The following is a 72,089-nucleotide window of genomic DNA, read 5'->3' on the forward strand; positions in this document are numbered from 1 at the left end:
CTGTGATACGTGAAGCCTACCACAGCTTCCCTTTAAGAGCTCTCTCCTTTCATCTTCGCAATATACATTTAGGGGCCCACTGAGACCCCCCTAATTGGCCTATAAAAATTTTCTTCGGCAGCTTTGTTTGGACCATAGACCCCTACTTAGTGTCCGAGTTTGAAAATTATACCTTCATATTAAAGGAACTAGGGGGTCTCGAAATTTGAACCTCACTCGCGCCATTTTATTTTTTTATTCTGTTTTTTTTTAATATTCCATTACGCTTTCTTTGCTGGATTTCACACACAAAAAACACCCCTTGCATGCCAGAATATCCAAAATGTTACAAAGCGAGTCAAAAAAGAGCAAATGAACAGATTTTTCTGGATTTTTCCAGTTTTTTCCCATTTTCCCAATAAAAAAAAATTATTTCCTACATGAAGGACCCTCCAGAATATCGAAAAACACATTAAAAAAATAATTTAATGTAAAATAAACAGAAGAAGAAAAAAAAGTAAATTTTTTGAAAAAGTGTACGTCCCTGGGATTCGAACCCAGGACCCCTCCCTCCTGCAGCAAACTTGCTTGTCTGGTATACAACCACCCAGTCCATGGTGATACGTGATGCCTACCACAGTTTCCCATCAAAAGCTCTCTCCTTTCATCTTCGCAATATAAATTCAGGGGCCCACTGAGACCCCCCTAATTGGCCTATAAAAATTATCTTCGGCAGCTTTGTCTGGACCATAGACCCCTACTTAGGGACCGAGTTTGAAAATTATACCTTCATATTAAAGGGAGCTAGGGGATCTCGAAATTCCAACCTTACTCGCGCCTTTTTATTTTTATTATTATTTTTTTTATTATTATTCCATTTCGTTTTCTTTGCAGGATTTCGCACACAGAAAACACCCCTTGCATGCTAGAATATTCAAAATGTTACAAAGCGAGTCAAAAAAGAGCAAATGAACAGATTTTTCAGGATTTTTCCAGTTTTTCCCATTTTCCCAGTAAAAAAAAATTATTTCCTTCATGCAAGCCCCTCCAGAATATCGAAAAACACTTTAAAAAAATAATTTAATGTAAAATAAACACAAGAAGAAAAAAAAAGTAAAATTTTTGATAAAGTGTACGTCCCTGGGAATCGAACCCTGGACCCCTCCCTCCTGCAGCAAACTTGCTTGCCTGGTAGCCAACCACCCAGTTCACGGTGATACGTGAAGCCTACCACAGTTTCCCTTTAAGAGCTCTCTCCTTTCATCTTCGCTATATACATTTAGGGGCACACTGAGACCCCCTTAATTGGCCTATAAAAATTATATTCGGCAGCCATGTTTTGACCATAGAGGGTATTTTTTAAATGGTATTTAATGTATGGTCAAGTATGGTTTTAATGTATGGTTTTAATGTATGTTTTTTAATGGTAATGGTCAAGAGGGTATTTTTTAAAATAACATCCTATATTACTTTTTGTCCACTTTCAACTTTTGTGTCACAGAATTTAATTGTATCAAAGATTTCAATTATTGCCGTTTTGTGAGTGGGGGAGGGAGGGGTAATTCTTATGAATTGCTGCGAAAAATATCGAGAAGAATAAAAAGCTGGGTTGGCATGATTTGAAAATATTTAATTTAAAAAAATCGTTGATTAGAATCACATAATTATTTATTTTTAAATCATAGATTTTTCTAAAAAATATGTATTAAAAAATATTTTCTAAAGCTTATTAAATATTATACTTAAGTTTTGTTAGTTCAATTGATATAAAATCTCATTGATAATAAATGTTTTATTCATAGCATCGAGAAATAATTTGTAATAAATTCAAAAACAAAATATTATGTCTTTTTTTTTTAGGAGCTTAAATGTGGATAAGAATGCAAATTAAATTATAATTTCTTATTTTTAATTTCATATCATTTTCATATTTTAATGTGCACATTGTAATAAGTAAAATAAGTTCTATTTTATTATCAATAAATATGATTCCTTTACACCCATTTAATTTTATGAACATTTATTTCAATACAAATAATTTTAAAATTTATTAAATATCTGCTCGACAATAAAGAATAAAGACTTGTTCTGCCAGGATTAATTTATTTTCGAAAATTTTTTCTGATCTAAATTAATTTAGTTTCCATTTGATAAGTTGGTTCTCTGTCTTTTCTATTCATTCATGTTTTTAGTTTGATAAAAGAAAAAAAAAAAAAAATAACTGACTTAATTAACCATGATAAAAAAGTTTTATAGTTTCGCCCATGACCTCAACACGCCCAGGTTATCAACTTTCTAACTAGCTGTTGTCGATATTTTCTTCAACAAATATTTTAGAAAAATAATTTTGCTGTCAATTTTGATTGCATAAAATTATTTGCTGTTAAAGTACTGATTGCATAAAATAATATACCTTTTCAAAAAGAATCATTATAAGTCAATAAAAACAATGTAGATGGCGCCATGGAACAAAATATATTATTTTGTGTTTTTTTCCCATCATCCCTTTCGTTGTTTTGAATACAATACATTTTCTGTGATCTTGCAACTAAATAACTTATAAAGATTGAAAAGTAATGGCATTTGTATTAAACAAATGCATTTAAAAAAGTAATCCATACTTTTTTAATTGAAATTTCTGTCTCGTTTAATTTTTTTCATGCATTTAAATGATTTTTTTAAAATCTTTATATTATGGATGAGGAGATAGCAATTACTTCTGTACTAGCAGACGACAGAGTAAGTTTTCTTTTAATTTCCATCTTTTCATTGAACTAATAACAGTAATAAATTCCAATTTAGTATCCAATCATTTATTATCATTAAAATAATTGTTATATTATTCATCTGTTATGGGATGAGATTTGATTGAATCGGATAATTCGCGCTGTTTCGTTTGACAATGTATACAGCTTCCATCTAAAATATCTTCGTATTTTAGTTAATCATAGCTAATTTCATTTTTATAAACAATTGGTATCGTGTTTCATGCCAATTCATATATTTATCGAGTTATAAATGTTGTTTATTATGTTTATATTTGTCTATAACGCTAAGATAGCGGAAAATAATAGGCACACTATTTGAAAACATTTATTTATTTACTAGTGCCCTCAAAACTTTTCCAATACCATGGTCCAAGAGTCATTTGTTAAGAGGAATTGATATTAGTTTAGCTAGTTTAATCATTTTACAGAAATTTTTTTTTTTTACATTTCATGAGAATTTAAATTTTCTGATGATTTGTACAAAATTTGGGAATTGATTATCACCTTTAATAGAATATTTTTTTTAAAAAATTAGAATATATAAAAAAAAAAAAAAAAAATTTTATAATTTAAAAAAAAAAATTGCATTGAATTTTAATGTATTGATATAAAAATTAGTTTTGTATAAAAAGTCTTAAGAAATTCTAACATCTATAAAAATCAAGCTTTTTGTACTTAAAGGAAGAGACTCTCTATAGATTTTTTTAAATTTTATTTGATCCATAATATTCTTTGAAATTTTCTAACAATTTATTACCAGGGGTCTGTCCAGGCCAAAATTTACTACAGTTTAGCAGTACCTTCAACTTTAGGAAACACAAAATACTTAATATAATATAATACAAAATAAGTTTTATTTTTGTATCCCATAAGAAATGATAGATCCACCTTTTTACCATATTTTAGTGTTGATTTTTTAATATAGGCTTCTAATTTTCACAAATTGTGTCTAAATTTTGTATCAATATTAGGTATCTCTCAGAATAGGTATTTCTCAGAAAAACCTAGACAGGCCCCTGATCAGGGGCGGATTAAGCGTATGTGGGGCCCTTAGATTAAATTTTTTTCTCATATATATTTTATTTATTATAAAAGTATTTATATATCTTTTCAATTAAGAAAGCATATTTCAAATTAAAATAAATAATAATAAATAAAATTTTACTTTATTTTATTAAATTAGAACTAAAACATAATCATAACATTCTGAAAAAATTTGAAAAATCATTGTTTTTCTTAATTTGTTTTTAAAAAATCCATTTTAAGGGGGCCTAGTGGGTAATCTGGCCCTCATTACATTTTCGAGAACTTTATTTTTTGCTTTTCTCAAAAAATCATTCAAAGTTGTATTCTGAAATTTAAGATGGTAAGAAAACACATTTGTGTTCATTTATTTTTATTCTTGTAATAGTTTATTCTATACGCAAAATGTTTTAATTCACTAATCAGTCAACTAAATTGTTATCCGTGTGGCAGAAGAGCTGTATGCAACGAATCTCTTTAGCACTAATTTCTTACTACAAGATTCTTTTGCTAGTAACAAATATATATTTTACTACTTTAAAATAACATAAATGCTGTGTTTACGAAAAAAATTTTAATTGAACATATGGTAATTTTTTATTCTAATGTTATGGGTGATATTCTTGCATTTTGTTAGGGAGGGGACTTACAAATTATTTCCTCCTTTGCATTTTGTAAATAATCATCACAATAAAGAAAATAATTAGAAATCATGACATCCTTAGTAGTAGTAATTGCTAAAAAAAAGGGTCGACAGCGAAATCAAGCGAATCGAACTCCTCAAATGCATGTTTCATTTCGAGATTTGGTTGTGATACATTATATCGTATAAATCAGGGTTGGAGTTTTTGCCGGCAAAAAGGGGTTTTTGCCAGGACAGTGGCAAAAACCTGGTAAAAACCGGCAAAAACTGGTAAAAACCGGCAAAAACCAAATTATCTAAATTGCTGATTAAATATGATTCCAAAATACTTGAAACAAATTTAAATCAATCATAAGGAATAATAATTTTGATACATTACATGAAAAAATTATTTTTAACACATTAATAATTAATATAAAGGCAATAATTTTTAAAAGATTAAAAGTTTTTGACCTCTTTTCATTTTAGAATCCTTAAATAAATGTTTTTTTACAAATAAATAAATATTATTTGTATAATATTATTATTTATCATAAGAAATTATTATTTGTACAACTACACATATTGATAGATATTTTATGCTTTAAATTATAGTTATATTAATTTAAAATAAGTTCATTTCACTGGAAAAAAGAGAATGATCTCGAATTTTCCAATCAATAATGTTTTAAACTACTAAAATGATATATTATTGATTAAACTACTAAAATGATATATTATTGATTAAACTACTAAAATGATATAACTATTATGATTTAATTATGGAATAATAATTTTGTTAATTTTTTTGTAATTATTTATATTTATTGTATATATTTCAATTTTAGGAATAATTTTGTATCAAAAATGTGTTTTTGTTCTCTCATCTTGGAAAATATAGGTTTTTGCCACTTTTTGCCAATTTGCTTGGCAAAAACCTGTTTTTGCCAGGACGGTTTTTACCGGTATTTACCATGGTTTTTTCCACCTGCGGCAAAATCTTGCCAACCCTGGTATAAATAATATTGGATTTAAAAACTATGGAGAAATCAATAGCAATATATGCCAAAAATTAGGTAGAATGTTTGCCTTAAAAAGTAAATACTGAAATGCACGATTCAAATTTTCCATATTGTTTGAAATATATTGAGATATTTAAAAACCACTTTAAAAAAAAAAAAACAGTATCAATAACTGCCTAAAAACAATCGAAGCATTACATTGATTTACGGCATGAATTTAGCTCGTCAAAAAGTGATTAACTAAATCCATGATTCAAATATAAGGTGTAAATTTCTGTAGAAAAGAAAAGTAATTTTTTTTTTTTTTAAGCTTTTCAAAAGAAAAATTGTTGTGCAAGAGTTCTGTGACAATGTCAAGGTGTCACTAGGGAGGGGGAGGGGGGGGTAAGAAAAAGCATCTGTGTTCATTTTTTATATTCTTGTAATAGTTTATTCTTTACACAAAATGTTTCAATTCAGTTTTCAGTCAACTGAAATATAACTTGCATTTTACTAAGGGTTGCAAAAAACCCGGGTTTTTCTAGAAAAACCTAACCCGAGTGGGTTTCATTGGGGTTTTTTTCTTTTTTTTTTTTTTCAAATGAGAGGGCAATGATAAGTACCTTATTTTAAAAAAGCTTATATTAATAATAATAATTAAGTTTAATTTTATGAATTGACTTAACATATGAGTAAGTAATTAAAGTGTAATTAATAATTGATACAAATATATTGGAGCAAAAGTCTGTCAAAAAGTTTCTTCTGACATCACGATACAAAATGTTATATGTACTCACATACATCACACATTTGAAACCTAATTTAACACAGGATTACTTTTTATTTATATTTTAATCTTAAAAAAATATCTGAGGAATTATTTTTTTTTCCATAGAAAGCGAATCAAAGGCTTTGACTAATCAATGGCCATACAGTCAAGTCTGTCCAGCAGGGTGACTCTCCAGTCTCCAAACACAGTTTTTTCACCATAGGTTCATTTTTTTAGGCTAAACTACATATATCTTTCATTAGAATAGCTCTTTAATATAACAGAAGACAAAAAATTAATCAATTTTAGAAAAACTCACCCTAGAGTGGGTTTTTTGCAACCCTGATTTTACCTCTTTCATTAAATAAAATTGCAATTTCAGCATTTTTAAATTTTAATGAGACCCTATTTAGAATTTATTATTTTGCTTACATTGCTTTATAAAGAAATGTTTTTCAGAAATCAGAATCCTCTCATTCAGACAACAAAGGTGCAAAAGAGTTGAATGAAAAAAGTGAACTTATATTTGAAATTAAAACTATTTGCAATATAGACTCTTTAGTACAAAACTGTAAGTTTTTTGAAAACAAATCCTCCTTTACATTTTCTGACCCTAAACAGCCTGATTTTCCTATGGACACAAATACTGCACATCTCTGTTTTCATTCTGAATCATTCATGAATGAAAATAATTTTGAAAGAGATATTCCTCATTCTCCCACGAATGAAGAAAAGAATGCGCCAAAACAAATGCAAGAAAGTTTTGAACAACCTGAAAATTATTTTGTGCCTGATAGGACAGACAAGACAACCCCTATTTTAGAAAATGAAATTAAACTCCCATCAGAAAATGAAGAAAGTTCTGCACATCATGAGTATCAACAATGTACTGATTCAAGTGAAGTGCTGGATGACACTAAGAGGTCCAGTCGAAGAAGTAAGTTTTTTTTATTGTTTACAGGGGTTTGTCCAGGGCAACTTTACCACCCATGGTGCGTAGTATTTTTAAAAAGTGCTTCTTTTTAATTTTTGTTTTTTAAAAGTCCTTAAAGGTGCTTTTCTCATTAGGTGTTTTTAAAAAGTGCTTAGTTTTCCCTTTTTGAAAATGTGATTTTTTTTTCTTCGCAGTGTCGATTTTCGCAATGTATGATGCAAATCGACTTTCGTGCTTTCCACATTGTTCTCTTCAACGTTTTCACAATTCATTCAACCACCATCCATTTTGACCTACCGTCGATCCATAGCGTATAAAAGCGCTAATCATTTTACATGTTTGATTAAATAAATACTTGCGCGTCCAGGTGTGGATTTTCTGAGCAGCAGTCGGTGATATTTTAGCACTATTATGTGCAACTCTGCTGCATTTTGCAAGATATTCTCAATTTCATTTTCCACCCGCTGATATCGAACCGAAAAATCTTTCGATCTTTTTATGGCGTCCAGGTGTGGATTTTCTGAGCAGCAGTCGGTGATATTTTAGCACTATTATGTGCAACTCTGCTGCATTTTGCAAGATATTCTCAATTTCATTTTCCACCCACTGATATCGAACCGAAAACAGAAACTAGGTATTTTATCATGATCATGTAAAGTATTTGAAAATTATGTTGCATTTTGTTAATGTATATAGTGCTTAAAAATATTTTTTGAGTGCTTTGAAAGTACATAGAATGTGCTATTTTTTGTTGAAAGATTTGACTACGCACTTTGCTACCGTTTAGCAGTACTTTTACGAATTCTTGAGGAAAAACTGTAGTTTCACAAAATACTTTTAAAAAAGCCTAAAATTCTCCCACCCCCTTTCTTTTAAAATTTTATTGTTTTATTCCTGTAAAAACAATAAACCTGGAGTTAATTTTGCATTCCGATTTGCAATAGATTCCACCCATGCGAGGAATAGGTTTCATATGTTTGGTCAGATAATGCAATGTGGTAAGCTTAACCGGTCGCTTGCACCTTATTATAGCTAGCTTTTTTTTTCGTCGAGTTTTTTTAAAATGAAATATTGTGGCTCTCCTTCTGTAAAGTTCACAGAAAGTCAAAATTCAAACTATTATTTTAAACATTATTCTAAATTTCTTCTAATAAACCTTTATTTTTTTTACCTATGTGAAACTTTTTTCTGTATGGCCCTGTCGAAAATGTTCTCATAATGAAAATAACTTTTAGTGCCTAGTACTGTTAAATGTATGTTTCTATTAAATTCTAGTTGAAATTTAACTATGGACAATGATTTTTATGGATTTTTAATTTTGGATACAGCTTTAAGCTCAAAATTTTACAATAACAAAATTGTTTTTTAACATATGGGGAAAATATATATCGAAATTTACCAGTCATAAATAATTTTTATTTGTAGTGGCAATTTTTGAAAATGTTTTCTTATTTTACCATATTTTTGTGTTGATTTGTTAACATAATTTTTAATTTTCACAAATTATATCTAAATTTTCCCAAAATAGGTACCACTTAAAAAATCCTAGACAGACTCCTGTCTTAGGTTTTTAAAAATTCTTTATTTTGCAAATATATATATATATATATATATATATATATATATATATATATATATATTTGAAAAAATTATTTTTGGCTTGATTTTAAATTCTAAACTTACATCATGATTTAAATAAGCTGATTTTTTTAATCAAATGTTTGTTTTTTAAATAAATCATTGATTTAAAAGCTTACTAATTATTATAATATGAGATTTTTAATTTTTTAAGAATTTTCGCATAGTTTTAGACTATTTTATAAATTTATTGCTGTATATAACTATATACTTCAATGCTTTAGTTTTTGTAATTGTACTTGGTATCTACCAATTATATTGTATTATTACAATTATAGGGGATATTTCCATATCGTAATCTGTTGCACCAACATTAAAACATTTAGATTCTAATTATCATTATAGTTTAATTGCGTTTTACTTTTCATTCTTTGTTTAATACTGACAACAACTTTTAATGTCAAAACATATTTTATTCTTTGTTTAATATGGTATTGATGTTTTTATATGTTGGAAGCATAATAAATAAAAATTGTCTCCTTTTGTGTTTTCCTTTAGACAGTAAAAGAAAGAAAGATTTTGATGGATGTTGTCCCATTTGTGGTGTAACGGTTCGATTAAATGATTTGGAATCCCACTACAATCAAGAAGTCGAGAGATTATCCAAAATTTCACGGTAATTCATCTCAATTTTAATATACCTGAACAAACTTTATTACTATTTCATGATGCTTTTAATTCATTAACTGTGATAGTATAGTTTTCTATTTCACTCATTCAATGTTTATTTCCTAGGACGTGATGCGTAGCATTTTCAAAAAGTGCATAAAGGTGCTTTTTTTTATTAGGTGTTTTTAAAAATTCTTAATTTTCCCTTTTCGAAAATCAGATTTTTTTCTTTCTTTACCGTGTCGATTTTGTCATGCAAAAGCGTGCAGAATCATGCATTGCTATGTGTCATGCAAAAGCGTAGTTTTCACATTGTCCTCTTCAGCCTTTTCACAGTTCATTCAACCACAATCTATTCTGGCGTACCGTCTTTCGTTATTGCTTGAAATTGCCAATCATTTTACATGTTTAATGAAATGCATGTGAGTCTGCATGTGCGTCTACTAAACTGGGTTCGGTGAGATTATTGCACTCTCATGTGAAACTCTATCGCATTTTGCAATATATGCTCAATTTCAGGCATCATTTTCCACCCTCTGATATTGAACCAAAAATCTCACAATCATTTTATAATGGCTAATATTATCAAGAAAAGAGTTCTTTGTCAGAAACTAGTTATTTTATCATGATCATGTAATGTCTTTGAAAATTATTTTGTATTTTGTTAATGTATAAAGTACTTAAAAATATTTTATGTGTGCTTAAAAGGTGCTTATTTTTTGTTGAAAGATTTGGCTGTCCACCCTGTAGCAGCATTACTTACATTTCCTTTAGTTTTTAAAATTTTACGTTTCGAAATACAATTTCACCATTCGGGCGATTATCATATTTGGTCATTTCTATGTATGGCAGACATCATCAGGTAACTTTTTTCCCTAGTTTTTAATATTAAGAAACCTTCACAAATTTTTCTGTGTAGTTACTTATTTACTTGTGAATTTAAAATAATGCAAACCATTCGCTTTCGGTTAAAAGCATTTCAATTGAAAAATAAAAATATGCTGCAACAGATATGGCAGAAAAATGGACATGAATTTAGAATGGTTGAGATGATGCATAATTATGTATCAAAAATTTTAGTTTTAACAACAACAAAAAAAAGAACCTTTTCCATAACAAATTTACTAGACTACACTATCACACATTAGATGACTCGTATGAGATTATAAACTGTTGTGGCTATTTTTTTTTTTTTTACTATGAATGAAATTATTGAAAAGGTTTTTAAAAAAGTTGCAAAATAGATATTTTACAAACGAAGAACCACGTGTCTCAGTACTATTTAGACAGAAATTTATGATTATTATAGAAATTTTTATATAAAAATCAGTGTTCTAGGCATTTAATTCTTTTGCCTGTTAACTTACCAATATATTTGCATAAAATTAAATCATTTTGAATATTAGATTTTGTGTCTGCCTTTCATAGGATTGAACATTTGCAAATTTTGAAAGAAAGAAAAATAACTCAGTTAAAAAAAACAAGCAGTTCTAATAATTTTTTTAAAATAACTTTTGGTGTCATTTACACTTACTTCAATATTTTGTAACTCCCCCTTTTTTTAAAAAATTTGAAATTAAAAACCGGGTGTTAATTTTTTTTTTTTTTTAAAAAAGGAGTTATATAACAAGTTAGTATAAGGCAGTATCAGAAGTTTAATCTTGGTACTTTTTATGTATAATTTATTCAATTTGAAAAAAAAAAAATATTGTTACACTTTCATTGAGTATGAGATGACATGCAATTTATAAACCAATATGCTAAATACTGTCAAAGGGGGCTTTTTGTTAAATGGGTTGAAAAATAACAAATGATACTTCGGAGATTTTATGGCAATTCATTCCTATTTTAACCTCAAGAAAGAAGGGCGAGCATCTGTTAAATAAAACTCTTAAGAGATAAGTAAAATCTATTTTACTTTGCAGAAAAATTATAAATAATTGTTGTTAAAGTAAAGAATAAGTTATAAATTCATTAAAAAAATTAAAATAACTATAATTTTTTAAAATAAATTGGAATTTCAAAAAAAGAATTCTTGTTACATTCATAAATAAAAGTAGTCCTTTCAGCATGTCAAATTTTAACTTGGTAGCATCCCTGTCATCTGCATAGTATTTGTTACTACCATTTTAATGGTTACTAATTCTCATACTGATTATTGAATTTAAAAATATTTTTATTTTATGGTTATCCTCTGTAAATTATTCTTATACCATCTTCATGTTTGTAAGTTTCTAACTTTTATACAAGATGCATGCATTTTTATAAAGTGCTTATATTTCCGTTATTTGAAAGCCCTTAAAGGTGCTTTTTCATTGGGTGTTTTTCAAGAGTGCTTAATTTTCCCTTTTCAAAAATTAGATTTTTTTCTTTACCATGTTGATTTTTGCTATGTATTATGCAAAAGTGTGCTTTTCACATTGTTATATTCAATGTTTTCACAGTTCATTCAAGGAAAATCTATTTCAGCATACCATCGGCCCATAGCGTATGAAAGGGCAAATCATTTTACATGTTTGATGAAATACTTGAGACCTGTGTGTACATATATACTGAGATGGGTTATGTGAGATTCTTGCACTCTCATGTGCTACTCTGCTGCATTTTGCGACATATTCTCAATTTCCGACTTCATTTTCCGCCCTCCGATATTGAACTGAAAAATCTCTTGATCATTTTATAATGGCTAATATAATCAAGAAGAGCTCTTTGTCAGAAACTAGTTATTTTATCATGATCATGTAAGGTCTTGAAAATTAGTTTGCATTTTGTTAATGCATATTGTGCATTAAAATATTTTTGAGTGCTTAAAAAGTACTAATTTTTTGTTAAAGATTTGGCTACCCACCCTGTTATAGTTTTTCCACTGCAGAATGAAATGCAACGTGAAGATGAACACACATAAAATTACTCTTTTGATTTTTTAATCAGAAATATTTCCAATCAGCGACCATATTCTTCCAGTCTTCTGGAAGAAATTGGTCGCTTTGGTTCCTCCTTCCAGAACTGAAAAGGAATACCAACCCTGCTTTGAATAAAATATAATTATTTTGTGAATAATAAAATGAACAAATCCTCTTGTTTTCTGTTTCTTATTTTGGTTTTAATGTAATTATTTCTTTGCAGTTGTTCTAAAAAAATGCACCTTGAAGATGTTCCTAAAAATGAAGTAAGTACCTCTTTTCGCAAAAGAAATATGCAATTGTTGTAACGCTTAAAATATTTATGTAAATCAGATATAAAAGAAATGTATGTAATCATAGATATTGTGTTTGAATTTATAAAAGCTAGAAAGCCAAAAAAATTCACTGAAATTTTTTCCCCCTTAGTCATTTAAAGATAACAATATGATTTCTTATGAAATGTTTAGCATTAAAATGCTTGAGAGGTACAATTGCTATAATATTACATAGCTACCAAACACTACTGAATTATTCTGTTAACTACTTGATTTTTCCAGTTTCTCCTGGTCTACTAGTTTAATTGAAATTCTCCTGGTTTTTCTATTGAGTAAGTTTCCTAAAAAAATCACTATTGAAATAGAATTTTTGTACTAATTATTACTTGCTTGCTTGAATATTTAAATGAGTATTACTAATACATAATGAAACATTTATAGAAATCAGTTCAAAACTTGTTGTTCTAAAATGTTCAGTTTGTTTTTATTAAGAACTCTTTATTTTAAATTGATTTAAAATCTTTTAACTATCTTTGATGAGTTAAATACCTATTAATATTCGAAATTATGAGTAAACATAATATTTAACATTTCAAGTTTATTTAATGTCAATCATAACTGGAATATAATTTTTTTTTTAATGGCGGGAACTTGGGGTTTAAAAAAAGTTCCCGCAGCCTTGAAAAAACATTGAAAAGTACTTGAATTTCATTTTGATTTTCAAGGGCCCCTAGAAGTACTTGAAAATGATATTAAATCCTTGAAAAATTCAAAATGACCTTGAAAAGTATCGAAAACTCAGGAAAACAACCCTATTTCCAGCATTTCTGTGTTTAACTTTTTGACGCACGTAGTGTGAGAGAATGACTTTCCCGCCTTTCGGATAATGACACGTACTGTTTGATATTAGGATTTTATGTATGTTTGGCTGATTTTAGGAATTTTAAATATTGGGAACTGCGCCAGATTCTGACAAAATCTCGATTCTTATTCAGGCAATTTTAATATCGATCTTCGTATTACACTGATTTAAAAGCTATGTGTTGCGATTCGTTTTCGCATGATTCAAAAATTGTACTTGCAATTCCCATTAAAGCAATTTAAAAATCTAATGTCGCGATTTGTAATTAAGCGTTTTTAAACCCCAATATCGCGATTATTTTTCCCGCAAGTTTAAAATCCAATGTCGCTATTCGTATTCACGCATTTTGCAATATCAAACATCGATGTTGTAATATCAAACATTGAGTTTCGTATTTATACTCTATTTGAAAACTACTCATTACGATTCGTGTTCATGTGACCATGTCAAGTGCGTATGATCGATGCTACTGAAAGAAAAATTAATTCAAGCATGAGTGGTTAATTAAAGCAGTCAAAGTGACCAAAATTGTTAGTAAGAATCTATCAGAAGATATTGAGGTGAAAGCTGGCAACTGATTCAATTTAAAATGGTTGACCCGTAATAAATTTAAAATGATAATTAAGCTGCAACATCCAATAATTGATTAATTTTCTTTAATAGAAAAGTGGTCAAAATTTCAAAATTATATTTAAGAACAATTTAAATTTCACTGTCTAAATGCTTCTGCCACTTTAAATATTAAATAAAAGTCTCCCGGCAGAGTTGTTTTTAAATATCTAATTGATATCACAATATTATATAGAACATCCCCCCCCCCCCGTCCTGCCCGAATTTTTGCTTATTCAGAGGTTGTATACCTAACTTAAAATAGGCCTTGTGCAAAATTCAAATCTGACGTTTTTATGAATCATGAATTTTATTCTTGACTTGATGCCAATCACATTATCGTCAAAACATTTTAGTTTAAAATGTAAAATTTTAGTCTATCTTTTACTAAAATTTAAGTCCTTGAGAATTTTATAATAAGTCTTAAAAAGTCCTTGAATTTTATTTCCAAAGTAGAGCATGAACCCTGTATCCCATTGGCCACAGAAATGCTAGAACTGCTACTCTCTTCTCGTTATCGAGTGGGCACCTGTGGCGAAGCCACGGCGGTGGAGCAGTGTCACCCACGTCACACAACCACAAACCCGTTTATAGGGCGGGTCACATTCACACAAAGAGGAAAGGACATGGAACACAGAGAGAAACATCCATGCCCTGAACAGGATTCGAACCCGCAGTCAGACACACTAACCACTTAGCCACCTGGTCGGCACTTGAAAATATTAGTTTTTTCTATTTTGATGACTGTAAAATTCCCTAGGTGTAAAGTTTTTAGTACATTATGCAACAATTATCATGAAGTTTATATTATTTCGTAAAATCTAATAAATTTTTTGCTATCCATGCTACAAAGTAGTTTACTGAATAATATCAAGTAGTTTACTGAATAATCCAGTAGTGTTTGGCAACTATGTAATATTTTAGCAATTGTACAATATTATATCCAGCTATGCATATGAAAGAAATGTAATCATAGATATTGTGTTTGAATTTATCAAAGCTAGAGAGCCAAAAAATTCACTGTAATTTTTTTTTAAAGTCATATGACGATAATATAATTTCTTATAAATTTAGATTATCCTTACAAATAAATACAATTGCTAAAATAATGTGTTTTACCTCTGCTAGAATTACAGAAATTCTTTCTTGGGTGTTTCTTATAAACTCTAATTTATATTATATATTTTTAGGCCTTTGACCTGGTCAGGAAAAATAGAGAGCAACGCTTAACTGGTATTTATTAATTTCTACTTTTACAATATTTATTTTATGACTTCTTTTACTAAAGCATGGTATTCATATTCTATTGATTATAATAGCTATCTCATCCGGTGTACAAAATATTTCAGTATTAAGATTTAACAAACCAGTGTTTTCATGCTTGAAGTTTTTTTGCTTGTAAAATATGTATGTGTTACTGTGAATGACCAAAATTGTTGGTTGTTGACCAATTAATGGTGAAAATCACATAGTTGCTTTGGTAAATTTCCAAAATATATACCAGGCAGAATCGCAGCGACATTGTCGCTGAACGTTGTCGAGTTCTTGCAGAAGGAATTTTATTTTTAGAAAACGTAAAATTTTATTTTCCTTTTCTGCAAAAATTTTTGAAATTTTTTTTCTCTAAAATTATATTTAAAAAATGCCTTTTTCATGTATCATAGGAGAAATAAATTTTCGTAATTTTTCTATTCTTATTTTGAGAAGAATGTAAAATAAAGAATATTGAAGTAAAAAACTTCTTTACTGCGGAAATGTTTGAAAAAATCTTTCTCTCCATAATTATATTCAAAAGATTTATTTTTCACGTTTCAGAGGGGAAGAAATACTATTGATTTTTATTATTCGTATTTGGGACGAGTATAAATGAAAAAAAAATTGGTTTTCTTTCACAGATTTAACTATTTGTAACTTCTGTTTTATGTGATTAGGATTTAAGAAATGCGAAAACAAAAACCGTTTAATGTGTTTTCCTCTTGCGAAAATTGAGAACATCGCCCATGATATTAGAATAAAAAATATTACATCGTCATTTTAAAAAAAAATACACAATTTTTTTTTTATTTAAATAGTTTTTTTGTTGTTGTTGTAAATGTGTTTCTGTTACTTTAAATTTAATTAATAACGTGTATATTAGTTATTATTAAGAGTACCTTGCAGAAAGAGAGGTTTGTCACAGAAAGCCAAAAAAATTTCTGCCACAGGGGGTCTAGTTAAATGGCACTGCCCAAAGTAGTACCCTATAATGATGTTTTCTTAAGTGCCACTGCCTCGTATGCATTTAACCAGTACTTAAAACACTGATGTTTCTCCTAATCTATCCTCAGTGGATATTGAAAAATCAAATAAATATAATAATATCAATGAATAAATTAATGTCAAATCGGATATAACAAATATTTCAGGCATTCACTAAAGCGATTGTCAACATTCTGCGGCGGAAGTCGACATTCTCTTGATTTTGGTCATTCACGGATACATTTGTGTAATAAATGTTGTGTTCAAATATATTTAGATAAATACTATACATCATGAGTCTGCTAAAGTTAAAATTTCTATGAGCAAGGACTGATTTTTAGGTGCCAGCATATTATAGGATTAAAATGTAGTGTAACAGCATTTTGCTTTACTCTGAAATAATATATCAACAAGTATCTTTTAATTTTTTTTTTTTTTTTTTAATTTACTGTTATCTAAAATATGTTAATTGGTCAAAAATTTGGTGTAGAATTTTAATGTGCAGTTGAAATCACACAACATATGTACAAATTAATGCCAAAATTGAACAGATTTTCCTGGTTCAAAGTTAATATTTAGAGAATAATTTAATATTTAAAGATAGTGTCATCAGGCATTAAAGGATGATTCTTCAATAAGTGTGGCACATATAACCTTTCCTCATTGGCTGTGATAACAGTTGTCATAAGTTTAGAATGGGTTTGTGGCACTACCAACCAACTTAAAAATGAAGGAAGAAATCTTCTCCACAGTTAAAATAGAGGATAAAGTTACAGTGGGGTGTGCTTTATTGTTTTAGATCTACTTTTGAGAATCCAAATTTCGTTCATTTGCCTTCCATTTTTTTTTTAGTCTGTTGTACTTTTGCTAATTTTTTTGTGTAGATGAATTTTTTTAAAGATTTAGGTCCTTTATTATATTTTGATTTTAATGTATAGAATTTTTAATTATACGTAAATAATATAAGTAGAAAAACATTTTCAAAAGTAAAATATTTTTAAATTGAAATGAATATCAAAGTAAACTGTTAAATAAACGAAATCAATAAATATTATTTTTAGTATTTCTTTTCTTGTTAAAAAAAAGTACGTGAATTTTAAATATGTAGGTTGTATATTTCCGAGGAAAAATGCATTAATTTTATATCTATCTATCTATAAGTGGAGATTAAAACACCTAAAATCCTCAACCATGATAAGCTATATATTGGCGATGAAGTTTCATAGGAAAAACTTGATAAAATGGTTATTAAGTAATATGTGTGTGTGCATGTGTTATTTTATTTTATTTCTTTTACTCTTATATAATCATGATTTCTTGTGATTATTTTAGTGTTTTTTTTTCCCCTCATGCAATAGTATAATTTGACTCTTGAGTTTCAGTTTCTATAAAGTCTCTAAATAATATTGTGAACGTTAAAACTTGTAAAACTGTTTTACTTCAATAACTCTATACGTGAAGAAAAATTTTTTTGTTTTTGTTTTCCTCAAAAAATTTTACCTTTTTATTTGTGCTTTTTTTTTCATTTTTAGTTAAAAGCATGAAATACAAAATACAATAAAAAGAGATAAAAATTTAATTTGCTGTAATTTTCTATAATAAGCAATGAGCTTACGTTTTGTGTTTTCTTGTATCCGTGAAAACTTAAATCCCTTCTATTATAGATTTGACTCATTGTAAAACCATGACATTTTATGAAATTTTAAATTCCTTTTAAAGTAATAATGTGGTTATGATAGGAGTGATGATCAGTTCAATTTAGTGGTTAGTTCAGGTAGCATCATTTAGGGGTCTGTTTAGAGGAAATTTGATCCATTGACGGACCCTTCACAAAATATATTTCTATAAAAACGGACCCTCCACAAAATAATTTATCTTTTAATCAGACCCCTCACAAATTTGTTTATCTTCATTATTGTTTTGTTAATCGAATAAACCTTTCCCGCAAAAACAAAGAAAGGCAGTTCGAAACGAACTAAGTTTCCCTAAGTTTAAATTCCAAATGTAGTATTCAAAGAAAATATTTCTACTATTTCAAACATTGTGTGCACATTCTTATTAAATGATTTTTTTTTGTTAATATATAATTGATCTATTTATATTTATTCATAAAATTAATTAATAGAATCTTATGTAATTAAAAATTAATTTCTGGCAATTTTATTTTAAGAATAATCAGAATAAGAATATAAATTTAAGGATTGTTTAAGTTTACTTAATGCGTAACACATTAAAAGTGATACATAACTAAGTTGTGTTATTTAAAATATTTGTCAATTGAAAATATTAAAAATGTGAGTGATTTTGTTTTTATTATTTGTCCAAAATGAATATTCTGTGTTGGCCAAATACCAAATATTTGTATGTTGCATCTCGAATTTAGTAGCAGCAATTGTTGAGCAGAATCTTGTATCTATTTACAATTTAAAAACTTCTCGAAAAGGTTTTTGGCAATTTTTGCAATAACAGGACCCTATTTGCACAAATTCACAACAGCAGGACGCTGGTTGAAAGAATGTGACTTAACACTTATTTTATATTCACAAATTATGAGTAGTTTTTTCACAATTTTACAAAAACAGGACCTTTCACAAAATATCTGGACAGACCCCTGATAATAACCATGATTTCTTGTGACTATTTTAGTGGTTTTTTTCCTCGTGCAATAGTATAATTTGACGCTGAGTTTCAGTTTCTATAAAGTCTTATAAATAATATTGTGAACGTTAAAACTTACAGCTCTTTTACATGAATAACTATTACATGAACATTATTGAACTGTTTATTTTATGATTATACCTGGAAAAAAATTTTCGTTTTCCTCTGAGAATTTCACCTTTTAATTTGTGCTTTATTTTTCATTTTTAGTTAAAAACATGAAATGCAAAATACAATAAAAGGAGATAAAAATTTAGTTTGCTGTAATTTTCTGTAATGAACAATGAGCTTACATTTTGTGTTTTCTTGTATAACTTAAATCCCTTCTATTATAGCTTTGACTTATCGTAAAGCCATGATATTTTATAAAATTTTAAATTCCTCTTTAAGTAAGCATGTGGTTATGATAGGAGTGATGGTCAATTCAATTTAGTGGATAGTTCAGGTGGCTTCATTGTAGTTTTTAGCATATTTTTGGCCGTTTCAGATGCATCCTAATTTTGGATATGATTTAGGAAAAATTTAATTTATTAAGTAAATATTAAATAGAATATTGTGGCGCTTGTGGGCCGTACCATATAGTTATTATAATTAAATTAAATAAAGGAAAATTTACTCGTCTCTTAAATTTAAACAGATAATATTTTATTTACAATGAAACCAACTTAGCATTATAACGTTAGTGCTTAATATGTTTTTAGAGTGGGTGGAGAGAGAGACTTACTAAGTTTATATATGGTTTAATTTTGGTATCTGTCTAGAGCAGTGATTCTCAACCTTTTTTTTGTTGCGGCACACTTTTAACGATTTAGAAATTTGACGGCACACAGTGAAAACAATTAGATTAAAAGTTGTTAACTTACGTATAATACACTGTGTTAAATAGATTGCGATCATAATTTTGATTGTGAAATAAAATAATATGTACTACAAAAGCACGTTTATTAAGGGAATAGTTATTTCTTTCAACTAATCTCTTATTAGTTAGTAACAGTTATTATTTTATTTTTTTGCGAGTTATTAATTGTTAGCTTGTTTTCTATAGCTATTAACTGTTATTTTTTTACATTAACTGTTATTTTCTTGTGATTTCTTGTTAACTAGTCTTGTTGCTAATTATTAATTGTTAGCTTATTTTTTTGTTAGTTATCCTTTGTCAATTTGTTTTCTATATATTTGTTTTTTAGTTATCCGTTGATAATTTGTTTAATAATTGCATAGCTTACTTTAATGATCAGCTTTTATTTCCGTTTGAAAGTTAATATTTAGCTTGCTTTTCTTTGTTAATTTATAATTTTAATAGTCGTTAAATTTTCTACTTATTTCAACATTTTTTAAAATTGTGCGTCGAAGACAATTTAAACACTTCCATCTTATTTTAACTCATTTTAAGATTGTCAGAGACAAGACAATCACTGACAAAGATGTTCACGCGGTTAAAACGTGGAAAAATTATCATATATGTATATATATATATATATGTATATATATATATATATATATATATATATATATATATATACATATATATATATATATATATATATATACATATATATATATATACATATATATATATATATATATATATATATACATATATATATATATATATATATATATATATATATATATATATATATATATATATATATATATATATATATATATATATATACATATATATATATATATATACATATACACTTTTCTTTAATTTAAACAATTTTTATTTATTTTTATTGTGTCATTTCTAATATTTGGCGGCACATTTTAAGAATTTGGCGGCACACAAAAGTGACGCGGCACAGTGGTTGAGAATCACTGGTCTAGAGTATGGCTCACTTTGATTGCTCTCCTTTCTTTTGACTGTTTTTTTAACATTATTTTTTGAGTGTTTGTAACTTTTTTATATCGTGATATTAACGAAAATATTACCGGGTGCATAGTGTTTTTAAAGAGTGCTTAACACTCCATCGGGCGCGTTGATCTGACAGATACAGGCGTGTCAATATCTCTGCTTTTGTCCCCTAAAGCATTTTCTTACGACCTTGACCTTATCAGTATCTGTCCATCTGGCCCCCTGCTACTTTGGAATGCAGAAGTGACCAGTTCGGTGTAGGAGTATTTCCTGTTTCTAAGCTTGTTTGAAATTTTGTATCTGTTAGATACACGCGCCCGATAACGTTTGTCTCGTGAAGCTACATGGAAGTATCGAGATTCCCTGAGTGTTTTTGATTTATCTTTTTCCTACGATGAGTGCTAAACGCTTTTTAGATTTGAAAAATCAGAAAGACCTAGAGCTAGTTCATAGTATTCTATTTAGTGATGGAAATGAGGAATTAAATGCCGAAGAATTTGATGAAAGTGATGCTGACGAAGAAGATATTTTAGAAACACGTGAAGTTGATTGTCATGGCAGTAAAAGTGTTTATAATGACTAAGAACTCGATGATGATGTTAATAATGATGATTTTTTTGTAGGAAAGGACAATAATACTTAAATGGGCAAAACAGATCGGAAGAAAAAATTTGACTTAAATTTAGAATCGGATTCAATTATAATAATTGATTTGTCACTTTTATATTATGTATTATTTGTGCATAACTGTTCTTTTTATACTTTTTCAACAGTTTAACATGTTTAATTAAATGTTTTTTACAGCATTTAACTTTTGTAATAGCGTTTGTGATTAATAAATAAAAATTATTATTGAAAATATTAAAAAATATATGAAAATTAGAAATATATAAAAATTAAATAAAAATTAAAAATATACATTAAAAACTAATAAAAGGTCCGGGTGTAAAAGCCTGGACCTAAAAAGAGAAAAATAGGAGATTTAAAGTAATACATATTAACAGAAAACACACAAAACAGAGATGTATCTGACAGATACATCGCGCCCGATGCCGTAAGTTTCGAGACGCGCCCGACGGAGTGTTAAAGGTGCTTTTTTCATAGGGTGTTTTTAAAAAGTGCTTAATTTTCCCTTTTCTAAAATGAGATTTTCCTTCACCATGTTGATTTTTGCTAAGAATCATGCAGAAAACTCTGTTAACATTATATTATTCATTGTTTCCACAATTAATTCAACCTTAATCTATTTCAACGTATCGTCAGTCCGTAGGGTATGAAAATGCCATTCCATTTACATGATTAAAAAATTTTGACAATTGTCAAAAACAATGCCGACAGTTTTATTTATTATTTTTTTTTTGTTTTTTGACATGACGCTTAAAACCAGGTAAAATCATCAATTGTCAAAAACTTTCCAATCTTACCTAATTGTGATTTTTTTACAGTGCTTGAAAAGTGCTTAAAAGGTACTTATTTTTTGTTGAATAATTTGGCTACGCACCCTGTATAACACCAGATGTACCGGAAACCATTACATACATTGAAACCATTAAAAACTCCCAAATGAGTGATCCTTAGTTAAGTGAAATCATAAATATTTCAGAATGTAGAAACACCACTTTAAAAATAAACATAGAAAATTATTTTTTAAATAATGAGTTCAAAAGTTATTGTTGTTTTCGAGTTAGTTCCATGATGTTCCATGACATTGTAAGATTTTAACCTATTGAATTATTCTATTCGTATTTAAGTTATTATTTGCTAATTGAGATTTCCCACAGTAGTTTTATTTGATCGAGGACTTTGAGATGTTCTAGAAATCTAATTTTGGCCCTTTCTCGTGCTTCTAATTTTGAGTGACGATAAGCGTCACAATATGGACACATTCAAACATAAAAATAAAGAATTCTCTTAAAAGGATCCAGAAAATCACTTTCTTAACATCGAGAGAATTTCTGTTAAGATTGTCTATTCAACGGTTGGAACTGAGGCCCAAAGGCCCCCCAGTCCAATTATCAATAATTGAAAGTCAATTAATCAGTTAGGAACATAGAAAGAGATCCAGTGTTGACGATTTATCGTTAGATAACATCGTCAAAAATAAAGCCAACCTCCCATAATCAATATTAAATTTAAAAATAATTGGCAAAAGCAAATTGCCATAAAGACAGAATTAGTATAACTATGTGACTGAAACATTTTTGTGGTAAGAAATATAGGGTTATAAATGGGTTTTTGTTTTCGATTTAGTCGCAACAGTGAATTGATGAGTCTTAAATTAGTATTGAAATAGAAAGTTAACCGTTACATTAATTTTTAAGAAAGGAATCAAATATTTTATACTCGCTTTTTATAAAATGTAATAAAATTAGATAATTGGTTTAATTTAATTAAAATTCGATTAAGAATGATTAAAAAGAATAGAAATTAAAGCTAGGAAATATGTAATGCCTATGGTGGCATTGCAGTAGTTAAAAGGCTTCTTGTAAAAGAATTTTGCTTGAAATTAATTGTAAATTGTTTAAGAAATTTTCTAAAATTAAAAATACTTTTATAAGAATGTATTAAATAGTTATTCATATTAAAGAGAATAATAATTATAATTATTAAAACTTAAATATTCTTTAAATTAAGGTTTTAAAATTAAGATTTTGTTTTTGCTGAAATCATTGTAAATATAACAGCAGAAAATAAAAAGCTATTTTTTATTGCTGATTTATTTTAGTATTTATCTTAATATATTTATGAACATTAAAAAATTGTTTTTAATTTGAATACTATTTTGCTAAACTTGAAAACAACAAGAACGAAATAGTGTCCCTTGAATGAATGCCGAAACGTGTATAAATTGTTAGAACACAAAACAGGCAGTTTGTTTATGAAGAGATGGTATGTGGAATGTTTTTTCTTTTTCTTCTAATGCGGAATCTAACGCAACAACTGAAGAAGAATTCCCGTGCTTTTCTTGTTTCCTAAAAGGGTGAGAAGTCTCCTCTAGTGACCCTCATATTATCCCTAACTACGCTGGTCTAAGAGTTTGCAAATGAAGTTAAGAAAAACAGTGGGAGGATAAAATTGTTTAATGCTCGTTGCTTGCTCTGTTTTTACAATCTGCTGTTCCCTATCATACTTCACTCTCCCCGTGGCAAAAAGCGGCCCCTCAGAAGACCTCAATGTCTTCTTTTCGAGCCCACGTTAAAAGATTAAGAGGAGTAAAACATAACTTTTAAAATATTTTTATACTAACTATAAAATAAAAATTATGTAGTTAATATTCTCTTTCATAAAATATACATCAGTATACACTTTATTTATTTTTAATGAGAAACAATTATACTCCCATATATTATGGTCTCAAGCAGCTATCAAGACCTCCAAAATTGACCGCTATATTATAGTTTGTGTGATTGTCGGTGAATTAGGCGGCCATTCTGTGAATGTGATGAAATTTAGAAAGTATTCTTAGACTACTTCTGTGTTGTTTTTACTTAACGAGTCGAAGCGTAGTCCTGATGAAATACTCAGTTTGTATTGTTGTAGTGTTGCTGGGGCCACAGAAAAAAACAAGGACTCTAGGATATTCCTTTGGTACAGTTCTTGATTAAGTTTGGCCTCTTGATCTAGAAAGACACTCTCATTCTACTCCTATTCTCTCTAAACCAATCAGAGTTGCGAGAAAGTGTTCTTCGAGTTATGGATCAACTTTATAACGTGTTTTATTTGTAACAAAGATTCCATGCTATCTTTAGAGGGACAATATTGACAGCATTATGACTCTCCTATAAAGAGTCATACAAAATAAGGATTATTTTAGAAAAATTAACAAGACACACATTATTGACAACTATGGTTTTCAACAACGAAAGTGTTAACTACTGAACAATATCAAAATTACTCAATTGTTTTTATGCTCTTGTGGTCAAACTGTTTCTTTCTGATTTATTATTGGCTAACATAGAGAAAATTAGGGAATTTTCTTGGCAGTCATTGCTGGATGGTGATAAAGCAGCTAACTCTGCTTTTTAAATTTGCCCTTTAATTCATGTATAAACACCTCTGTGTAACATTTCTAAGCAGAGTAATATGGCATTAATTTTTAAAATATGAAACTAATAGTATGGGCTGAATGTACTATGGTTCATGCAGAAAACTTAGAAGTTCTGACCAGTTCTCTAAAAAGGTGGTTAGTTAGGACTGTTTTGCATAGCTGAAAATTAGTGGCAAGTGATTATCTCCTGATTGGCTAATTTGTGAGTTGGTTTGAATGCACCATAGGATGCCGAGCTTTGGCGTCACATGCTGTTCGAATCTGTTACATTTTTATTTTAACGTGCAATCTGTTTCACTTTTATTTTAACATGCTAAGCATTGCAAGTGCAAAAGGTGGAGGGGGGTGTTGCAATGCTGAATTTAATGAGAAAAAATTATTTTTGTAATTGAAATAAATTTTTATATTTCTGCTATTGAAGCCTGTGTGTCTTATTGTGCTCAAACTAAACTAAATATGCAAATCTAATGTTAATATAATTTTATTGGAAGAATTTATAGTTCGCACATTGATTAAAAGATGGATGCACTTTAAATTATCTGCCTGCTATGTTTTGAGATTAAAGAATAAATTTAGTTTTTCTTCATTTTCTTGAATATTTTCGAATATATCTTATCTGAAGTTTAGAAGAGGAAGAAAAAACTTGATTAAAAAGTTTTTAAAAATGTTCATAAAATCAAAACTTTCAACATCCTTTAGAATATCGTATAAAAATATTCATTGAAAATGAATATTGTAATGTGACACAATCACAAAATAATAATACTTTTTTCCATCATTAAACAGAATCAGATTTTTTTTAAAAATAAAATATGGTAAATTATCACCTAATATCGAATACAAAAGTCTCCATAATTGCATACATTAAGGTATTATTTTCCTTCTGGAATTATTTATGAATTGTAGTTTTATTCTATAAAAATTAATACTTAACTTTCATTTCAATTCTTATGAATGAAAAGTGAAATATTTTTTAGAGAATACTGGTTGATTATAAATTTTTGTTTTGTTTGCTTTAAAATAAATTTAAGCATTGTTCTACAAGACATAATTTACAATACTTAATACAAAATTATTTTTTTAAACTGAAATATAAGTTATCTTAAAACTGAAGAAAATTTAAATATTTATTATGTTAATCAGAGTTCAAACTAAGCAATAAATGTAAAATTTATCATACATTAATTTTAAATTAGTTCTTAAAGCTTAGAGAGGTGAAAAAAGAATCAAAAAGGCAATAACTTTTCTACCTTGCTACCATCACCTTAAGTAAACAGTGCTGTGTCACTTACTGCTTGGAATCCCCTTCTCAAAATGAAATAAAATTGTTAGAAAAATATTTTATTAATACAATTAAAACTATTGGAAAATGCTTTATTCCATGTTTTGCCAACATTTTTATCTGGAGGTTAATTGTTCCAGATCTCTTAGTTTGTATCCCATTGTCACTCCCACTCGGCTTAATATTCTCTTGGAATAGTAGCTAAAACGCCCCTAGCGGTGTAAGATGACATTTCAGGTCATAATTTCCTTGGTAATTCTTAATCCTTATGATGTGCCCTTCTTCCTCTAGAAGTTTGTTGCAACAATTTAACGAAGTCGTTGAATCCCGATTATAACCTCGCTATATGGAAAATTCGTTAAGTAGAAAATCACCTTTTGAAATACTTAAACAGCGCAAAACCGGTTTTAAATTCATAAACTCTCGATTTAATTAAAGTAGCAATGTTTACATCTGTATCTTGTAAACTAGTATCTACTATTTATTTTATAAATTTTAACCACAAAATAAAAATCTTCATGGAAAGCAAGAATAGAGCAAAACATTATCTAGTGTTACACTATCGTGCTACATTTTCAACTAATAATAACTAAATTTATGCATAAAATTTAAGCAGCATTTTTTATAAAAGTAATTTTAAACGCACAAACGTAAATCCTTTAATTTTGTCTGAATTTTTCGTTTGAAATGCAAACAAAAAAGAAAAAGGATTTTACTGCTTTCTCTAAAAGTAAAGTGGCTTCGAAAATCACTTCAAGGTCATTTCCCCCATAAAAATGCTTTAACAAGTTTGAAATATTCTATAATATTTTTGGAGAAGGAGAAAGTAAATCTCAAAGAAAAGTTTGTTAAATAGAAGTTATTGTACGAAGAAATATCCGAATATGGAGGTTCCTCGAAAAAAAAATAGAGAAATTCACAGAATGGAAGTTCGTTAAATAGAAGTCCAACTTGGATATTAAGAGACCTTGTTCGCCGTAATTGATTCTCTTTCCACCATTGTTATATTTAATGCAGAACTTTTTAATTTGAAAAATGATTGTAGGTTAATGGGAGAACATATTAGTTAATGAGGGATACGATTGTGAGACTCATTAAGAAGAAATAAATCGGAAGTACTTGTTGAAGAGGCAATTCAAATACAGTTGAACCACGATTTAACGAATTGATTGGGACCGTTCGTTAAATCGAATATCAATTTGTGTAAAGAGTATGGTATAAAAATACCCTTAGATATACAGATAATGAAAGAAAGTGATGATTGTTTACCACGAGCTTAAAAATTATACGTTAGGATATCAACTTTCAAATGATTTTAATTCTTTAACGCTACTTGCTTTTAAAAATTAATACATAATTACACACTTGAATTAGGGTGTGAAATATTCGAAATTTTAAGTGCGAAGAAGTTTAAGTTTTTTGTGCGAATTTTTTCCCCAGAGATTGTTTGTTAAATCAACGCTAAAAATTCGTTAAATGAGAGCATTTAAACACCCTTTTTGTCGGGACGTAGAAAATATTCATTAAATCGGAGAACTCGTTAAATCGAGGTTCGACTGTAAATATCTTTCATTGCTATTCATTAAATTCTTGTTTATTTTTAAATTTTTTACCATGAATAATAAGATTTAAATCTGGCATCATGCTATATCTCCGTTCTGTCTTTGCTACTTTTGATAGACATCTACTCCAGCAAAGGCTTATAAAATAAAGATTTCGTAAGAGAAAAAAAATTTCTTCAGCAATGGATAAATAATAGTCAATATTTAAAGCAAAAAATCTTTAAAAAAAAAAGCATTTAAAGTGTCAATAACGTTTGAACCAATACGATTTAAAAAAAAAAAAAAGAAGAAAGAAACTACAAGTTCAACAGTTAATAATTCTAGAACTTTCAATCGAATCGTATATTTATTTTATTATTATTTTTTTGAAATCCCTTCGAACTTTTTCAACACAACTTCGTAATTTTAAGTTTTTAAGTCTTATATGACGCCAAACTAATATGTAATGCAGAAGGAAAAAATTCATTAAAAAACAACTTAAAATTGCAATAACAAATAAATTAAAAAATTCTTCTTAAAACTCTAAAACAAATCAAAGATTCGAAGGAAAAAAAAAACTTTATTTTAAGTTCTTATACGGCTCTTACTGCATGCCAAATTTCAACTATGTTGTTGCAATACAGCGGCCTAGAACAGCCCGCATATTACAGTCGGACCTCTATATAACGAAGTTGCTAAATCCCGATAAAAAGTTCCTTATATGGAAACTTTGTTAAATAGAAAATCACAATTTGAAATTCTTAAACACAAAACAGCTTTTAAATTCATAAACACAGGACATAATTAAAATAGCAATTGATACACCTTTATCTTGTAAATTGTTATCTAGTATCGAATTGTTTCAAATGATTTTAACATTTCATCATACGAAGGTTTGGTGATTCCTGATTTTTGATCTTTTTGATGTTCATTTCTGTCTTCGTCTTCCTCACAATTTATTCCAGTATTGTTTTTATTTTTCACACTGTCCAAAATATCGCATTCAGTTAATGTTTCTGTGGATGCAGCTTTAGAATCAATAAAAAGAAAATCATTAGTACATCATCGTTAATTTCGTGGTTCTCTTTTAGCTGTACCCTCATTTTTTTTTAAGTTCTTCTAACGGAATATCATCCTCCGGACTTTATTTAGAAGTTACCAAATACGATTAAATGTTTTCTGCTTTGGCGCAATGTAAATGGATTACTTTAAATACCCATATCTTGCGCAATTTTTAACTATTTTTTTTAAATGATATTTTTATTTTTAATTAAAAACTACTCTACAAAATTTCATTTATTTTATGTAAGATCTAATTAATTTATTTTATTTTGGAAAATCTTTTCATGGTGAGTGAAGAAAAAAAAAATTCCGAGATTTTTGACTATTATGTTAATATGCTATATGACTAAAACTTAGGAACAAACATAGAAAATTGCTAGAAACTATTTAAGTTTTCAAGATATTCAAATCGGGGCCTTTTTTAGAAATTACCAAATATGATTAAATGTTTTCTGCACTGGCGTAATATAAATGGATTACTTTAAATACCCATATCTTGCGCAAGTTTTAACGATTTTTTTTAATTATATTTTTATGTTTAATTAAAAGTTATTCTTCAAAATTTCATTTAAGATCTAATTATAGTCGGACCTCTATTTAATGAAGTCGCTGAACCCCGATAGTAAGTTCGTTGTATGGAAAATTCGTTAAATAAAAAATCACCTTTTGAAATACTTAAAACAGGTTTTTAATTCATAAACGTTAGATATAATTAAATATCAATTGATACATCTATATCTTGTATACTAGTATCTTCTATTTATTTTATATATCTTAACCATGGAAGAAATCTGCATGGAAAGCAAGATTAGAGTATAACATTATCCAGTGTTACATACACTATCATGCTACATACATTTTCAACTTTAAAAAAGCGCTACGATAATCATTTCAAATTCATTTCCCCCATAAAATGCGTTAACAAGTTTGAAATGTTCTGAAATATTTCGAGAAAAAGGGAAAGTGGATCTCAAAGAAAAGTTCGTTAAGTACAAAATTCACTTCGCTATTTGGAGGTTATTTTAAAATGTTCTTTGTTCCTCGAAAAAATTCACCCAATAGAGAAATTCGTAAAATGGAAGTTCGTTAAATAGAAGTCCGACTATAATTTATTTTATTTTGGAAAATCTTTTCATGGTGTAAAAATATTTTTTTACAATTTTTGCAAAATTATGAACAAAAGCTTTTAGTTGCATAATTTTACTTGCAAGCTGGTAAAGAGTTAGTTAGCCAGTGTTAACTGCAATAGAAAATCTATACACTTCTATTACAAGAAAGTGTAGTGAATCAATAATTCATTTAAAAATTCATTTTTTGGGGTGGGGGTGGGAAGGGTAGAGAACTCGTGAAGAGTCGTAATTGAATAAATAAATTCTGGCCACAGCTGATTGCATAACAAAACGGATCGATAACAAAATCACGTGTGCAATCCCAACCGCAACTTTTCAATTTGATTCCAAACTAAGAGAGAGCTTTTAAATTGAAATTGTTTTCTTTTTATTCTTTCTTAAATTGCAATATCGTCTGCTTTATTTCGAATGTCAGACGATTTTTTTCCCCTTCTAATTTCTCTCTTTTAAAAAAAGGATTGCGCTTAATGTAAACAATATCTGGACTGAATTACTGAATCTTTCTAAAAATAATTTGTGTGGGTAAAAGGAGTTCTTTTAGTTGCAGAAAAACCTATATCCAATATAAAGTTTTTAAAACTTTATTTGGAAGTTGCTCGTTTACCAGCCAGCTGTGCGAGTCTGAATGGAAAACAAGAGAAACTTTATGGAATGCCTAATGTTCAATGATATTAATTTTTGCAAAGAAAAAATAATAATTGTAACGTGAATGTTTTTTTTTAGCAAGTACTTGTAATATAAAAAAAGAAAATTTTGAAGTCAATTCCTACTTAGGTCAACAAAGAAACATTTTATTTTAGTTAATTTTTATTAAATAATTACAATTTTTTCTCCCATATAAAACTAAAATTAATTTAATTAAATTTAATGAATGAATTAATATTTGAAAAAAATTTATGGCTTATGGTGACTTGGAGCACATGCGCTACCACGTAATGTTCTTTATTGTATTTATCTGACACAGCGAATATAAAATAATTAAATATTTAAATGTGCACAATAAACTATTTGTTCAAATAGAGCTATAAGTTGGAAAATATCACGGATGTTATTTCTGAAATATGTAAAAAACTGAATCGCTTATAGTAAAGTTTAAAACAATGACTAATGCTTAACCCATCAAAAAATTACATTTCGTTTTTCGCTCATCCCTATTTAATGAATTAATATTTGAATAAAATGTATTAACATCAAGTGTGGATGAATTAAAAGTATTTTATTAACAATTGAAAATTTGAACAAGATATATAGAGAGTGTGAACTAATTGTAGGATTTGGAGAAAAAGAAAAAATTAAAACGTGAAGAGTTAAAAGTGTAACGTTAAGTTAAAGATTGAAAATCAAATAATAATTATAAAGTCATTGGAATAGTTTGAAAATTAGAAATTATGTAAAGAGCAATCTTTTTATTATTTGTGTTCAGGGCTAAGATCGCGTGGACGTCGTAGGTATCCAGTTTTTGAGGGGGACAAAATTAAAATCCGCTGTCACAATAGTTCTCTAAATTCACAATTATGGAAGAAAAAAAATTATTTTATCCACAAACTGATTTTTTTTTTTTTTTTTAACTATCTTGTTTTTAACTTGAATGAATTGAGGTGAATTTAAATCAATAAAGATTCATGATTTTTTTTATTTATTTATTTTTCTTTATTGAAATATTGAGGTGGACTTTTAAAGAATTTTATTGAGGAGGACACTAATTCCCCCCCCCATCCCTCCTTCCCCCTCACACGCCGATGATGTCCATTTCTAGGTGTTCATGATAAATGCTTTTTTTTTTTTTTTCCTTTATAGAGCATTTTTTTGGGTCATATTTTATTATTTTTTTAATTTTATATTTAATTTTTTTAAATCAATTTCAACAGATATTTTTCATTTGAAGAGCATTTTGTTTGAATTTTTTCGTTTTATTAGTGACTCATTTTTTGACAAATTTTGCTCTGACTTGTTATTTTAAATATCCTCCAATTACAAGCGTTAATTGATACGACAGGGTGCGTAGCGTTTTTAAAAAGTGCTTATTTTTGATTTAGGTATTTTAAAAGCCCTTAAAGGTGCTTTTTTTTATTCGGGGTTTGTAAAAAGTGTTTAATTTTCTATTTTTTTTTAAATCGATTTTTTTTTCTTTGCCTTATCGATTGTCATTCTAAATTACAAAAAAAAATGCATGATTTTCACAATTTTCTATGCACTATTTATCAGAAACTAGTTATTTTATCATGATTATGTAAAGTTTTTGAAAATGTTAATTATGATTTTTGTTTAGAAAGTGATTAAAAATATTTTTGATTGTTTAAAAAATACTTAAAAGGTGCTTATTTTTGCGTAAAATTCTGGCTACGCACTCTGAGTACGTAAGAGATGCGTCGGAAATTTTTTTTTTCCTTTATAGAGCATTTTTTTGGGTCATATTTTATTATTTTTTTAATTTTATTTTTAATTTTATTTAAATCAATTTCAACAGATATTTTTCATTTGAAGAGCATTTTGTTTGTGAATTTTTTCGTTTTATTAGTGACTCATTTTTTGACAAATTTTGCTCTGACTTGTTATTTTAAATATTCTCCAATTACAAGCGTTAATTGATACGACAGGATGCGTAGCGTTTTTAAAAAGTGCTTAATTTTGATTTAGATATTTTAAAAGCCCTTAAAGGTGCTTTTTTTTATTCGGGGTTTGTAAAAAGTGTTTAATTTTCTATTTTTTTTAAAATCGATTTTTTTTCTTTGCCTTATCGATTGTCATTCTAAATTACAAAAAAAAAATGCATGATTTTCACAATTTTCTATGCACTATTTATCAGAAACTAGTTATTTTATCATGATTATGTAAAGTTTTTGAAAATGTTAATTATGATTTTTGTTTAGAAAGTGATTAAAAATATTTTTGATTGTTTAAAAAATACTTAAAAGGTGCTTATTTTTGCGTAAAATTCTGGCTACGCACTCTGATTACGTAAGAGATGCATCGGAAAATGGCAAAAAAAAAAAAGTATTTGAAATTGCTGAAATCTTGCTCGTCGCAAGGTTCGTAGTTGTATTGGTTTCAGTTTTTATTTCTGAATCTTTATTTAGCTTTTTGTCATGATTTTTTTTTTTTTTTTTTTTTTTTTGTCTGTGTTCAGAACATCCAATTTTCTACAAATGCAAATAAAATGCAGATTTGAAGAATCAAAAGATTCGGTTTTCCTCCTCTAACGTCATTTTATTTGAATAGAAGCTAATAAAAAACGTGACATTTGATAGTTCAATAGTTCACCAATTGTGCGTTAGTTTCAAACTTATGGCCTCAGTGGCATCCCGTCAGCCCCTTTATGCAAACAAGACTTTTACCGCCCCCTCTATATAGGCACACAATCGATTAAATAAACATTATTTTAATGTACAGTCGGACCTCTATTTAACGAAGTCGCTAAATCCGATTAATAAGTTCGTTATATGGAAAATTCATTATGCAGAAAATCACCTGTTGACGTACTTAAACAACACGAAACGAGTTTTTAAATTCGTAAACACTGGACATGGTTAAAATAGCAATTGGTATACTTTTATCTTGAAAACTAGTATCTACTATTTATTTTATAAATCTTAATCTTAAAAGAAATCTGCATAGGAAACAAGAAAAGAACAAAACATTATCCAGTGTTGCACTATCATGCTACAAATATTTTTAACAAAAAAAAACTAAATTTGTGTATAAAATTATTGTTGCATTTATAATAAAAGTAATTTTAAATATACATAACTGCATGAGCTCTTAACTTTAATTACTAGAGATAAAATCCGTTAAGTTTGTCTGAGTTTTTCGTTTGAAATGCAAACAACGAGGGAAAGGAACTTTACTGCTTTCTCTAAAAGTTAAGTGGCATCAAAAATCAATTCAAAGTCATATCCCCCATAAAATGAGCTAACAAGTTTGAAATCTTTTGGGAAAGTGGATCTCAAAGGAAAGTACGTTAAATAGAAAATTCACTTTGCTATTTCAAAGTTATTTTATGAAGAAATTTCCAAAATTTTCTTAGTTCCTCGAAAAATAAATCTCAAAATAGAGAAGTTCGCAAAATGGAAGTTCGTTAAATAGAAGTCTGACTGTATATTTTATTAAGAAAAAAAAAATTCCAGAAATGGAAAAAAATCTACATTTTTTTTTCTTTACAGGATGCAGCTGCCAATTAAAAATACACTAATCAGATCATTTCTTATTATATTATGGAAGATAAATTAATTTCCAATTTCTTATGGTGATGAATTCAGGGGTCGTACACTTATTTCTTGTTTTCAACAGGTGCAGTAATAAACTTTGTAGGGGTCAGTTCACAATTATTGATGTGCCTCTTTTATTTAGTTCTTAAAATGATCAATTCTAATCTTGTCTTTTAATTGGGGAAATTAGGTTTATTCACTAAAGCACATTAAGCAGCATATTTACTGTGTTCGAGATTATTTTAAGCAAAATGGAACATTAAATAATTAATGTATGAATAAATACTTTAGATAATTATGTGTTAATGCAGCTAGAACTTCTTTGATAGTTAAGGATTTTTTTTTTCCTTTTTGTCCTTTAAAAATATTTTTTTTTATAACAGTTTTAGACCAGATTCGTCTTATGTTGTATAGAGAATTAAAAGTTGGTATGAAAACTGGGTACTAACCTTTTAGTTAAAATCTATATAATTTGTATACTTCTACAAAATTCATTGAGTAAAAATTGTTGCATCAAATATTGTTGTATTGCACACACCTGTTAATAAAGCATGTTTCTTATTCAGCTCGTGTAGCAAGATATTCAGCGAGAGCAAAGAACGAAGTGAAATGTCCCGTCTGCAGTTTAAGGATGTCTGGTACAGCCGAAGAAATCAATAAGCATGTGGCTTTCTGCATACAGGTTCATTTATTCATTCCTCTTTTAAATAAAATTTGCTGTTTCTCTCGGTTTTTGCCATTGTCCCTATAACTAGTAATTTAAATATCACAATGTATTGTCAAAAAATATCTATAATAGTTTTACAATTTAACTAATTCCTATTATTCTTGCATCTGTCAATTTTTTCGTTCTCCAAATAAAATTCATCAACACTCACAATATCGTGTTTATTAATTATCGTATTGTGTAATATTTTTCATTGCTACTTTTTGATATGCTATCTTTTTGATGTTTGATATCTTGTGACAGGGTTTTCCCTAAAGTATAAGATATTGAATGTTCAGACAAGTTCAAAAAGGGAGTGAGTTTTTAGTATTTGATATCACTGCAATATGAAAGGGAAAAAATAATAAAACTAGTGATAATGCATCATATGAAGATTTTTACGAACTTACCGTATTATTATTTTATTTTTAGGCAAACATGTTAATTTCCACATAGTTTCTTTTCTAAGAAAAGAAAAAGTTTTTAGCAAGTTAAAACTATTTTATTTGCGGAAAAGATAAATGTTTCTATTTTCATCTTTTATTTACAGTAGTGACTTGGAATATCAAAAACTTTTACAGTTGACATTCTTGTCCTGTACTTTTAAAATTATTAAGTAAATATAAAATTGTTCTTTATAGATATGTAGGAAAGGTGTTATCAATTATGCCATCTATCTTAAGGTATCCCAACATAGAATAGAGTTAATATGACTGGTGAGTTGGAGTTGTATTTTTGTAGTGTAGACGCACTACAGTAGTGTAGACCACCAGAATTTTTATCTGTGATAGAATTCAATGACCACCAGTTGATTTATTGCTGTTTCATGCTGAGCTGTATAAAGATCACCAGGCTTTAAGTGCTGATCGTGAGAGCTGTATTAAGTTCGCAGTTGCTCTTGTGTTGCAAAAAGCAGTTGAGTGTATGTAAGCCGACACGTTGCGTGATGAGGGCAATTATGCAGTCACATATAGCAAGAGAATTGCTTGATGTTTACTATCAGCTGAAGAAGGCGTGTTCAAATCAAAATAGGTGTGTACAGATGGCATCGCAAATGTAGGGCAAGTATTATCGACCGTGCCATCTTTCATCAATCTAAAGGTACCAGAAATTGAGACAATTTGCAGGCTTGATCATTATCTCTGGAACTACTGGACTGATTTCAATAAAATTTGACATGTACATACATTGATACAATACAAAACAACCATTCAACAATTGTAATACACATGCATGATCGCGCGTAACACTCGTTGGAGTATTAAATTGCCGCTGGACAATTCTGGCCAATTGCCACAGGAAATGATAATGTGCCTTATTTCACATATGAAATCACGCTGCAAGGCCTGTATATCTGTGAGAGAGGACCATACCCCCTATTAACTTTTTTTTTGTTTATTCAGCAACCGCTATTTCATGCCTTCAGACTCCAACTAGTGTTTCGCACGATCATGCCTGTGTATTACAATTGTGGAATGGTTGTTTTGTATTGTATCAATGTATGTACATGTCAAATTTTATTGAAATCAGTCCAGTAGTTCTAGAGATAATAGACCAAGTTTGCAAATTCTCTTAATTTCTTACACCAGTGTGGAATTGAGTTAACTTGTTTTATACTAATGAATTAGAATCGAATTTTTGTAGTTGTAGACAGACTATAGATTTAACTAAATCTTTTTCTTTTTTGAAGGACGAAGATTCTGATGTTAATGTCGATGATACTGACAGCTTTGAAGAATATGAAATTGGTGATGAGACTAGAATACGACCTATTAGTTTAGTTCCTGGAGGATATAGATGTAAGAATTACTTCCTGTTTTTTTTTTCTCTATGAAACGTATAAACATACATTTTCTTTTGATTAATCTGTATTTTATTGAATTCAGGGTATCCGCACACCTGGAAAGTCATGAAAAATCATGAATTTTGGTATTGAACAAAATTTGTCATAAAATGTCATAATTTTTGCTATTTTTTTAAAAAAATCATGAAAAGTCATGGATTTAGGTCATCAATAAATCTTATTTTTAAAATGGAATGTACCCCCTCCCCCCAATTTCATGGTGTTCCAAATATCTGAATTTGTAACAAAACCCCCTTCACAGTCATATTTTATTGAAAGATGAAATGTTATTTTCATGTTCTTTAAAAATCATGGTGTTCTTTAAAAAAATGAAAGAAAAAACATCATCTCTAGAGCAAATTATCTTTTAAACTTCTGTGATTTCAGAATTTTTGTTATTATTATTTTTATTTTATCAATTTACAATTTTAGCTGAAGCAAGCCAGTCATTGGCGAATTTAGAATTAGAATTTATTCCGAAATGAGAACAAAAAAATCAGGAGTATTTTTTTCCTTTCCGACGAACAATAAAAGTATCTTAAGACTGTAATTCCGCAGAAAAAAAGAGAGAAAAAATTATTTGCTTTTGTATTTTTTTCTGCTACTTTATTGCTTCATCGCTTTCTTTACTCTGTTTTTTAAATTTAAAATCTATAAATATGAAGATGCAGAGTTTTGGTTATACCTATCATTTCAATGAATGTTATTATAATGCTTTTTTAAATTTATTGTTGTGTTTTTGTCGGGGAAAATAGTAACTTCGTTAAGTCATGAAAAATTCTTGGAATTAATCATGGAAAGTCATGAATTTAAAAATCTAAAATGTAGCAGATACTCTGTGAATTCAGCATATTTTTTAATTTTTGTATTGGGAATTCAGTAAACTCTAGGTTCATTTCTTTAACACATTGAATGCCACACTAATTTTACATGGCTTGCCTGTCTGGCCAAAATGATTTTCTGAGTATGCATTGCATATTTTGATGAAATATTATGTACAACAAAACATTTAATTTTTGCAATCATTCGTGTAATCAAAATTTACTTGAATTATGTGTTTCTAATAATCTTGGCTTTGCCAGTCACCGGTGACCCCCATGGCATTCAACATGTTAAATCAACTTGACTTAACTCATTTTAGGCCAACCATATACATTTTATAAAATGTGGTGTTATTTTCATTGAAATATGCTTATATTACATTCATTGAGACACACAAAAATGTTTCATGCATGAAAAATTATATTTTATTTAAGAAATAAAATGGGGCGTATAGGCACCATTCCCCAAATTAATGAACGAACCATTTAGTTAAACACTTGCTTTTTCTATGGAATTTCTTTATTTACTGACTTGCAACTTTAATCCATCATAAGAACCTAATGATAAATCTCAAAAGGACTAATTATACATTTTCAAAAAATTTCGTTTCTCAATAGCCATTTTAAGTTGAAAAACTTTTGTAGTTTAAAAATTTCTCAATAGAAAGTGTTTACTCCAATTGAATTACTATTAATTTTTGGGGTGTCTTAAGAACCCTTGACAATAGCAGAAAAATAAAATTAGTGAAAAATATATGTCACAGTGTTAATAAATTTTTTTTTATTTAAATGGTGTGTTTGTGCCCCTTTCTCCAAAAATGAGTTAAATCAATTAAAATCAACTAATATTTCTAAAAATCATTAGTTTGAATCAAATTTTTTTACAAAAAATCTTTCAATGAAATTTTCATAGTTTTATTTATAAATATATTGCTCTGCTAATAAGTTTCAAGCAAAATTACGTTAGTATTAATTCCTATGCATTTTAAAACTAGGGATGGATAATTTAACTGTTTAAAAACACATTCTTAAAAAGTGCAATTAATTTTAATATTACAAATATATTTTTATATCATAAAATTATCTTTGTTTAAAGTGTGATTTTTTAAGAAGAAAAATTTATTACTTTATATTCAGAGATGAATGTGCTCTGGATTTCCAGATTTTTCGCTAACCGCGATCCGGAGGTTTCTGGAAATCCAAGGCCCAGAAGTTTCAAGAAATCATTGACCACATTAATGTCTAAAAATTCTTGTATATTTTATTTAAAAATATTTGTACTAGAATTTATGCTTGGCATTTCTTTCATTTATAAATATATTTTCTCGAAGAGTAATAAATATGATTAGAGATAAAAGTAAACTTATACATAATTCTTCATTTAAATTATGCTGCATATAATTTATTTAGAATTTCATGTTTTGAAGATATCAATGGTTTAAATTTATAAAGACATTAATTTTTTGAAATGGATTATTAATGATTTTACTCAAGAAAATTTCAGGATTTTTGAGTTAGGTTCACAATCACCCCTGTATATTTGTAAACCTTTAATAAAAGTTAAAAGTATAAAAGGTAAGGGAGTCTCTATTTAGTCATTTCCAAAAATTAAAAAATAACTTAATGACCATGAAATTATTGCATTGATTCATTTGTTATCTTTTATTTTTTCAGTAGTTAATTATGATGCATTTGTATATATTATGTGCGATAAAATAGATTTTTGTGCAATAATATTGTTCAAAATGATTTTAAATAATATTTTTTATTATAATTGCCTTTATAAAATTTATCTGATTAATTAAATTTAATTATTCATTTCTAAAATAATCATTAGCCCTTTTTTTATGTCTATTAGTGACAATTTCAAGCGGAGTTGGCAAGATTTAGGGCAGACAGAATACATTAATTCACATTTTAAACCGTCCTGTCTGAAACCATTTAGTCACAATTTTAAAAAAAGCTATTGCGAAAAATGAAAGGTTAATTTTTGAACAAAAAACAGAATGAAGAAAAGTTTTTGTTTTATTAAAAAAGTTTATTATTGTTTTTAATATAGCATTATTTATCCTTATGCAAAAGCATAATTTATCAGTATTAAAAGCATATTTATTCATATTTAAAGGTATTCACTTTTGTTATTCAATGAATTGTGAAGCTTCATAAGTTATAAATCTTTTCTTATTATATTATTTTCCATTAATAAGTCACAGCAAATTGTATAAAAAGTTTCAAATATTTATTAATCTATGTAATTATGTGTACAATAGTTATTCATATAGAATTTTTACCTTTTTCCAACGTTCAAGGTTTAGGACATTCTAAGACAGTTTTGAACACCCATAAGTCTTGTCCAAATTTTGCTTAAGACATCTAAAACTTCAACCCTGATTTCAAGTGATCAATGATTGTGTAAAATTTGAATTGAATTCCATTTAAATTATCTTTTGTTCTTTAAAATGAATTTTAAGTAATTTTTTAATTTGTGTGAAAGGAACTGAGTATATTTTTATGATGGCCATTCCAAGCAATCAGTGTTTATGTGAAATTGTAATTCTTTAATTTCCTTTATGTTTTAACAGCTCTGCATGGAGATTCTGTTAGACAGACAGCTGAAGATGAAGATCTGAATGTAGATGTTGATGATACAATAGCCTATGGGGACCCTCAGTATCCTTTTTATTCCATCAATACCTAATTTGTATTTTAATGTCATTTTACAAAGGTATTTTTATTTGTAAAACTAGCAGGGAAAAGGTTAGCCTGGGGAAAGAAAAAAAAACTTGAGTAGGTCCACCCTGGGCTGTCGAGCCATTGATGATGATTTTTATTTGGAAATTTCATTTACTTTTCTTGTGGCGCCCAAGATACCTTTACTTTTATAATTTTATGTTGAGCAATTATTGTTGCTTGAATCTGGTGCATAGCATTTTTGAAAAGTGTTTAAAGGTGCTTATTTTCGTTTTTTAAAAGACCTTAAAGGTGCTTTATTCATTGGGTGTTTTTAAAAAGTGCTTAGTTTTCCCTTTTCTAAAATAAGATTTTTTTCCTTTACTATGTCTATTTTCGCCACATATTATGCAAAAGCGTGCTTTTCACATTGTTCTATTCAACGTTTTCACAATTTATTCAACCACAATCCATTTTGACCTACTGTAGGTCAATAGTAAGGTCAAAATAGTAAATAAAATAGTAGGTCATATTATTTTACATGTTTGATGAAATGCTTGTGAGTCTACTGAGTTGAGTTCAGTGAGATTTTAGCACTTTCGTGCTACCCTGCTGCATTTTGCAAGATATTCTCAATTTCAGTCTTCATTTTCCACCCTCTGAAAGCGAATCGAAAAACCTCTCAATCTTTTTATGGTGACTGATATAATCAAGAAAAGTAATTATTTTATCATGATCATGAAAAGTATTTTGTGTTTTGTTAATGTACATAGTGCTTAAAAATATTTTTTGAGTACTTAAAATGACTTAAAAGGAGCTAATTTTTGTTAAAAGATTTGGCCACGCAGCCAGGCTATATATTAGTGAAATTGGCACTTATTTTTTGAGGAATATCATTTGAAAGGCAAAATAAAAATAAATACATACAATAAGTTATCTAAAATAAAACTTTCTTCTGCCATGAGGCCTTTGAAATATGGAATTCTACAAAATTCGATATTTCAAGGTCCTTGTGGCAGAAGAATATATTATTTTATAGAATTATTAATTTTTTTCTGGGCAGTTTTACATCTTTTTCTTTTTTATTTTCAAAGGGGGTAATCCTTAACTGCTAATTTCTGTTTTATTTAAATAATATAGGAGTAGTAAGAAATATTTTTGCTTTAATTAAGTATTTAAATTTGAAACCCTTTCACTATAAATAAATATCTTAAACTGTGTTCCTTTTATTATTATTTTCAGTACTTTTTAAGCAAAATAATTTTTTAATATAAGTTTTCTGATTGCAAAAAAAAAAAAAAAAAAAAAATGTTTTTTAATAATATTTTTTTTTTTTGCAAAATGTGAAAGAATTTTATAAAATTCATACTTCATTTTGTTTTTAGACCAGCCGGTGTTTTTTATTTTGCAGTCAAATGACAGAATATTTGATTTCAAATCCCAGTTTGTTGCTGCATCATTTTGTACTAATAACTGAACAAATTTAGCTGAAAAACAGTTTAGCTAGTCTATTTGCAATTAAAAAAAAGTATATCATATTATAAGGAAGCTTTTATGATGTTTGTATGATAACAGATAAAAGGTTTTTTAACCAAATAGAAGTGACAATTTGCATTTTATACTATACCTCTAGTTTGTCTATGGTAAGAACTCCCCTTGCCACAAAGTCTGAGGCTTTCTGCTGCTATGGAAACAGGACTAGCGCATTTCAGGGAGGGTAGCTTCTCGTCACTCTAGAGCTAACACAATAGACCGAAGAAAAAGTTCATTTCTCTTGCTGACTGGAGCCAAAACTTACCCTAAACAGTGACCCCACACCCTTACTTGAAATAGTTTTACCTCGTTACCAAAGTCACCGCCACAGGTCCAGACGAATGGCATGGGACTTAAGACAAACTCTTATTTGTTTGATAACCATTGGTTAAAAGTTACATTGTAAATTCGTTCTGTAGCTCCACAGCATGTTATTGTATACTTCTCTAATTACAATGTTTCCTTAATTAAAATTTGATATTCTGAAATTGATGTGATTCCTAACACGTCATCTGAAAAAGATAGATCAGATTTGGAACAGCTTCGAAAGGCCGTGTAATTATTACTTTTATTTTATTTGTATATATTGGCATGCTTTATTTTCAATGTTAGCTATACTATTATTTTTCAAGAAATGTTTTGATAATTTCAGTGTACCTTATAAGGTTGGTATATTGCTGCACACTAGTACAAGATTCTGTCCTTTTTTTAATAATTTAATCAAGTAAAAATGAAATCTAAATTTATGAAAAATTCGTGTTGATTTAATATTTCTCCTCGGCTTGCTTCGGAACAAGTTATTACTCAATAATGAAGTGAGCTAGCTATGGACTGAACTTTATCCATAGAATTAATGGTGACTCATGGTCTAAAACCATGAGTATGATTGCTCCCCCTTGTCACTTGATTTAATTTTATATTTTAAAACCATAGTTGATCAGTCGACCCAATTTTGGGTTTGCTTCTACTGGTGTCCAACTCCGTAGTCTTATACTTTTAAACCCAATCTAGAAGACAAGGAAGCTCCTATATCAGTATCCCCAGAGGTGTGATTTGTTATGGGAACACGGAGGGCTTTGTGACTTAACGGATTTAATGTGCCATTTACTACATGAGGTGTCTTCTACCAGCAGGAATCGGACCTGCGATCTTTTGGACATGGGCCCAGTGCCCTACCAGTTACTACAGCTACTAATTCTGCATGCATTATTTTTTTTATGCGTGTACATAGCTGCAAACTCAATTGCATTTTCCAATAGGCTACAGTCAGTATTTTGCCAGTTTCTCCTGGTTTAATAAAAATTCTCCTGGTTTTTGTGCATTTTAGAAAATTCCCTAAATTGAGTAAGTTTCCTTAAAAAAGTCCCTATTGAAATAGAATTTTTGTGCAGATTATTGCTTGCTTGAATATTTAAATAAGTGTCACTAATTTTAATTATTAATTGCCCAAAAGAGAATAGCATCAAAAAATATGTGGTTTAACTACTCACAAGGAAACAATCATAGATTTTAGCTTTCTTGTATTGATATCAGACATAAATTAAATAAACCAGATATCAGAAATAAATTAAATTATTTTTGTATAATATTGCTCATGCTTCAGAAAAATGTGTTTTTACAAAATATTAGATTTAGTCCTTACTAATTTTTAACTCGTTATAACCTTTCAATTTTTGTATCTACAATATAAGCATTTTGAGAATGACTTTGAAATTTGTCATGATAGCAAACATGTCCAGTTTTTACTCTTATTTTTTCATAGCATTAAGTTATAAAATTACTTTAGTTAGTTAAAATAATAGTGCTAATATTGTTTTCATTGTAAAGTTTGGTTGTGAAAAAAGTTGCATTTCGGGTTAGTAGCGTGTGTGCTTAAAAAAGAGTTAGTAAAACTATCATGCATTACCTGCAAAAATATTAAGTTTGTATTTTTTTTTCTTCCAGAGATTCATCTGCACGTCCTCAAAATTTAGAGATAAGTCATAAATGGTCTAAAGCAGGTAAGTAATTAGTTTTGTGTTCTTACATTAATTTTTTGTTTATGTGCTTAGATACAGATAAGTTTGATAACATTTATAGGTAAAAGGGGGCAACAGAGGGCACTGACCAGGAAAAATGTGTATTGATATTATTTGATAAATTGTGATTGATTAAATGTGTTCTATATTTTAGTCACTGAGCCACAGACCAGTAATATTTTATTTTCTCAATTTCTACCTCCGGAAGTATGGTTCCCTGTTACATACCTGTCAAGTCTCCTGTTTTTTAACGAAAACTCCAGTATTTTACGATTATCTCCTGTTTACGGTTCAGCAAATATGGAGACATTTGAGAATATACAGTATACCTGTATATTCTCAAATTTCTCCGTATTTGCTGAAGAAATTTTAATAAAAAAAGTTTGTAATAAAATATCCGTTGATGGCAAAAATACTTCACTTATTCATCAACAAATAGTGCTATTGCCAGTTCTGCAGTAGTTTGAGTGTTAATAGTTTAAGTAATTATAAATAATGGTTTAAAAAATCTTCTTTATATTAAGATTTATACATATATTTATTACTTCGCTGAATGTAAATGCTTATATTATTTCCAATTTTGAATTTCTCTTTTTGCCCTAAAAAATGTCATTTGTAAAATCTCCGTTATTTTTTATCTTCTCCAATGTTGGCATGTATTCTGTTATTTTTATACAAGCCTAACACTTTTATTTTTAAAGTTAGGTAGTTTAGCAGTTACTGCAGTATTTTGTCTCTTCATTTAGCAACATTTTTTAGCCTCGAGAGGGTTGGCATCGATAAGTTACTGTTGCCTTCTCAATACAGTGCTATTAGATTGAGGTTATGGTGACCTATAGTTTGTCTATGATAAGAACTCCCCTGACTCAAAGTCTGAGGCCGCCTGCTGCTATGGAAATGAAAATGGCACATTTCCTGGAGGGTAGTTCCTCTTCAATCTAGGACTAACACAATAGAAAACAAATTCCCTTTCTTTCACTGAACCGAGTACTACCCTGTCTTAAACAGTGACCCCACAGTACTTGAAATAGTTATACCTCGTTACCATAGTCACCGCCAAATGGCTATGAGAGTTCTTACTTTAGACAAACTTTAGCTGGCTTTTCCTTCTAGTGAAGTGCAAGCTTTTAACAAATTTAGAATATATATAAATTCTGATATCATAATGTTTTAATCTTTTATTATCTTCAGTGTTATATTTAGAATAATATTATGAAGTACTTTCAGTGTTTTCCCTAAAAGTATTTCATAATATTCTAAATAAAATTATTATTATGATATAAGATCATACTTATTTCATGGATTTTTCTTACAGACTCAGATACTGAAATCTCAGAGTTATCAAAGTAAGAAAACATTTTTGTTTTTACCTCTATTATCAAGGTTCCCTTTTTGTTCTGTATGTTAAAAGATTTTTATTTGTTCTAGAAGTCTAACTGATTCAGATCCAGTGGTTTCATCATTGAAAGAAAAGATCAAATCTCTTGAAGATCAAGATAAGAATGTTCGGTGTCTCATTTGTTTGGTAAACTTCATTTTATGCATTTACATTCTTTTTTTAAAATAAGTATATTTTATTTGATATGTGGCAGAATCGTGGTGACACAGTGACATTGTCGCAGAACATTCCTGATTTCTTGTAGAAAGAGTTTTTCCTTTGGGAAGTTAAAAAACTTTGGTTTTCTTTTCTTCAGAAATTTTCAAATGAATTTTCTTAACTCCACAGAATTATAGTCAAACAATGCCTTTCTTGCGCATTGGAGTGAAAAAAGAAATATTAGTGATTTTTCTGTTCTCATTTGAGAATAATGAAAGAGTAATGAAGTTAAAATCTTTGATTTTCTTTTCTGCAGAAATTTTCGTCCTTTTTTTATGCAATTATTACTATTGATTTCATTGAGTTTTAAAAATAAAATATTTTTAATTCTGTATTATTTGTTACAACAACTGAATCTAAAAAATGAATTTAGTAACCCCTTTTTAAAGAATCTGATTTGCGTGATTTTGAAGTCGATCTTTTGTAACAGTAGTTAATGCTGCGGATGTCATGATTTTTTTTAATGGGATGAGGATTTACAAAAGCCGAGAAAAATAAATAATTCGTGTCTTTTCCCCCCCTACAAAATGCAAGACTATCTACATAGTATTAGAATAATAAAAAAATATTAAGTATTCAATTAAAAAAGTTTTTTTCTTTCTTTGAAATTGACGCTTCTGTTTTTTTAATTTAGTAACATGTTATTTTTAAAAGTATTTTGCAGAAAAATATTAGTATTAGAGGGGCATGTCGCAGAAAGCCCAAAACAATTCTGCCACAGGGTAATTGGGAAATGTAAAGTAAGAGTTTTCTTTTTAAAAAAAAAAATTACTTTAGATGTTAATCACTTTCGTGGAAAAATTATTTGATAAAGCTGATTTATGTTTTCAGTATCGGACTTTTAATTCTTCTAATTTAGAACACGAATTCAAGCCTACTGTTACCCTTATCGTTAAATAATTACAACATCTATTACAATTCAATTATTTCTTCAAATTCCACTTTTTAGCAAAACTTTTCCATGTTTCCATTCTTCTCATTCTATTATTTGTCATACCTGCCAAGTCTCCCATTTATTAACAAAAACTCCTGTATTTTACGACTATCTCCTCCTGTTTACTTGTATATTCTCAATTTTCTCCGCATTTGTTAAAGAAATTTTGGTGATAAAATATCTGCTGAGAAAAAAGATGCTTCTCTTATTCCTCAATAGATGGTACTATTGCCAGTTCTACGTCATGTTGAATGTTTACAGTTTAAGTAATTATAAATAATGGTTTAAAAAATCTTCTTTAGATGAAGATTTATATACATTTTATTTTACTTCCTAAATGTAATTATTGTAAATTATTTACAATTTTGACTTACATAATTATGCGCATGATGTATCAAAACTTTACTCGTAGCCCAAAAAACTTTTACTAGTAAATTCTTCATTTTATTATTTTTCCAATGTTGGCCGGCATGATATGTTTTTGCTCAGAAAATGTTATATTTGACCAAACAAGTAAAGTAAAGACATTTTCTTATGAAAAATTGCGTAGTATAAATAAAATACAATATGGATTACCTGATATATCTTGAAAAGTCATGGAATTGTTTTCTTAAAATTGAGTGAGAACCCTCTTTATTTTTTAAAGAAGCAATCAAATAGCAATGTCATTCAAGTTATTTCTAATTTGCATAAATTGTTTGCTAAATACTTTTTAAAGTTTTTCCTTCCCTTTTCTTAAAGTCAAAAAAATTATTTAAAAGATTTTAAGAGAGAGAGAGAGATACATACCTGCCAAACCTCCTACTTTTGAACGAATACTCCTGTATTTTACGACTATCTCCTGTTTACCCGTACATTATCAGATCTCTACGTATTTATTGAAGAAATTCTTTATAAAAATTTTGGGGATAAAATATTCACTGATGGCAAAAATACTTCTTATTCCTCAACAGATGTTGCCAGTACTGCAGTATGTTGAGTGTTAATAGTTTAAGTCTAGCCGTGATGGCTCAGGGGTGTTCACCTTCCAATGAGGGTTCGAATTCCAGCGATGACTGGTCGATACAATTCTGCTCCCGGCTCTCACCGACTAGAGTGCTGAGGTTAAAAATATCATCAGTGGATCATGAGTTTTAGAGTCCCCTTGCCGTGAATCTAACCATGGAAGGTCTTCATGGTTTTCCTCTCCATGTATAGCAAAGACGGGTTAGTTCACTTATCTTCTGGATTGGGTTCAAAATTACGAGACTACGGAGTCGAATATTCATAGTCGTAAACCTGAAATTGGGTCGACTGTTCAATGACGGTTATAAAATAAAATAGTTTAAGTAACTATAAATAATATTTTTTTTTAAAAAAATTTTAGATTAAAATTTATATACATATTTTTTACTTCGCTAAATGTGAGTGCTTATATTAATTCCAATTTTGAATTTCCCTTTTTTCCTTACGTTATTATGCATGATGTATCAAAACTTTACTTGTAACCTAAACAATTTTGCTAGTGAAATCTTCGTTATTTTATTTCTTCAGTGTTGGCAGGTTTAATCATTATTTTTTTAATTCATAGCTCATTTCTTCTTTTCAATTATATGTAATAAAAAAAATGTTACCAAAATTTATTAGACGTCAAAAGCATCAGTAATAGTATAACAATTTTTACAGTTCCCCATATAAAACAAATAAATGCCTTTTACCTATTAACTTTGATAGACCTACATAGATATTGTCACTGAACTTAATTGTCATCCTTGGCCTCCGAAACAAATTAGTACTACTTTTCTGATAACTTTAATTTTTAGTACGTAGCAGTTTTATTGTTTTCAAACTTTTTTATTGATTTTAATTACATAGGTTTGTAGAAAAAATTTTTAAAGCATATATCTATAAAAAATTTAACGCAGTTTCAGATAATACAAATTTAGTGACTCACTGTCTATGCTACCGTCTTCACATTAATCAATGAGCATATCTGACATAAGAAACAAAAAATAATTAAATATTAAAAAACGTGTAATAAGCTCCTTTTTCAATTACTCTGAGCTATAACCTAGCAAACATCACTAATGTTATTTTAAAATATGTGAAAGAGAAAAAATAGTTATCTGCAATTTCGTACTTATTAATAATTAGTAAAGTTGTAAACCAATGAAAAAAAAATTTTTTTTCAAACATTTCTCTTTAGCGAAATAATTGAAATTTTCAAATGACTTTAGAAGCTGTAACTGGACCTTTTCCCTACTGTCCAAGTGTCAGGACACTAGAAATACTGAACCAAGTTACAAATTTTATTAAAAATTTAATAAGGGACATTCACTAATTTACATTTGTAAGTTGTTCTTAGTTTGCTTGATTCCTTACACATCTTTATAAATTCAGTATGATCGATAATATTAATCTTGTTAATGTTTTTGGTCAATGTACATTTATAAATAACTCTTATTTAAATCTAAAATATTCAATCGATAACTTTTTTAAATAATATTTTAACTAATTATTAATTTGAATTAAAATTATTTTTTACATAATCAAATAAAGTTGTTATTAAATTTAAAAATAGAATAAAATCTCAATATGAATTTGTGCATAAATTTTTATTATTGTGGAGCTCTTTAAAAAGAAAAGAGCCTTTTTTCAGAAACTAGTTATTTTATTATGATCATGTAAAGTCTGTGAAAATGATTTTGCATTATGTTGGCAGGTATATATAAGAAATTCTTTTTTTTTTTTTTCGAAATTAAGGTGATTAATGTGGTTTTTCTTTGTAGGAATCTTATACAAAACCTGTTGTATCCACCACCTGTTGGCATGTGCATTGTGAAGAATGTTGGCTCATGACAATGGTAACTATATTTCCTTCCTCAGAAGGCACTTACTTAAGCCTTCTGATAAAAGATATATTAATAATCTTTTTTTTTTAATTACTGAACAAAACTTTCATAAATGCAGATTTAGCAATTTTTAAATCAATACAAATCTTTAATATTTTAAAAACTTTTCAAACAAAAAACAATATTTAATATTAACTTAATAAATTAAATTTAAATTTTTTATTTTTTACATTTGTTTTTTCCTCTCACTGTTGTGTTACTATAAGCTGTTATGTTAAAAAATGCTGTAAAAAGAATGTTCAAGTTTATATTTTTGGTTTCTTTTATGATTTAGTTTTTATTCAATTCCCATTATTAGAGTTCTCACTCTCCTTCTATCTTGTTCAAATTTTCATAAAATACTTTTTTTTCATCCACTCAAGTTCAAATACATTTTTTTTAAACTTGTTGTGGATGTGACACTTGATGCTAATACCGTTTTTTCTATTACTAATTCATTCATTAAATGTAATTAATTAATTTTAGTTTTACTTGATAAGAAAAATTGTAATTATTTAACAAAAAGTAACTAAAATAAAAAATTTCTAGTTTTTTTTTTTTTTTTTTTTTTTTTTTTTTTTTTTTTTTTTTTAGTCTACTTGAAGTAAGAAATTTAATTATTTGAACATTAAAATAAATTAAAACTAATTCTGTTTTAATCAATGTGTAAGTTTTTTTCTTTCGTGATATATTTTATAACATTTTTACAAATGTATGGAATATTTATGTATGTATATATTCAAAAGTAGAGAAAACATGGAAAATATCACAGAACAGAGAAAAAAGGGGGGAAATTAATAAAAATGCAGAAAATAAAAGATTATATTTTATTTTATAAAATTATTACAAAAGATTTTATAATTTATTGCGGATATTTATAAATTTTTTTCAGATTTCTATTACTATTTTTCTTTTTTTCATTGTTCTGTAATTTTTTCCATTTTTTCTCTACTTTTTGAACTTATTTTATCAGTTCTATTTGCTTGCAGCTTATGCACAGTAAATAAAACTTATTGTTTTTCTTAATTTTCTTTGTTTTTTTCTTTTTGTATTTATTTATTATGCTATATGTATATATATATTGTTGCTTTAACGCTATATGATATACCAAATATGATACACAAACGTTAGTTTTTGGTTCGACAATTGATTGTTAGGTGGAGCACTGGCAGTATGAATTTCTTAATTGGCTTTTATATATAGATCTATATTTCAGATATGCTACAGCAGTTTTGTAAAAACAGCTGAACTTTTAGCGCTATAATGCAACAATTATATTTATTATGTTAAATAAACATGATCACTATACTTTGTACATAAATTAGATTAAATTATTTTAACAATTCAATACATACAAACAGAGAATGAGGATATGAGAAAAAGCAAGCAACTACTTTACAAAGAAAATTATGTTAACTTCTTTCTTTTGTTTTCAGTACTTTTAACCATTGATACAAGCTTCCTTTTGTGTTTAATTTGCTGAATTATTTATTATTTAATTTGTTTATTTCTAATAGTTTTAATTTTATTGTTGGAAATGATTTTTTCTTTTAAAACAATTCTTGCTTAACCTCCAAATCTTTTTGATATGTCATTCTTGCTAATTTTAATTTATGGAACAACTTGCCATGAAGGTTGGACAAAATAACAGAAACACTTCTATGCTAACAGATTTTTTAATATTTTTCAAAAAATACTTAAAAAATTACTTAATAACTTTAGATGTGTTTAGTTCATGCGATTTCTCATACATATTAATAAAGTTTAAAGCTTTCAAAGGTTTGAGGGACTGGCAATAAATTGCAATAGAAAAATAGTGTTTTTTAACACACTATGCAATAAGCTTGTAACTTGCATCGATTACTTTTGTTATGATATGCAATAACAGCATAAAATTTCGTAAGCCTAGCTTAAACATTCATGGAAATATAGACATTTAAAAGAAAAAAAATATTGAAAATGCAAAAAGTTTCTAGTAATTTTGTTGTTTCTAGTAATTTAAAATTCCAAAATTGATTGAGGGCTGTAACTGCAATCTGGAAAATATGATTGTCGTTGTCAAGAGAGCAATAAAAATTCTCCTCAATTTTAATGATTTTACTAATAATTGAATTACTATAATTATATGTATTATTATAGTAATGTAAATTTAATAACTCCTTAATATTAATATCATTCTTTGCATATTTCACCATGTCTCTAACAGAGAAAACATCATTTTTAAAGACTCTTATTCTATGCACAGAGTGCAAAAAGGTTTATTTAAAAATGAAACCTTTTTGCACTCTGTGCATAGAATAAGAGTTAGATTAATCATTATCATCAATGGCTCGATAACCCTGGGTGGACCTTGGCCTTCTGAAGAAGTTTTTTCCAGTTTAACCTTTTTCCTGCTAGCGTTTTCCAGTTTTTAAGATCAAAAGGTCTTTTTCTAGGCCAATCTCAAATTTTGCCTGCTCTCTTTTGTGGTACGGTCTTCGTCCATTCTGATAGTGTGTCCTGCCCATTTTATTTTTTGTCGTTTAAGAAAGTTAATAATGTCAGGTTCTTTATATGAGTGATAAAGCTCTAAATTTGTTCTTCTAAGCCACACAAACTTCAAAAATACTTCTCAAGTCCTTTCTCTCAAAGGTACCCAACATAACCTCATCCGTACAAGATAGGGTCCAAGTTTCAGAAGCATATGTTAAAATAGATCTTAAAAGAGATTTATACAATAAAACTTTTGTTTTTCTATGAATTACATAAGATTTATGTATTTTCGAATTCCATTCAAACATCTATTGGCAATAATAATTCTCCTTTGTATTTCCATTGTAATATTGTTCCTGTTAAATTAATAGTTTATTAAATAAGAGCAAAAAGTTTAAATTCAAAGATATACAAATTTTTACATAACTTTAAATAACAAAATCTGCTGATTTTTACAATTCTGAGTGCAAAATATATTTGACTTGATTAAATAGTTTTACAAATAATTTAATTTATGAAAAAATAACATTTAAAAATCCAAAGTTTCAACTGCTTTCCCGACTAAACTATTCGGACCTAATCTTCCAAAAGGTATATCCATTTGGAAGAAGTACATACTTTTCAAATTTTCTCGGCTAAAAATATTATCTGCTCAAATTAGTTAGAATATACAGGGTGTTTATAAAGTCCCAGACACATTTTGATGTTTAATAACTCATAATATAATAAAGATAGATTAAAATTAATAACATAAAAGGTTAGATAGACTCAAAAACTTCATGACCCTTGTCAATGAACTTCCACGTGTGCCCCCTTTGTCGCACGGAGAATATCAAGTCAATTTCACGCCAGGTAGTGGCAAACATGTTGGCATCCACAGTGGCTATTGCAGTTGTAGTTCTGACTTTTAGGTCATCAATGTTCGACACGATCCTCCTGTAAACATTGTCCTTTATAAATCCCCAAAGAAAAAAGTCCAGCGGCGTTTTATCAGGTGATCTGAGTGGCCAAGGAATTGGACCTACTCGCCCAATCGAAAAATGGTCATTCAAGGAACTACAAACGATGATACCCCAATGAGGTGGTGAAAAGATATATGGCTGAAGCTCTTCTAGTTGTGGAAATACGAAGTTTTCCAACATGTCTAAGTATAGGACTGATGAGACAGTCTTTTCTGTAAAAAAAGAAAGGCCCAATGACTCAGTCCTGAATAAGTCCACACCACACATTAACCTTTGGGGAATCCCTTTGTGTCTCATGGTATTTATGGGGGTTTTCAGATCCCCATATACGCACATTATAGTAATTAACAATGCCATGAGAGGATGCTTCGTCAGAGAACATTATGCACTTCAGAAAATCAGCAGCATCTTCTATCCTTCCTACCATATCTGTTGTAAACCTTAAAAAAGAAGGGGGCGCATATGGAAGTTCATTGACAAGAGTCATGAAACTTTTTGAGTCTATCTAACCATTTATGTTATTAATTTTAATCTATCTTTATTATTTTATGAGTTATTAAACATCAAAATGGGTCCGGGACTTTATAAACACCCTGTATATTGTTAGGTACTCTTATCATTAAGATTGCATTTTAGTAGGTAAAATTTTGATCAAAAGCTTTTCATTTGTTTTTTTTTTTTCCAATTCCTTTTATTACTTAATACTCTACCTATATCTCGTTCGAATTTGCAATCGTTAATAAAATACTTTTTATTTATCCACTCAAGTTCAAATACACTTTTAGTGGAGGACACTTGATGTTTATACAGTTTTCTCAAATATTAAATCTTCTTTTAAATTCAATTAATTAATTTTTATTGTATATAGGAAAAAAAATTGCAATTATTTAATAAAAAGTAACTAAAATAAAAAATTTCTTTGTTGACCCTAAGTAGGAATTGACTTTAAAAAAATCTTTTTTTATACTACTTGTTTTATTTTGCACCACTGAAATGTATTTTTATAATTAATGTTTATATGTCTTTTCCGACTGCGTCTCATGAGTCTGTTTCTCAAATAAATTAAAACAAGGAATGTTTATCAGGTCACTTGTAGTTGTTTCTCATATGTTAATTTCTAAAATGAATTTTGAATGTTGTCTCAATACTGAATAACTTTTTTTTTTTTCATTTATAGGGTGTAAAGAAACTTTGTCCCCAATGTAATATGATCGTTTTTCCATCAGATTTAAGAAAAATTTATTTATGAATCATCAGCCACAATCATTGTATATTTGTAAATATTTCATCTGAATTGTATGATGTCCAAAGATTAGTAAATATTCTGTTTTTATATACATTGTTCTGAATTTATTTTTATAAGTTCAAAAAATTATAATATGTTTCGAATATAAACTGCTTGTGAGATATATTATTAAAAATCAAGAATTCTTTTCTTTAATAAACTATTTCCCGCAAGTCAGAAAAAATAGCATTATTTTTACAGAATGGAAAGTGACCAATCAGAATTGTCAATAGCAATAATTAAGAATTAAGTTTAATAATTCTATCATGTATTATAATTATTCCTTATAAAAATTCTAGTTCTCAGAAGAATATTTACACTGACTTCATCTAATGATGTTTTGTTTCCTGACAAAATATTTGACACATAAAACTGACATATTTGACGCAATGAGCCCTGAAAAGTCCTTGCATTTTGCCATAGGGCACTTGAAAAGTACTTGATTTTGTAGGAATTAAAATAATACCAATCTTTCTTACAAAAAAGCAGTAAAGAAATAATAAATAAATTCAATGGAGGATTATTGAAAAGGGGTTAAAGAAGATGCAAAACTTTTTTGTCCTAGATTTTTCACACCAGATTATTGTTGATCTCTCTGATGTTTTAAAAGTTGAAATTTCTAAAAAAAATTTAGGTTTTGTAGTCATAGTTTTTGAATGATATAGGCTGAATCGATTTAGAAACGTGTTCAATGTGTTGACTTCATTATTACGGCAGGTTAATATTGTTATCCTATTTGTTCTTTTAATTTATGAATGAAGGATAATTTTTTATCATTTATGATAAAAAATTTTACGTTTAGTTTTTACTGCTAATAAATAAAATTTAGTTCGACAGGTTTCATTAATTATGAATATCCTATTTTGATGACTAAAATTCCCTACGTGTGAAATATTTAGTACATACAGTATGCAACAATTATCGTGAAATTTATATTTCGTAAAATCTACTGAATTTTTTTCCTATCTGTGTTTGTAGCTATGATGGCGAAACAAAAATTGCATGTAAGTACACGTCGAAAGTAATACTTTTTATACCTGAAATTACTTGCAACTTTTGAACTGTTCTTTCTATTGTCTGAACGGTTTTATTCGATTAAACATAAGAAACAAAGCCTCACTTGTTTAGTTAACTTTGCCAAATGCATAAATCGCTTCTAGTACAGAATTGCACTTTTTGTGCATTAAACCCTTTTAATTTTTACAGTATTAGGTCGATCATACTGATGTTTGGTCTCATTGAAAATAAGGCATTGGAAAAAATGCCTCACTTCCGTATCAAGCAGGGATGATTGTGAAAAATTTATGAACAAAAACTCGATATCCATTAATATGCTATACTTGTTTATAATTTCCTTTAACTAAGATTTATAATTAATTTACTTACTTATGAAGAATATCACAGCTTTAAGAAACTAATTTAAGAAAAAATTTAATTCTTACAAGAATAGCGTAAATATGAATCGCGATAATGGATTTTAAAAACGCGTGAATTCTAATAACGATATTGATTTGATTTTTAAAATCGCGTAAATATAAATTGCGATATTTGATTTTTAAATCACGTGAATACGAATCGCAATGCACGAGTTTTAAATCTCGTGAATACGATTCACGATGTGTAACTTAACAACAATGTGCAACCGAAAATCGATGTTTGATTAAAAAAAAAAATTTGCGTGAATATGAATCGCAACATGAGCGGATTTCGACGTAGTTTCAAATATTAAAAAACGCGAGAAACCAAAAAAAAAAGAAGGAAAAAAATCAAATTAGCGGGAGAATAACGTGTATGTAAACGTGAGCCGCGATGGTTCAGGGGGTAGAGCGTTCGCCTTCCAATGTGGTGAACCGGGGTTTGATCCTGGCGATGGCTGGTCAATACGAATTTCCGCATCCGGCTTGCAGCGACCACAGTGCTGACCTGAAATATTCTCAGTGGTAGACGGATCATGGGTTAGAGTGCCCTTGCCGTCAGACTAACCGTGGGAGGTTCTCGTGGTCTTCCTCTCCGTGTAACGCAAATGCGGATTAGTTCCTCAAAGGAAGTCCACCACGAAAGCTGATTTCTCATAATACTTGAGCCAGGAGTTCCCTTGTCTTCTGGATTGAGTTCAAAATGACAAGGCTACGGAGTTGAACATTAGTAGTCGTAAACCCAAAAACCGGGTCGGCTGTTCAACGACGGTTATTAAAATAAAATGTATGTAAGCTTCTCATTAACGCGATTTAGCGAAATTTTCACAAATTAAATTTTAATTTCTTACTTTAACTAAATTTTAGTTAACTAATTTTAATCGCGGAAGACAGTAAATGAATGGTCTTGAGAAAGGCGGAATTTCGCAAAATTCGTGGACAAATCACACTTTTAAGAATACTGAGAATCAATTTTTGAACCTAGAAGGAGGATGGTTCCTGATCAAGAAGGAATTTAATGTTCTCTTCTAATCAGAAAAAAGGGGAAAAGCAGAGAGAAGAAAAAAGGAATTTTCAAGCATTATTTGTAATGACAAAACAAAATTAAAATACGGAATTTTAACCATTTATTTTACTTTTACAAAACCATTCTTTTCTTTTGGGAGTAGACTTGCACAGAAAATATGGTACCATGTTAAACAGTAAATCACATTGTAAAGAACATTTGGCAAAATCACAGCTCCATGAACAGAACAGTTTTTTGGCTTTTAACAAGGTTCTCAACAATAAACCACGCATCCTTCTCAAAATGCTCTTTAACTATGTCTAGTATGGCATTATTTACCCTTTTCGGGAAACATTCCACCTTTTTCTGTTATGGCCTTTTCTGCCACCTCTTTGTCCACCAACCATGATAAAAGATTAAAGTTTTTTAAGGAAGGCCATCTTTGGTTTCTTCCGGTTTTTACTTAGTCCCATAACTATTTTTGTGAAACTTCTTGGTGTTCCTTTGACCAGGATTTTTTTTTTTGGCAATCTGATCTTAATTTGAAACCTGTAAGGCAGCATTTTCTAAAGTGTGGTACGCGTACCCCCTGGGGTACGGGAACAGTTTATCAGGGGTACGCGTTCTTATGCGAAACATCTTGCAACTAACGAAATTTTGAAACATTTTATTTTAAAACAAAGCTAGCCATGAAAATTTACGATTACTTATTCTTCTATTGGTACGCGTACCCCCAGGGGTACGCGTTCTTATATGAAACATCTTGCAACTAACGAAAATTTCGAAACATTTTATCTAAAAACAAAGCTAGCCATGAAAATTTACGATTACTTATTTTTCCATTGGTACGCGTACCCCCAGGGGTACGGGAACAGTTTATCGGGGGCTCGCCAAGATCGGGGGTATACGTTCTAAAGGAAGTAGGGCACTTCATAAATATTACGAATTGCATAGAAACTCCTACCCAGAAGTGTCGACGTTCGCCGCTAGGGTTGCTTTCCTATTCTGAGCATATTGTTCGGTTGGCCACGAATTTCTCATCCGGCTTGCACCAACCACAGTGCTGACGTGAAATATCATGGATTAGAGTCCCCTTGCCGTCGGAGATCCTCTTGGTCTTCCCCTTCATGTAACGCAAATGTGGGTTAACTCCATCAAAAAGTCCTCCACGAAGGCAAAATTTTCCCAATACTCTATCCAGGAGTTCCCTTGTTCTTCTGAATTGGGTTCAAAATTACAAGGCTACGGAGTTGAACATCAACCCATAAAATTGGGTCGGCTGTTCAACGACGGTTATAAAACAAAATAAAATATTCTAATTTATACAATATTTCGTCTAATTTATCCAATCGCCGAGTTTATATTATATATCGTCAGATTTAACTGATTGATACACTAACGTAAACCAGTGCAAACTGGTTTCAGTCACGTAAAAACAATAAAGCTGTATAGTATCACCTGAAAATTAAGATTTTACATAGAATCTTTTAGTGCGCCTAATAGTATGGCCAGGTACTCAAGGTGAGTAGCTATATATTTTTCAACAAGAAATAAGCACCTTTTAAGTACTTTTTAAGCACTCAAAATTTTTTTTATAGTATAAAATTTGAAAGAATAAAATCAATAAAATTCCAAAACATTATCAAAAACTTAATAATTTAGAACGACAATCGATACGGCAAAGAAAATAAATCTCTTTTTACAAATCCCGAATAAATAAAAAAAAAAGCACCATTGAGGGCTTTTAAAAAACGTAAATAAAAAATAAGCACTTTTTAAAAAGCTACTCACTTTGGGACTGTATATAACAGAAAACTATTACGAATAGTAAAGAATTCTCAAATCACAATCATGAAACTTCTTTAATTATTAAGACACACAGGCACAACATAAGTGAAATATACATATTTTAAATCATACAAAAATTACAACCTCACAATTCAAAATTTATTGTCTCCATTAAAATTAACATTTAGGGGTCCAGATTTAGGACCGCTTTCTTGTCCTAACTATCAAGACCTCCTATAACAAATTTGTGAAGGGTCCGATTAAAAGAAAAATCATTTTGTGAAGGGTCCGTTTTAAAGTTAAAATATTTTGTGAAGGGTCCGTTTTTATGAAAAGATATTTTGTGAAGGGTCCGTTAATTTTTTCTAAACATACCCCTGTTGCGCTACCCTCTATATTTTTGGAAAAGAAAGGTATGTTTATTAACATTAAGTACGTTTCGTGGCTGATTTCGTACACTAACACCAGCACAAATTAGCGTATTTGAGGTATAGTAAACATAATTTAAAGAGAAGTAAAAAAAAAGCTATTGAAGTATTCTAATAAAAAAATTTTAATAAGTAATAAAAAGCTCTCATAAATAAATAAGCTTTTACTCAATTACAGGGTAACAAAAAATAATAGGGATCATTTTTGAACGTTTTTATTTCCAAAATTTATTACATAAATTCAGCGATGTTTCTCAATATGTCGACCTCCGGCATAATAGATTTGTCTACAACGCTTCGGCCATGATTTTAAAGCCCGCAAAATGATTTCCTGGGGGATTTTCTTCACCTCTTCTCTAATAGCTCTTTGAAGGCCTCTCAATGTAGAAAATCTTTTCTTATTCAGTTTGTTTTTCAGATGTCCCCAGGACTGTTAGGAATCCATTGTTCGGGTCTCAGGAATTTCACTTGCTGATCTGTTAGGAATTTCTGGGTGACCTTAGATGCATGCGATGGGGCAGAGTCCTGATGGAACACAGCATCACTATTAGAGTACAATCTGCAGTAATCATCCTTAAAAAAGGGCTTTAATATCTTCTGTATGGAATACTCAAAATTTATTTTGGGCCCCAGGTTTCACAAACCGAGGTTTGGTCACACCATGGGCGGATATGCCCATCCAAACCATTACGCCTTTGACATGAGGCACCGTGGTTGATGGTGTCAAGTCTCGCCTGTTCTGTCCACGGCTAAGATATTGAACTTTAGATTTAGCATTGGTATCAGATAGATAGATCCAAGCTTCGTCAGTTGTAATGAACTTTCGCCATCTGTCCTTACAGAAAAGCTTGTAGAGAGGCCATAAGCGTTGCCTCCTAATCTGCACCGATCTCTCACTTAAATGATGACATTTAGGTTTTTTATGGCATTTTTTCTTCAACTTTTGTTTTAGTTGATAGCTTACAACTTGCTGACTCTCGTTAAGAGCTTTAGCCATTCTTGTCTGTGTTGGTGGATCCGGTTTTGATGTCATCTTATCAAGCTTCTGCAAATCTGATTTCTTCAATTTGCTTGACCGTCCACTTCTTTTTGGTTTTGCATTATTTTGCATCGATCCAAGTTTTGAATTCTTGATGCGACTGATATGGCTGAGTGAAATCGCAATACCTTTCTTTTTAAAATGGGTTTCTATAATCATATGGCTCCATCGAAGTTCTAAAAATGCTTGTACTTGACCAATTAGCTTTTTGTCAAATTTCTTCAAAAACATTTTTGTGATTTTATGAAATAGTATTGCAATTGAAAGTCAAATAGTAGAGCTTTAGATCAGTATGCTATATATGTAAAAAGGTTTTAAAACTTTAGTGGTAGATAACCACAAAAGTGATCCCTATAATTTTTTGTTACCCTGTAGGGTGTGCACTGTAGCCTTCCAAGCTGCATTAATTAAATTATATACACTATTACAAATCGTAAATTTAATTTACAATAAAAAATAGGTCCTAATTTGTTTAAGTTAAATACTCAGACACATATAAGGTACTAATAATTGTATGTACACTGCATTATATACTCTAGCACGAATCATAAATTGAATTTACAATTAAAAAATAGCACCTAATTTGTTTAAGATAAATACTCAAACAGACACATATAAGGCACTAATAATTATATGTACACTACATTAATTAAATTATATACACTACTATAAATCATAAGTTGAATTTACAATAAGAAAAACAGCACCTTATTTGTTTAAGATAAATACGCAAACAGGCACTTATAAGGTACTAATAATTATATTTACACTGCATTGATTAAATTATATACACCACTGCAAATCGTAAATTGAATTTACAATAAAAAATAGCACCTAATTTTTTAAAGATAAATACACAAACAGACATAGATGAAAGCAAAAATATAGGGTGCTAACAATTATAATTACAATACATAAAAAACAACAATGAAATGCAACTCCAAATGGAAATAAATGTACAATAAACCAAATTTTCTGGTACCTGGACACGTGGTCATTCAAGGGAATCACTGATGTATGATGAAAATAATTTGAAATTAATTAGAATAATAATTAGAAATTTTACAATTAATGTCAGATATTTCAGAAAAAAATAACGAATTATCATTGGTTTAATAATTATAAAAATTACTATATTGATAAAAATTTACTATGTGGAAATAAATAAATTAAATTTTGAATAAAATATTTGATTATGTGGATCCAACCAGTTCAACAGAAGGGATTTTATTCATCAGGATTTCACAACTATAAGAGAAGGTTATTTTTCAGATTTTATATGTTTTGAAAAAATAGTTTATTTTTTCTACTTCTTTAGATAAGTTCATTTTGCAGGGTTTAGTAAAATATTTGCCATCGCCTACGATTGGGAAGGTAGAATGACCTCAACAGAAACAGAATCTTGTTGTTAAAAACGATTGTTATTAAAGAATATAATAAAATATAGAAATTAGTATATTATTCTTTACTGTTTAATAAAATTTATACTTTATTTATACATTTGACAACCATACTAGCCCTAATAGATATTTTGGCAATTCTTTTTACTCGACAAATAAATTAGATCGCAGCTTACTTTACATAAAATATTTTATTACCTGTAGTAGTTATTATTTTTTGAGTTTTTAGTGTTGTTGTGAAATATTTTAAATTACTAATTTTCAGTGACTGAGTTCTGTCTAAAGATCAAATATGTATGCTAAAAAAAAAAAGAAAACTAATTTACATATGTGTAAAATAAGGTAATTTTAAAGCAAACAATTAAGTCTTTAATTTAGATTTATATATCATAGTTAGATATGAAAATAATTATGCATTTCATTAATATTCACTTTTTACATTCCATCTCGAAAAGGGCAAGTCCAATTTCACACTTCATCACTCAGCAAAAAAATTTCAATTCATAAAGCTCGTAAAATTTAGTTGCAGATTTGTTAAATACAGGGTTCAACTTTTAAAAGTAAGCCTTTCGTATTAATTTGAATTGAAGTAGCATATGTTTCTGTCACAGTTAGTTAATGGGCCGGTATAGCCTGGTCGGTAGGGCGCTGGGCCCATGTCCGAGAGTTCGAACCCCGCCGGCCGAAGACTCCCCTTGTAGTAAGGGGACTGCGGGAAATAAGTTAACATTTTGATAACGTTCAAAATTTATACTATACTTTAGTTATAAAGAATTAGAAGTTTTTGTATCTAATAGATCTTAAAAAAATTATTCAATATTATGTTGAATCTATTCGTAAAAGTTTTGTTTATTTTAAAGCAGTCTGTCTATTAATTTTGGTATTTTGTATCTACGCGTTATGAACACAAAATTTTGGTTTCGCATACAATACATTGCATAAAATATTGATTAATACTAATATCAATTTGAGAACAAATTAAAGCATGAACAAAAGTTAACTCAGCTCAGTTTAAGTTCAATTAAAATCCGCAAAATTACGATTCAAACGATTTTAATGGTTAGTCATTCTATCCAACGTAACATTTTACTTTAAAAATGAGTTTTTTTAAAAGTTTATTTAAACTAGAAGTTCGTTCAGAAGTCTTTTTTTAATTCAAAAATTTAGAAAATATCTAACACCGTGTGTTTGATTTTTGCCATGAGTAACTTTTTAATACATACAGTTTTGTTTTTTTTTTTTTTTTAGTAGAAAAAAAAAGTACACGATTGGAATGGTAGTACTGCATATTTCTTATCTGAAAACATTCCGCACATTCATGCAGGTGCTTAGTCTGCATCAAATTGTGGGCGAGAAATGTAAGGTTTGATTTCCTTGTAGTACAATGCACGTTCTTTAGAAAGTACACAACCCCTTCTTGAAGAAAATGGTTCTGGAGAAATATATTTTTCATTTGGAAACTAACTATCTCTAAGACAAAAATAACTTTCAGTGTAGAAACTAAGCATACAAATGAATTAATAAAGATGGGACAAATTAAAAATATTTGGCTTTAGTTTTCTCTAAATTAAAATACTATACTTCTTATTGCCACATTTGTTATCCTTATCTTTCCTAGTCTCTTTCTAGAGCATTATTCAAACACTTATATTTGCCTGTCAATATATTTAACCTTTGACGTTACTCTGTTTTAATTTCGCTTAAGAGTTTTCTTTTGAACATATATTTACGGCCATATAGGGCCACTTTCACTTAAGTATTTTGTAGGAAAAAAACTATGAACATGCTGATCTATGGAATATTAGAAATCCTGAAACCTTTTTATTTTTATGATCTAAACCTAGATTGTTGCAGTATTTTCAGAATTCTTCGAGCACTCAACTGTGTCATAGAATTGTCACCTTTTGTTATGTTCGGTGAAAACTTTTTTCTTAAATTTAAGTTTGTGATTTTATTGTAGAAGTGGCTAAAATGTAGCATTAAAATTGAAGTGTACCAATAAAAAATTTGGTTTAAAGTGCAATATTTTAGACATTAAACGTATTTCTGTATATCGTTAAAATTACATATTTTACCTTTGAGGTTTTCTTAGTTAAGGAAGCACCAAATTTCAAAGAAACACTACATTACAAAAAATGTAAGATTTAACAAGGATTTAACATAAATTATTTTTGAGTGAAAAGAAAGGTAAAAGCATAAAAATTAAACATAAGTTAGGAGTTTCAACTTCATCGGGATTAATAATTTAGAAATTTTCTTTCCTTTAAAGTTAAAATTAAAATGTGTGCAAAAATACTTAATATGTGATAACTGAAATATGTAATGAGGGTTAATTTAAAGTGGTTGTAGCGAATTTACAATATTTGAGAAACTGCTATGTTAACGAATTTATATCTGGATGAAATTTAGAGAGGTTTTTAAACAAAGGAAAAATTTAAATCAATATTAGCGATTTTCTTGTCACTAAACTATAAACTGTTATTACATATTTTATATCGATTATCTTAAGAAAAACCATTTTGATTATTTTTAGACTAGAAAATAACAGTGATTAGCTCCACAAAATTCTTTTGCAGATTAAAGTTTAAGTTGGTCAAAATTTAAGTTTAGCTAGATCATAAAGGTAATATTGTCAATGAACGCAAAGTTACACATTCTCGTATTGAAAATCTCCAAAATGAAATATTTAAAGTTGCTCCTTATTTGAGTTTGTAAACAGATCTCCGAATTTAAAACTTGTTTTAACTTGTCAGACATATTTACTATATTGAATTTAAAATTTTAATTTTTAAATGTTGTATTATGTGCTTATAAATTAAAAAAAAAAAAAAAACTGGCAGGTTCTAAAATTTTGAATGCACAATTGTACTTAAATAGGCTTTGTTTTGAATTTGTTATTAACCAGATTTGAGCTATTTGAAATCATGAAAAATATGGAATTAGCCAATTACTAAAGACAAATCTTTAAGGGAGGAATGTTTGTATACAGCTACAATCTCTAAAATTTGCTTCTAGTAACTAAACTGTATATGGGAAAAACTTGTTTTACTAAAAAAAATCAGGAGTATTATACAATAAAATGAATAAGACATAACTAAAAAATTTGTATTTAATAAAACTGATAGTTATAAAAGTATTCAAAAATCATTTATTCAATTTACTACATCAAATCAAAAGACTGGAGCATTTGAAATAATAAATTTATAATCTATAGGAAAGAAAACTTGCTACACGAGTTTAATGCACACAGAAATTAAAAATGTATATATCTGCGACGTGAAAATTAACTTTTATTGCAAAAATGTAAAATCGTGTTTATTGCTGCACAAATTAGATCCGCAATTCTCAATTTGAAAGCAAAGATTAAATTGACATAAAAAAGTTTACTATCTGGAATTGTTTTACAAGATGAAATTCCCGGGAAATTTCCCCACATGTTTTCTTCCATTCAGGAAAAATTAATTCGATAAAAATTCTATACTCATAATCGGAAAGTTTCCCCAAAAAATCATCCCTGGTTCAATAGAATAAAAATGCCGCGTAATGGCTCAAATTTCAACCCAGTGTCCATCATACCCATAATCAATAAAGTATCGTTTTCTTATCATTTATTTTAATATTCAGTAAGAATCGTTATGTTTCGAGTAATTATTTTGAATGGTTTTGCATCGCTGAGGAGTTGTGTGAATTAAAGAACTTTCAGAAACTATTTATTAAAATAGTTTTGCTTCAGTTGTTTTTATATAACGAAGTGTATCTATTGATCACCCAAAAGTATTGTATCCTTTTAAAATTATGTTTTCTATAATTTTGTTTCAATAGTTTTAAGTGATGAAATCGTTTTTAATTTTTTTACAAACCTTCAATTATGTATAAAAGTGTCTACAAGCAATAATTTGCTTTTAATAAATACATGGGAATAATTAAACTGACGCATTATTCATGAAAAAAAAGACATTTTCAGATATTTTTCCAAATTACTAATTTATTATTTTCAATCTGGCATTGTCACACTTAGCTGGGAAAATTTTGCTGATAAGAGGCTTTGATTGAAAATAAATGTATCACTTTAATTTGATGTAAAAAATGATGGGTACATTATTTGCGTCGTTCTAAGGCTGCACAATGGGTTTATTGTCCCTGAGGATGATCCGACACATGCCATCACACTTTTGAGCCTCAGAAGAGGAAATGGCAGCCCGACTACCTGCACATGCAGTGGAACAGTTTAACGATTACCGCGGTTCCTACGCAAGCTGAAGAAAGTACTCACCCACCCGCTTACTGACCTCCACAGCCCTTGTATTCACTGTTTTACCGGAAATCGTGTCTTTATGATACCACGACTGTAGAGAAGGATTCGATTTACTGTGGATCGAATCCTTCTCTAAATCCACTACTTTTATTTGCTTATTTTCAGTAAAAAATAAACAAATAAAAAACGATATTATATTTCAGTTACCGTGATAATTATTCTTTTATTCTTTCAATTACTGGCAAAATTAAAACAAAGAAGGTTTTATTAAAATCCCTAAAGTCAGCCAACTTTTGGTGCTCTTTTTCTAGTGGTAATATAAAAATTCAATATCATGCAAAAATATTTTTATAATTTGCCGTTGTTTAAACGCACTGTTAATCTATTATCATCACCATTAAAACCATTCTAAATTAAATATAAGAATGAGATAGAAAAGCAAATGTTTTTATATATTTTTAAACGAAACTTCAGGAAAAACTGGAAGAATCGGCAGCTACGATAACTGGTTTACGTTCAAAACGTATTTAGCAATTTGATTAAAAGCATTATTTTCGAATTTTTAGAGTGAAATAAGATTTCAATAAAAATAATTTTAACATTACAATTTACCATATTTGTTAATGTCTTTTTGTTTTTGATGTTTCCCTAAGTTGCATAGATCAATCTATTGTTATATAATGAAAATTGTTTTCCGGTAAAATTTATAAAATAATCAGACATTTTCAAAATCAATTCAAATCACATATTCAGTCTCAATTCAAACAATATTCAAAAAACTTTTTTTTTTCAATAACTGCCACCAATGATCACAATAACATGCTAAATTCAGATAAAGCAAAATTAATAGATCAGTTATTGTAACTTCATTCAAGTCCAGTCCTGATAGTATTCATGTTGCCTTGTCTTACATTCCAAGTCTTGCGTTAAACCTGCAAATAACTATTGTGTTTAGTTAACACGTTGAATGCCACGCTAATTTTACGTAGCTTGCCCGTCTGGCCAAACGGTAAATAGCAACGAGCTAATCTTGGAAATATTAGACAGATTTTGCTAGTTTTTTAAAAGGTTTAGCTGAAAAAAGTGGTGAATTATATAAGCCCATGAATTGTTTAGAAATAGTGGCGGATAAAAATCTAATAAATTGAATTTATTAAACCAACTACCACTTGAAAATATTTATTTGCTGTCCGGAGCAAGTTGACATCTCTGTGTATATAAATAAAACTATTTTTGAGTGTTCTATATTGTATTTATTTTTTCAAACCATTTTAGTAACAATAATATTAAAAAAATTAAAATTTTACTCGAATTATGTTTTTCTAATAATCTTGATCCCCGTGGCGCTACGAACAAACTGAGTGCCGGTCATCGATGCCCCCCCACCATGGTGTTAACAATAGTTGCAAAGCTTCTCACAAAAAGGAATGGAATACTCGAAGGATGGAAAGTATTCTGACGCAAACCCTCGATTTTATCATGTAAGAAGAATTATGTGAATAGAACAAGTTTGAAAAAAAAAATGATTGTTTTGATTTCCTTATCTTTTAGTATTTTCATTCAATAGTTTTATTGCACTAATATGCCAAAAATTTTGAATTAAAACAATTATAAGCAGGAAATTTTAGAGTATTTATTAGTGATACGAAGCGTGTGTTGGTGACAGCGTTTCAGATTCATAAACCAACACGACCATAAATTCCTCTTACCGATGATATCAATATCATAATGAAATGTAAAAAAAAGAAAAAAAAAAAAAAACTCGATATTTGTCCAATTTAATTCAGATTTTCACATGGGCCGATATTTCATTGCAGCAAATAAAATTTCTAAAGACATTCGTATTCAATAATTATCATATAATAATTATGTCATTTAATTTTTCTAACAATCGATAATTACAGTTAGAAATAATGAGTGACATTTTCGTATTCATTGTAGATTATATTTAAGTATATTTGATGTTTATTAAGATGTACCTTAAAAATACCAGTATAAATATATTTAATTTATTAACCAATTGCATTGGTCTCCGTAGTTTGGATAGCGTATACATTAAAGTAAGTATCTACTATAAATCAAAGACAGAATAAATTGGCAAAAAAAAGCAAGATATCAGTATGAGCTTGATTGTTTTACTCACAACTGTCTGGGAATTATCCCTGAACCGAAGACATCACAATTTTGATCCTCTGCAGATGGGATGGCTTCGGTAGCCCGACCACCTTCGCGGGCGGCCACCTGCGCTTTACGATAGAACAGTTAAACGAGGACCGCATACCCTCGGTCCCTTCTCAGACTTAACGATCAGTCCACTGAGGGACAGCATGTGCTTGAAAGCATGAACATTTAATGCAAAATTAGTTTTAGAATTTCTGGAAGCATTTAGAGAGTAGTTTGATTGATCAATTTTATTTACTTTTCGAATTTATTCAAATTCGACGTTCAAGTATTACAAAAGCAATACAGAGATGGGTTTGAGATTATTTTGCCGACAAGGGTGAGCAATGCTTACGTATAACATTACAACAACATATTCAAAACTTCTTAATGGAGAAAAATTAAATTTGAAGTGAAGTTTTCCAAGTGCAAAGTTAAGAATTGGAATAAATTTCTTTCTTTTTTCTTTTTTTTCAGAGACTTACAGAGACTACTGAAAGTAAACACAAGACTCAGGAAACTTTATAAAATGGAACATGTTTGTTTTGCTAACTAGCAAAAGCGCCGGCAGAATAATATAAAAGGGGGTGCAACCCTCTAACAAACTACCCCCTCCCCCCCAAAAAAAGTAAAAATATTCTGTTATTACATTTTGTTTTGTTATTACATATACTTTCATCTGTTAATTTTTTTCAAGATACATTTCTTCATTGTTAACAAGATATTTATAAAAAAAAGTACGAATTTACGTGGTACGAAATGTGGAGGAATAGTGAAAATTCTTATGAATCCCTCGAATACATCGATTTAGTTATTGAGACCACACCGTTTTACCTAGCTGTAGCGGAGGCAATCAAAATTGGCCTAACTCTTGGCCTCAGCTACTACGTGCACTATTGAACGCACTTTTAGTACAATGTGACGCATCAAAATATGGAATCGGTCTACAATGCCTCACGAGAGATTAAGTAGTTATGCTCAGTGTGCATAAGAAAAGAATCAAAGATAACTCAGAATTAATTGAAAACATGAAAACATTGAAAACATGAAACAGATTTGGACAGCTATCAAGACGATTACAAATCTTGTTTGATTAAACATTTTTTTAATCGTTACGTATCAATAATTACTTAATTATTTGTTTTCCAATAAAAATATTTTTAATAAAAAAACTTTTGTACTTCATGATTGTTTATAAATAAAGTCAGGGGGGTGCAAGTGCACCCCCTTGCACCCCGCTGCCGGCGCCCTTGCTAACTAGCATCATTTATTTTAATTTGAAGCTGATTATTCACTCTAGTAAGTGAAAAAAAAAGTTTTAGACTTTCGTACATAAGCGATGGAAGTGAAATTCTTATTTTGCTAACAAGAGGGGATGATTGCAAAATTTCCGAAAACTCACTTGTATAATATTTGAACGGCATTTAAAAATCAAAATGTAATCAAATGTAAAAGTAATATTGAGCAATAACACTAAAAATAATTACAAATTTATTCAAGATATTTACAAGATTTAATAAAACAATGTATTTCTACCAGAGATGGTTTGCTTAAAACGAATTGTTACAACACATGATCCGAAAAATAACAATTTCTATATCACTCTCAAATGTCCAGATGCAAATCTTAACTATCATCTCGAAAGGCTGTTTAACACAAGTTTGTTACTATTATGAATATTCTTAAAAATTATATTACTTTAATTATTTAAAAAAAAATAATTAAAGTAATAATAAGTTGAGTAATAATGTAAAGTAATAATGTTTAATAATTAAGTAAAGTAATAATGTTTAATAATTAAGTAAAGTAATAATGTTTAATAATTAAGTAAAGTAATAATGTTTAATAATTAAGTAAAGTAATAATGTTTAATAATTAAACTGCTTACACGCTTGTTAAAAAAAACCTTTCTTTTAGGCAGTAGTGTGAAGGTTTTGCATCTGGGCTCTTACAATAGCGAATGAATGCATAGCTTATTTCAAAATTGACAATTCAATAAAATGATACATAAAACTACAGAAACAAAATGTAAGAAAAAATTCAAAATATTAAAGCAATTAAAATAAGTAATAATACATTCAAATCCCCTGACGACATCAGCTTTGGCTGTGATAATTTTTTCAAATTTTTCTTCATTGTCTAATTTCTTTACGGAAGCAAAGGTTTGATTAAATGAACATTACTTAAATTTTCACAACAAATCTATCAACTATACAGCTCGGAAGCAATTTTACGGGTTAGGGAAATTAAATTGTAATTATAAAAAGTTGAAATATTTGATTCTGGACAACTTTATTGCAATAAAGCCTAATTTTTATACCAGTCATTACTGTGTTTTAAAAGTACAATTATGTATGAATAAATTGTTATATACAAAGCATTTAAACGGGCTCAGATTAAATAAAATTTGCCATTTTTTTTGTTAGTAATTTGTTACTTAATTTTATTTTATTTTAAAGTGCTTTATCCTCAAGTTAAATTTTTGAACTAGAAATTCCAAATTAAGAAACGGTTAAGATCTTGTAAATGAATTTAGCGTAAAATCATAGAACTTATGAACTGTTTGTAACAGTATCAATAACACTAAATATGAAAGCAATATTCAAACTGATAATCTGTGTATTGTAACTAATGGTACTGAGATTTACCAGAAGCTTTCTACAGAGGATATACTGCTGCTCTACTACAGAAGAATAAATCGAGAAGCTCCGAAACGACTGAAAGAATGTGAAACAGGAAGCAAAACGGCCGTCTACCACTCCCAATTATTGCCTCACATTCTCCCGGCAATTTTAGCGTATCAACTATCGAATTCCAAACGTAACTTAACACCTTAGAAGATTAATTTAAATTTTTGTTACAATTTTCGAAATGGTCTAGTTTTATCTGAAGAGATTCCGAATTTGTTTTCCATTTACGCATATTAAATCCACCTTCACATAAAATTTCTTTTATTTCCTTATAAATCAAAAGGTATTGGTTTTCGTCATCTAATCCAAAAATAAAATCATCAACATACAATTTAGAATTTAAAATTTTATATGCTACCGGATATTTACGTTCGTACTTTCTTATATGATATTTGAGAGTTGCAGCCAATAAAAATGGACTTGGAGTAGCACCAAATAACACGCACGTCATTCGAAAAATTTTAATTTTTAACTTCTCTTTACTTTCAAAATTGTTCTCGAACCATAAGAATTTAACTGCATTTCTATCTCTTTCATCTAACAATATCTGCAAAAAACTTTGCTCTATATCGGCAGTTAAAGCGAATGATTTGCTTCTGAAATCTAAAAGTAATCTTAAAGAGTCGGGATTCAGATTCGGTACGGAATGTAAACAATCGTTCAATGATAATTTATTTTGCGAGTGTGATGAGGCGTCATAAACTATTCTTAACTTCGTTGTAGTTTTATCATCACGTATGACGGCATGATGAGGCATATAATATTCTCTATCCATATTCGTTTCACCCTTTTCATTTATTTCAACGGGTTCCACTATCCCCTCGCAAATCTGTTTCGATAATACATCCCTATACCGATCGTAAAATTCCTTATCTTTATCAAATCTCTTAACTAAACTTTCTAAGCGGTATTTCGCGATTTTATAATTATTTTCTAAATTTACAGCATTTTCATTTCACGGTAATTTTACCACGTATCTATTGTTTTGAAATTTTATATTTTTTTCAAAATCCTGTAATATAAATTCCCCATCATTATTAGTCAAATCCCTTTTATTGTTTTCGATACCCAATAAGTCCAATTTCCAAAAATTTTGCAGAATTAAATCTGAATTTTCTTCACGCGAAGAATCTACGACTACTTTCATCATTTTTATTTCGCTTTCACTTTTTGTTTTGTTTTCTAAATAAGATGAACCACTCAAGACCCATCCGAAAAGACTATCCATTGCAACCAGAGACGTTTGTGGAATCCTGAATATATTACCCGAAATAATATTCCAATAATTGTCGGCGCCAATCAGTAGTCTGACACAAGAACTTTCACTTCGTTCCCACGGTGATTCATCTGCGAGTGTTAAATTGTTTACGCAGCATAAATTTCTTACTTCTCTCTCTGGCCGATGAATAACTGCATTGCTAATAGCGTGGGTAGTTAACGCTTCTAATTGTATTTTTTTCGCAGGTTCATGAATATTTCTTAAATTTACTAAAACACGATCTATTGTTTCCTTCTGGGGTTCTATCGAACCAAAAGGATATATTTTTATAGTTTCTTTCCCTATTATTTTAACTGATTTCCAAGATCCGATTCGATAAATGATTTTTGACTACCTAAATCAAATAAGATACGTATTTCAGCTTGTTTGTTTTTATTTACTGCTAATACCGTCGCAGTTTGGAGTAAAATATTACTGCTCGAATTTTTACTTTCTGCTACAGAAGACACAATAGTTTCATTTTGGGGGACTTTGGGTTTTGTTTCTGAAAGTTTATAGTATATGTTTTCATTATGTTTTTTACGACAAATAGTACAAGCAGGTTTCTTAAAATATCGTCTGACAATATGAAATTTTTCTAGACAATTAAAACACCTTCCTTGACGTAATAAACATTGTTTCTTTTCGGCAACGCTTAATTTACATTCATCATTTTTATGATCATTAGAACAGAATACACATTTATTTTCATTACTAATAACATTTAAAGTAGCAGCACTCGCATTCCTATCGTATCTCATTTTAGGGAATTTATTATTTTCAAAACTAGAAAATTCTCTTTCATTTCTAATTTTAGAATAACCCTGAAAAGAATTCGATTCTTTTTTCTGAAATGAAAATGTTCTTTCTCTTATTTCGATTTCGGATTTTAAATACTCTTAACAATTTTGTTACGCTCCAT

The 72,089-nt window shown here is 28.8% G+C and overlaps 1 protein-coding gene and 1 long non-coding RNA gene across 6 annotated transcripts in view; one reads left to right on the plus strand and one right to left on the minus strand.

The window, feature by feature from the left end:
- Positions 1-2,477: 2,477 nt before the first annotated feature.
- On the plus strand, positions 2,478-53,780 carry LOC107451064 (E3 ubiquitin-protein ligase RNF220). Of its 4 annotated transcripts, XM_087158614.1 has the most exons (14): positions 2,478-2,718; positions 6,622-7,099; positions 9,233-9,350; positions 12,470-12,512; positions 15,183-15,225; positions 34,584-34,699; positions 36,414-36,522; positions 39,970-40,057; positions 42,068-42,145; positions 43,535-43,590; positions 44,924-44,954; positions 45,037-45,133; positions 48,908-48,982; positions 53,621-53,780. In XM_087158614.1, exons 1-14 carry the CDS (start codon positions 2,674-2,676, stop codon positions 53,690-53,692), a joined length of 1,449 nt encoding a protein of 482 aa, XP_087014740.1. In that variant the 5' UTR covers positions 2,478-2,673; the 3' UTR covers positions 53,693-53,780. The 4 variants fall into 4 exon arrangements, 3 of the variants coding, with proteins under 3 accessions (XP_087014740.1, XP_087014741.1, XP_087014742.1); XR_015432356.1 differs by lacking the exons at positions 44,924-44,954; positions 53,621-53,780 and having other exon boundaries at positions 48,908-48,941; XM_087158615.1 differs by lacking the exons at positions 44,924-44,954; positions 45,037-45,133.
- Positions 53,781-68,475: 14,695 nt separating this feature from the next.
- The window catches only part of LOC107451168 (uncharacterized), a 20,338-nt gene continuing 16,724 nt past the window's right edge, over positions 68,476-72,089 (minus strand). For both annotated transcript variants that reach the window (XR_011637978.2, XR_015432355.1), the window contains one exon: positions 68,476-72,089. This exon is cut by the window's right edge and continues 751 nt beyond it. This is a non-coding gene — a long non-coding RNA (uncharacterized LOC107451168).

Source organism: Parasteatoda tepidariorum, chromosome 3 (genome assembly GCF_982258835.1).
Source record: "Parasteatoda tepidariorum strain Cologne lab strain chromosome 3, Ptep-v5.0, whole genome shotgun sequence".
In the NCBI taxonomy this organism is placed as follows: Eukaryota; Metazoa; Arthropoda; class Arachnida; order Araneae; family Theridiidae; genus Parasteatoda; species Parasteatoda tepidariorum.

Coding starts and splice junctions, on each gene's coding strand:
- LOC107451064 (XM_087158614.1), top strand. CDS start 2,674: ATGGATGAGGAGATAGCAATTACTTCTGTACTAGCAGACGACAGA. Junction 36,523..39,969: donor AGTTCCTGGAGGATATAGAT/GTAAGAATTACT, acceptor ATGTTTTAACAG/CTCTGCATGGAGATTCTGTT. Junction 40,058..42,067: donor ATAGCCTATGGGGACCCTCA/GTATCCTTTTTA, acceptor AATTAAAATTTG/ATATTCTGAAATTGATGTGA.